Consider the following 72,089-nt stretch of genomic DNA (forward strand, 5'->3'; position numbering starts at 1 on the left):
ATAAAGAAACACAAATTAACTAAAGAAAATAAAATAACATTTTGATTCATTTCATTACCTTGCATGGTTTGTCAAAGACATTACATATAGGATTGATATTGGGTAATAAGAAGATTGTTGTTGACACTTCTACTTTGGCTGAAAAACACAAGTAAAAGACGAAAATGCTTGTCAGCAGTTAACTGCCGCCGGTTAAGGTTAACTGCCGATGGGGTTATATTGGTAAATTACTAGTGTTTTTCAGTCAAACACTATGTGTGAACATCATTCTTCGGATAATAACTCTAATGGGCTTAGAGACTAAAGACCTAACTTAAAGGCCCAACTAGCAACGACTAAAAGGAAAGACAAACTAATATAATTTTACATCTAAATTAAATATCTAAATTATGTATTTAAATCTAATTGCATCCTCTATCAGTTTGTCTTAGGGTGATGAATTGGTTGAAATTAAATTTCATTACACCAATGAGTTTGTTCGTTCATCTCAATTGTTGGCACTCAAGTGTTTAGGTGATTTGAAAGTTGAGAAATGAGTGGGTATTTACAAATAACATGGTAGAGATTAATGAAACAGTGGAGCAGGAGCGGATCCAGACTTTAGATACATGTGGAGCTAAAATTTCAAATAAATAATAATACAAACTAATTTTTTTTTTGAATCAACAAATGTCATTACCTCATTGTTTAACACTAAAATGATATCTATAAAGTAGCTGCAGTTATGTAATGAGTATTTGTATCGAAGTAAAATATGTGGTCGCAATTGATGTCACAATTGCAAGTAGACGGATCATAATTTAGAATAAGTGTACATAATAATTAACAATAAGTTATATGTGTGGAGCAAAGGAAAGTAGTAACTACTATCAAAGTAAACACAAGCAACAACAACAATAACAACACCTAGATCTATTCTAGGAATCAAAGTGAAAAGCTCAAAACCACAAGTAAATGATAAATTGAGAAAAGAAACAAACACACTAAGAAATTGTTGACCCAGTTCGGTCCAATATGACATACTATGGGGGAGAGAGCACCTCTCCAATCCACTAAGATGAAAGTGATACAAATGAGTTACAAGAAATTAACATGAGCTCACAAAGAACATAACCTAATTTCTACCCATTTTTCATGTCACCCACACTCTCAATGAATCCTAAGAGAAAACACTAGAGGAAGCTTTTTGATCCTTCCAATGGTGAAATTCTCACTACCCAAGGTGTTTACAATGTTTCCCAACCCTCAAGAGAACCTCACTACAAAGACACTCAACCCTAAAGTTACCTCCTTTGTTGTAACACCCATACTAGACGTATCTAGAATGTCTAGCACGTGCGTTAAGTTTAGTATTGGATACATTAAAAATTTACAACAATACAACTACGAATGAATATATATACAACCAAATGTGTTCGTACATAATAATACAACTCAACTTTACTAAAGTATAATAGATACATCCTCGAATATCCATCTCATCCTGCAGCGGGTACAAACGAACACTTGTCGCATCATCCATTCGGCTACTAGCTTGCTAATCCAACCTGTTTATCTGAAACAAAAGGGATTGGGATGAGACATAATGTCTCAGTGAGTTCCCCTAAATCCTAGGCTATAGGTAACCTCAGGGGAAACCTACGGTCACCACGTGTCTAGAATACAACCTGCCGGTTGATTATACGTATGTGGGGACTAGCATACTTAGACGGTGTGCATACTAGGGCCGTCATAGTCTTATCTCACTGTTATAGGCTTCTCTTCCTATACATGTCATGGCGGTCAAGGGGAATCTAAAACCGCAATGCCAAGAATACGCTCTACGTATCGAGGCCTAATTCTAACATAATCATGACATGGTTCTAAACCGGACGATTAAGGGAAACCTAAGATCGTCATCGGCATATCTTTATCTATACTTGCTCTATGCATAGCTATGTTGTATCTAACAACATATTCTATCTTGCTATCATACTAGTTCTTGATGATCTACGTCTATGTTCTACTATTCTTGACGATCTACGTCAAGGCTCTACTATTCTTGACGATCTACGTCAAGGCTCTATGACATAACATAAATATATCTAATAAATATGCACAGTCAGATTCATTCATGAAGTTAGCGTTTAACAATCAAACATTATCTGAGTTCATTTTACGGAAAGCCCCGAGTGGAGTAACCCCGAGCGCAATCCCTATCTATCCGATGGGAACCTATCTAAGGTATAACCAACGGCACTCCTGCAGTGACGTGCGGGATCCTTACGGCTAACCCCGTTTCACCTAATGGAAACCCCTTGCACCAACCTAGTGTGGACACAAGAGACACGACCACTACCTCTTTCTTACTAAGTGACATGCGGGTTCCTTACGGCTAACCCCGTTCCACCTAATGGAAACCCCTTGAGCCAACCTAAAGTGGTCTCAAGAGACATGGCACCTTTAACTTAATGTCTCGGTCTATAAATGCATGGGTACTAAATCTATACACTATATTTCTTTTACCTCGGATGCCTATACGATCCGACTAGAGGTAAACTATATGCTTGCTTAGCTTGCTATGTGAAGAGATGTCTAATCAATTCACGTCTTGCCATACTCGTATGGCTCCCTAGTTTCTATACGAAGAGAATACTCTATATCACTTCATATCTAATCAAGCATACTACTCATGCCTAGCATTCTATTCCTTACTAACTATTCTAGTTCTTGACAAGCTATGTCAAGGCTCTACGTTCATGCCCTTACTTGATTCATCACTACCCGAGTAATATCGGCTTACTCTCTCTTGATTCACTCTTGCCATTCTTGTTAAGATTGCCATGATTTTCATTTCAAGAATCGTTTGATGTTATGTGCATTGCCTAGATGTTGTTTTGGATTTATAAAGTTATAAAACGTTGAAAGAAAAGCTTCGGAATGCACCACGGTCCCTGAACTGGGCCAACAGGCCAAAGCAAGTTGGCCAAGTCCAGAGAGCTGCGCTAATAGCTCAGCTGGGGCGTGGCTCATCCTGTCAATTTCGCTATTAGCGTAGATTTCGCTAATAGCGTGGTTCATCCTGAAGAATTTCGCTATTAGCGTAGATTTCGCTAATAGCGTAGTTCTTCGGGTCTGAGGTACAAAATTTCCAGTTTTTGATCCAAAACTCATCCTAATGGTTCCTGCAATGCACCAAAACATCCAGCAACATATATATACATTTCTAAACATCTTTCATGGCAAACTAACAAGTAATCAATAAGAATTTATCAAAAGTACATTAAGGTTCTAAACCTCTCATAAACATAATTCACTACTTTCTAGCATGAATTTACACAACCAAGTGAAGGTAAACTATCTATGGAACTCACCTAACATGATCCTTGCATATTCCTCAAGTTCCAAGCTCAAACCCTAGCTTTTGATCCTTAGCCCTTTTTCACCAAACCATACTTTAATCTCTTCCTCTACTTGTTTCTTGCTTGCTAAGCCATGCTTGATCATGTATTGAAGAAGTTTGGATGACTTATAGAGGAGAGGGAGGCGCAATTCTTAGAGAGAAGGGGGAGAGAAAGGTTTTCCAAAACCTAGAGAGAGAAGTGAAATGGGAAAATGAATATTTTGGCCCCAAAAACACTTATATACTCCCTTGTGCGAGTTTACTTAAATGCCCTTCGTCTTGGTCGCGCTTAACCTGACACTGGTACATAAACCCCTGCTTGACTGATATTTCATAAAAACATTCTCCCGTCGTACTTGACGTTCTGTAACACTTAATCTCTGATATCTAGTTCATACATGACTTATGCCATTAATAGACATTTCCATGAATATTTGTCCTCTGACGCGTCTGATGGGTAATATTCCGTTACTGATAAGCGGGATATTACACTCTACCCCCCTTAAAGAAATTTCGTCCTCGAAATTTAGAAATCATCTATCAATCACAGTAACTAAAATCTATTTCCTTTGGTTTCTGCTAAATGATATCTGATCAAAACCACTCTACGAAGGTTGAAGAATACTTTTCTCAATAAAGCATGCAATTTATCCTCTTTCTTATTCTGCATATGATTGAATATGGTCTCTTCAATCTTACTATCTTTATCAAAATCACAGAACTGACTGAGAACATAGTGATTAAAACTAACTTTTGTTATAAGAGGATTGCTTGTCTCGGATCTATTCCTTCTCTGCTTAGCATGAACTCTGCATCTACGTAACTTTTCTCTATCTGAATCACTCAGGATTTGCCTTAAAACTGGAGTTCTACTGATATCCAGGTTTGCCCTGCAGTGCTTACGTGTGTCTAACACATCTTCCATGTATACATCTTATCATGCATACATAATCTGTTTTACCGCACATTGCGATTTATGCTACTTACTGTTGCTACTTATCTTGATGATTCTACTCATCTCTAATCATAGTCTTATGAAACCTTTCTATCTCTTCGTAATCTCCCTGTACTGCAATTCATGGGTAACTTGTCTAGCTTGGCATGAAGAAGTGAACTCAACTACACTGATTCATCTGACAATCTATTAACCTGTCTGGCGGTTCACATACTCTTGAAACTTTCTACTAAGTCCTTTTGCACTTGCATTGAACACTCTTAGCACAAATCTGTGCATCCCGTATGACACTAATATCACATGGGTCTTGTCATTCATTCATAAAAACTGTATCTTCTAGTATTGGCATACTTTCTAGCACCATTGCTTGTTAGTTAATAACGATACTCATTCTAGCTTTTGTTTCTAAGAGTTTCTAAACTTTGGTACATAGGTTCTTGGAACGAATAATTTCTTGACTAAAAGAAAATATCATTTTGAAACCAAATCTGGAATGGTACCGCAGAACCACAGGACGAGTCTCTTTATTTTGAAAAAGGTTTTACATCTCGCTCCAAACTTGTCTCTAACAAGGTGGTCCTGAAGTATATACGTCTTAAGTGAGCCTGCTCGCTTATGACGCGTCTCATTAGTTTCAACAATGTGAAATTTCATGAATTTTAAAACATCGTTACCAAGTTCCTTAATACCAATCTTAACTTTAAAAGTCATAAAATCATGGCTTAGCACCATTCTAGAAAGTATCGTTATCATTTAACAAGTATGGTATAAGAGGGTATGCACTTCGTCAGACATAACTCATAAATCGTACTCCATTAACATAGCACATACTCTTTCTGGCTAACCAACAACTCTTCTGCGCATTCGGCATCACCAAATTGGCAACCCGATTAATTCATCTGTGTAACTCTAGTCTTTCTCATCTTACCTGAGTGAAGATGCTTTCTTTAAACTTTCACTTTAATCAATACTAGCTGCGTAAGCATCTATACTTACTTACATAACGAGAACTCCTCGCTTTCCACATAATACTTCTCACTAAAGCTGCATTGCTATCCTGAACTTCTTCACGAAGTTTCTTACTACCAATTTTCCATGTTCCATGGCTACTGCTCGCAACTTAAGTAATTAACTTCCGTTGCGCTACTCTGATTTCCACCGGTTGGCCTCAACCAATACTCTGATCCGTTGAGACGAGGGAAATTTTATTCTTTTTCTATTATCACCTCAATATCTGCTTGAGCTCTGCTCGATACTTCTATGTTGCATGCTACTCTGCAACCTCGTTCTACTCTTTGCTGGTAAGATTGAATCTCAAGGAAACTTACCTCTGGACATATCAATGTCATACTTATTCTTATTCCTGAGCAACTTAACTCAAGGAGCACATCTTTGCAATTACATGACTACTATTCCATGAAACGCTCTTACAACCTCCCATGGTAGACTAATCTTGCATTCGGACATACTTCCTTATGCATCTAACATTGTAGCTTCGTATCTCGCATACTATGTTTTGCTCAATCCTTCCTATGCTTGCTCGTTACTTTTTCTTTCTAATAAAATTTCGTAAATTAGCACACGGGTCATTGACGTTAATGATTTTCAACTATATAAAACATATACTGAATCTAGGTCCCAGTCGTTACTCTAAAATCCCAGGACGAGTTGATAACACGTATGTGTCATCAAATCTTAGTCCTAGTGAGTTTAGCCCAAACTACGCGAGTCGTAACAAACCGGTACCTACAAAATTTCATTTTGAATTTCAAAAATGTCAACTTCAATCACCCATATGCGTATGTCTTTCTAAAATCATGTAAACTTTACAACTTAGCATCCTAACGAGCCTTCGCAAGTTCATCAAGCAAAACATAGATTCGAGGGGTACTCATAACTTCGCGAAATCCAACATCCTTGTGATTTCGTATGACTCTGCACCACTTTAACCCCTTACTTTATGCCTTCACATCTGTGACTTCCATTCTAGATACTGGTGCCTCTAAACTCTTGATCCAAACTCATTCTCATTTCTTGACACATTAACTTCCAAAGTCACGTTAAACCGAATCGATCTTCGTTGATGGTTGCCCATGCCTTTTTCCCTTTTTGAAAACTTTAGGGGGGTGATATGCATTCGTCACTCAATATAAAAAAAAACAATTTCTCATTGCATAAAAGATGGTGAAGACAACTCTCCAATAGTCACTGCATTCCCTAGAGACGAATTAAAAATTTCGCTCCGGGTTCGCTATTGATGAGTTTCTTCAGCTCAATTTTTCAAAACATACTTTGCATAAATATATTTTTTTTCTCAAGTAAATCAATGCACATCAGTCATTCCCAAAATCTAAAATATATTCTACTACATATGCATGGCAAGCATCAACCTAATTCGATACAATTCTCGGCACTTTAGAAACTGATGCTTCATTCCTGATAACCTAAAACTTTCACTGAATCCTTTTCTACTACGAGTAGCTTACTCTCTGCGTTACCGCTTAACGTAGCTTCCCGAACACTAGAACCTTGTTCACTTCGAACATTCAAGTCCATAATCTCAATAACATAACGCTAATCCTGAGAGTCTACTAATCCCGTCAACCTACGTTGACTGCTCTCTATCTTGTAGCCTCGCGCTTACTTTCTGGAATACAATTCCGTTCTAACTATGACCCTTACTAAAGCTTCAGGTCCTGCTAAGATATTTCCATATCCTTCACTTACGGGTATACGAAGTTTCATTAACAACTTACCCAGCACTTTCGGAACGACCCTTCTCAACATTGTCTTACATTGCCGGAGGATTCATACTTCTTACTTGCTTAGTTCACCGGCCACCTACTGGCACGATCAACTTCTTACTACCACTCATTCCGAGTTCTTACTTCTGAGTTCACACCTTTCGGTGCATCTTCATCACAAACTTCGTTCCTCCAGGGTCCTATTCAGCTCTCAGGCATCCATTCTAATCGTCGAATGCTAAATTGAGTTGATCAGGCTCAACTAACAACAACAACTAGAACATCTACCCGGAACCCAATGGTCCCACTACCTTTGTTGTAACTTAATGACCCAAGGCACGGTCTGAATCGACCTGCTCTGATACCAAATTGTAACACCCATACTAGACGTATCTAGAATGTCTAGCATGTGCGTTAAGTTTAGTATTGGATACATTAAAAATTTACAACAATACAACTACGAATGAATATATATACAACCAAATGTGTTCGTACATAATAATACAACTCAACTTTACTAAAGTATAATAGATACATCCTCGAATATCCATCTCATCCTGCAGCGGGTACAAACGAACACTTGTCGCATCATCCATTCGGCTACTAGCTTGCTAATCCAACCTGTTTATCTGAAACAAAAGGGATTGGGATGAGACATAATGTCTCAGTGAGTTCCCCTAAATCCTAGGCTATAGGTAACCTCAGGGGAAACCTACGGTCACCACGTGTCTAGAATACAACCTGCCGGTTGATTATACGTGTGTGGGGACTAGCATACTTAGACGGTGTGCATACTAGGGCCGTCATAGTCTTATCTCACTGTTATAGGCTTCTCTTCCTATACATGTCATGGCGGTCAAGGGGAATCTAAAACCGCAATGCCAAGAATACGCTCTACGTATCGAGGCCTAATTCTAACATAATCATGACATGGTTCTAAACCGGACGATTAAGGGAAACCTAAGATCGTCATCGGCATATCTTTATCTATACTTGCTCTATGCATAGCTATGTTGTATCTAACAACATATTCTATCTTGCTATCATACTAGTTCTTGATGATCTACGTCTATGTTCTACTATTCTTGACGATCTACGTCAAGGCTCTACTATTCTTGACGATCTACGTCAAGGCTCTATGACATAACATAAATATATCTAATAAATATGCACAGTCAGATTCATTCATGAAGTTAGCGTTTAACAATCAAACATTATCTGAGTTCATTTTACGGAAAGCCCCGAGTGGAGTAACCCCGAGCGCAATCCCTATCTATCCGATGGGAACCTATCTAAGGTATAACCAACGGCACTCCTGCAGTGACGTGCGGGATCCTTACGGCTAACCCCGTTTCACCTAATGGAAACCCCTTGCACCAACCTAGTGTGGACACAAGAGACACGACCACTACCTCTTTCTTACTAAGTGACATGCGGGTTCCTTACGGCTAACCCCGTTCCACCTAATGGAAACCCCTTGAGCCAACCTAAAGTGGTCTCAAGAGACATGGCACCTTTAACTTAATGTCTCGGTCTATAAATGCATGGGTACTAAATCTATACACTATATTTCTTTTACCTCGGATGCCTATACGATCCGACTAGAGGTAAACTATATGCTTGCTTAGCTTGCTATGTGAAGAGATGTCTAATCAATTCACGTCTTGCCATACTCGTATGGCTCCCTAGTTTCTATACGAAGAGAATACTCTATATCACTTCGTATCTAATCAAGCATACTACTCATGCCTAGCATTCTATTCCTTACTAACTATTCTAGTTCTTGACAAGCTATGTCAAGGCTCTACGTTCATGCCCTTACTTGATTCATCACTACCCGAGTAATATCGGCTTACTCTCTCTTGATTCACTCTTGCCATTCTTGTTAAGATTGCCATGATTTTCATTTCAAGAATCGTTTGATGTTATGTGCATTGCCTAGATGTTGTTTTGGAGTTATAAAGTTATAAAACGTTGAAAGAAAAGCTTCGGAATGCACCACGGTCCCTGAACTGGGCCAACAGGCCAAAGCAAGTTGGCCAAGTCCAGAGAGCTGCGCTAATAGCTCAGCTGGGGCGTGGCTCATCCTGTCAATTTCGCTATTAGCGTAGATTTCGCTAATAGCGTGGTTCATCCTGAAGAATTTTGCTATTAGCGTAGATTTCGCTAATAGCGTAGTTCTTCGGGTCTGAGGTACAAAATTTCCAGTTTTTGATCCAAAACTCATCCTAATGGTTCCTGCAATGCACCAAAACATCCAGCAACATATATATACATTTCTAAACATCTTTCATGGCAAACTAACAAGTAATCAACAAGAATTTATCAAAAGTACATTAAGGTTCTAAACCTCTCATAAACATAATTCACTACTTTCTAGCATGAATTTACACAACCAAGTGAAGGTAAACTATCTATGGAACTCACCTAACATGATCCTTGCATATTCCTCAAGTTCCAAGCTCAAACCCTAGCTTTTGATCCTTAGCCCTTTTTCACCAAACCATACTTTAATCTCTTCCTCTACTTGTTTCTTGCTTGCTAAGCCATGCTTGATCATGTATTGAAGAAGTTTGGATGACTTATAGAGGAGAGGGAGGCGCAATTCTTAGAGAGAAGGGGGAGAGAAAGGTTTTCCAAAACCTAGAGAGAGAAGTGAAATGGGAAAATGAATATTTTGGCCCCAAAAACACTTATATACTCCCTTGTGCGAGTTTACTTAAATGCCCTTCGTCTTGGTCGCGCTTAACCTGACACTGGTACATAAACCCCTGCTTGACTGATATTTCATAAAAACATTCTCCCGTCGTACTTGACGTTCTGTAACACTTAATCTCTGATATCTAGTTCATACATGACTTATGCCATTAATAGACATTTCCATGAATATTTGTCCTCTGACGCGTCTGATGGGTAATATTCCGTTACTGATAAGCGGGATATTACATTTGTATTCCTAGGTTTCTCTCTTGAAGCTCATTTTCAAGCTCAACTCAAAACATGAAGAATGAAGCCTTTTATAGTGTTCAACATTTGTGCAAATTGGCCACTGAATACAGCAATTCGGCCCCCGAAATCCCCATAGTACATTGTACGAATCCAGCCTTATCCTCTAAATCGGCCACCGAAAACTGTTATTCGGCCCCCGAAAAAATGTCGAATGGAATGGCTGATTGAACACTCAAAATCGGCCACCGATTTCTACAAATCAGGGCCCGATTTTTCACTCCTTCGGACTTCAATTTTAAGTCAATTTCAACATGCCTCTTAGTAAAAATGGAATGAGAGGAAAAATGAGATGATAGAAAAAAATGGTTTGAAAGAGTGTTTAGAAGAAAAAGGAATTGAAGAACAAATGAATTTATATATTTCATTGGATGAACAGAAGATTGAAAAAAAGAAGTGTGAAAACTTCCCTCCTCTTGTTTGAATGAGTCCATAGCCATGTTATTTCATCAGAAAATTTCTCCTTACCCAGTTTTCTTTCCTGCAATGGAGATAATGTTTTATCTGGGTCTGACGACTTGGTATTTCAAGGTAGATTCCTCTTCGTCAAACCCATATTCCTTAGCATTCTTCCCAATCCTGATAATTCCTTTCCATCTCTCTCTAATTGTTATGAACTTGAGAAAAAAGCTTTAACTACATTAGTTCGGTGCAAATATGGATCAGTTGAGGCTGTTGTGAAGGTATTTAGTTATTCATGAACGATAGTAACATGGTTCCCTTTTAATGTTTTATTTTATTATGATTGTTATTCCAGATCTTTTTTTTTTGATAGATTATGCAATTTAATGCAATTTTATACAATATATTTTATGGTGTTGTAGGCATTCTTGTCAAAATCCCTACTTAAATTCTAAAATACAGAGTTTTGCGACTTTCTTCACCTTAAACGACTCAAATCCATAATAAAATCCTAAAATAGGCAAAATCCATCAATTTTGATTGAGAATTTACGATTTCTTATAAACTAAGTCATTTATAACAATATACCATTTATAACATATATTTAGTATTATTTTTTTGTGGTTAAATTCATTGATTTTGATTGTGATTTTACGATTTCTTATATCGATTCTACAAAAGTAGTTGAGTAAAATTCTTCGACTTTGGTTGCGATTTTACCATTGTCGACTTTGCTCTTCTCTTTTGACTTGAAACAAAATCCCGATTTTAACAACCTTAGTTGTAGGTGCGTACTTTGGAAGTAGGAAAATTCAGCAGACGAAATAAAAAACTTTGAATATAATTCTTTGGGAGAAATCAGAATTATTGGTGCTTTTAAACACCCCTATATAGTGGAAAGGTGGAGTTTAGCATGGGAAAGGATAATTGTTTCCCACCATGGGAAAGTTATTTTTGACAGTTGTCGCGTCATTTTTTGGAGATCAAGGCTATTTGATTAGCGTTTGACTCATTTTTTATTTCACGACTTTGAAAAAAAAAATTATTTAAATTGGGGGGTCAGGGGGTTGGTTATATTTAGGGAAGGTATTAGCACCCTAAATATTCGTAGTACTCTACGAGAACCTCTTGATTTTATTTAACTTTTTGTGCTATAAACTTGCTTGCTTTTTTTAAAAATGGAATTTTGAAATGATTAAAAAAAAAGACCTAATTATCTACATTTTATTGATTTGGAAGGACGAGTGTCCTCTGCCTACGTACCCGTGAGGGATCAAAACCTCGTAGTTCGGGGTTGAAAAAAATGACGTTTGATTTGTTTTGTGTTTTTTATTGGTTTTGAAAAAAGGTTTTAAAATAAAAAGCCAGGTGGCAAATGAGAATTGGTTTGTATTTTTTATATTGAAAGAAAAATGGACTCAAGGTATGATTAAATTGATTGAAGTTTGATTAAGAAATAAAATAAAAAAGAACGATCACTTGATTGAAAATCAAGGTTTATTATGAAAATATTTTTGTGATTTTTGTTATTTGAATGTTTTTGTTGTTTTGGAATAATAAATGAAAATTAAACTAACGGAGCAATAAAAATAAAAGCGCGTGGATTTTTGTAGTGACGTTGGGTCACCACAAAATCCCTAATCTAATTTTTTTTTTTGTATTTTTTGATATATATAAAGCGGTAAAGAAATAAAAGACACACACACTTACGCTTCTCGTTTATATTTACATTGGACCTAAATACATTCTAATTGCTGGAAAATAAATGACAATAATTAAAATGCTAAATAAAAATAAAATAAAATGCTAAAAAGAAATAAAATGCAAGAAAATAAAAGAAATAGACAACCGAAGGGACAAAATTACCGAAGGGACAAAATTCTGAAGGGACTTATTCCGAAGGGACAGAAAAAAGAGGGAGAAGAAAAGAATAGCTCGTCAACACAAGCTAAATGAGGGAGAAGAGAGAAAAGTTCTTTGACAACTCAAGAGAACTTTTTGGTGTGTGAAATTGTGAAGGATGAAAGCTCTATTTATAGGTTCTAAGGTTGATGAAAAATGGAAAATTGGTTTAATGCACTTTGATGGGGATTTGAATGAGATTGATGGTTTTGGAATGTGATTTGAATGATTTTTCAAATGGGAGAGTTGACATGTAAAAATGGCATGATTGGTGGCACACTTGAGAAAGAAAAAAAAATTGGACCTTGACACTATATTTTTGACAATTTTTGGACTCATTAAAAAAGTTAATAAAAACCTAAAAATAAAATGGTAAAATGGAAAATAAAAAAAAATAAAAATCAAGACTGAATAAAAATGAAAGATAAAAACAAACTAAAAGTTTAAAAAAAAAGATTAATAAATAAAAAAGTGAGAAGAGGTATTGATGATGAAACACGTTCCTGATGAAAAATGGGAATGAACTTTCTGACTTTGTGATTGAGGCTGTGATAGTGGCATGGTTGGAATAGAATTTTCTTTGGACCCCAGAGACAATTATTTCGGACTCATTAAAATGGTTAAAAAAACTAAAAGAAATAATTAGACTAAAAAAATAAAAAATGTAAATTGGAAAATAAAGACTAAATAAAAATAAAGTATTAAAAGATGGAAACTAAAAAAAGACTAATAAATATTAATAAAAATTAAAAAAAGTGAGAGGAGATCTGAAAAAAAAACAAGGAATATTCCTAGTCAAAAGACATGTGTCAGTGGGACCTTAGGTCAAAAATTGGGGTATGACAACAGTTATATTAAGTAAGGAACATAGTTTTATCATAGACTCTCTACACCATATTTTTTTTCTTTCACCTTCATCACTCATCCCACCACCACAAGCTTCTGCAGATCAGTCAACCATGGCTACCATTCCAACAACATTTCTTTTTTTTAACAATACCATTCCAACAATTTGAATCACAGAAATCTCACAAACAGCTTAGTGTATTTTTCTTAACTATTTTTTTTACTTCAATTTTAGTGCCAAATGGGTCATTATTTTTCTATAAATTGAAGATTAGTTTTGGTTTGTGTTCATAAATGAAATTCATACTTTACAATTTCCAGATTCTTTAACAATTTTTACAACGTAAAACTACACTGCAATCTTAAAAGTGCATCTCCTTCTCCCTTAAACATAAACTTCCACTTCTTATTGTTGAGGTGGATTTATTTGGAGTTGGAAGATGAAGAAATACCCAAACTTTGTTCATAAAAATACCGAGATCTGGTTCTGAATAATTTTATTTTTGATGTTTTTTTTAAAAACGATTTAAATAAATCAGTAAATAATATTAGTTTGAATAAGTCTTATTTTAGAAACAGTTGAGAGAGGGGAAAAAAACTGCCGTCAATTGCAATCTCATGGAGGTTTTTTTTTTTTGAGGGAACAAGAAGACAATGTTTGAAAAAGAAAGATATGGTGTGGATAGACCATGATAAAGATATGTTCATTACTTAATCTAATGGACAAAAACAACTTTCCCATGGTGGGAAACAAATATCCTTTCCCATGCTAAACCTCACCTACTGGAAATATATGGACACCAAATATCACGTATATGGACTATGTTAGTTGATTGCGACTTTTATGGAATATGTGAAAGGGGCTCCTTAAAAGTAAGATTTTCTATATTGTTTCTATGTTATTACTAAGGTATTTTTTTTTTGTTTTATTAAAGAGCACTGATACGTGAACATCCTAACGTGGCTGTACCACTTTGTACACCTCCTAGCTGTAACATTTAATATAAAATAGTAATAAGCACAGTCAATTAAAATTAAATAGAAAAATAAAATAATTCAATCCATGTTTGCTCTCTCTCTCATCCCATTTGTCCCTCTTTCTCCCTCTCATTGACACAAAACCGTTTCACTTTCTCAGCATCTCGCCGGCGACAACCACACAATCAATCTCCTCCCACACACTTGGAGTCGTCGTCGTGTTCTGTCACAGTCCCCGCTGTCATTAACTCTGTGTGTTTGTATCCTCCCAATCGGCGTTGCTTCACTATCTCCTTTGTTGGATGGACTGTCTCTGCTCTGACTTTGTTGAAGGTGAACTCTATCTTGTTGTTGGTTCTTCAATTTATGGGTTCATGGTTTGCATTTAGGGTTTTTGATGTTTTGAAATTTGTTTTTCAAAATTGGTAAAAACATCTTTTTCTCTCCAACATCTGATGCATGTGTGTGACTATGTGAGGAATTCTATAATTTTATTGTGATACTGTGAAACCAAATCTGCAATTTATGGGATACTGCTTACCCCTTGTATAATAAAGAGTTGATAAATTAGTTGCTTGTTATATAATTAGTTAAACATAATCTAAATTAACCACCATATGTAGCTTAAAAAATAATAGGAAAATGCTATTTATCTAGAAAAATAGCATCAAGAATTTTTCAAGACACATGTGGCAAGTTTTAATTGCATGATTTATTTGTCCACTTCCTATTTTTCAGCTACACCTCCTTGAATTGTGGCAAATAGTGCATTGTGATTGGTTGCTTTTTATTCTTGAAGAATTCTTGATGTTTTTTTTCCTAGAGATATAGCATTGCTCAAAATAATAACCTTTATTTTTTCATGAGTTTTCATAACCATATCAAGTTAGGATTTTGTGTGTGTTTATCTACATATGTCACTAAGTATTGAAAGAATCTTGATAGGATACATTTATTCTTAATAAAATTTCAAAAAGAATTTTGAATACTACTACAAGTTTTTTTACTTTGTGATGCAGAACCATATGATATATTAGCTTATGAATCTTGACTGATGAGCATGAGTGAGAGTTGAACTGTTGTCCATCTTTGACAGAATTTTGGAAACCTAACCAAAACAAAGATAGGCTTAACCATGTTTTATCAAAGGTGTAAGCACTTTTTATGTTCATGTCCAATTTGTGTCTTTTCTCACTATTTGTCCACATGATTTATGTAAAAGTAATACCTTTTGAGGCACACTGGTGAATTGAATGATGAGCATGAGTGAGGGATGAAAAAATTTCTATCTTTGAAAGGCAAACTAACAAACATTCTGATGCACTTAACCATTATTTTTCAAATGTGTAATCACAATTTATTTCCCTTACCAATTTTTCTCTTTCTCAGCATTTCTGCACATGATCTCAGGGAAATAAATATACTTGAGACACACTTGTGAGTAGATTGATGATTGTATAGTAAAATGTTAAGTATCCTCTATGTTTGATAGACTTTGTATAAACTAACCAAATTGTTTAAACACTTTACCACATTTTATCAAATGTGTAACCACTATTTGTTTTCATGACCAATTGTCGGACAATCTTTTTTTTTGAAGACATAATTGTTGGACAATCTTATATAAATAGATGACTTATACTTAGTAGAAGGAACAATTCTCTCTGTCTTGTTCTTAAAATTCCTCTCATATCATTTACTCTCACTAGTTCTTCTTTTCTTGTTTTTGTTTTAGATATGAGGTGACTATTAAAGTAGAGCTTACTAAGGATATTAGAGAGCAGGTGATGCAGTAGATACTCAGTTGTGTATGGGTATACAATAACATTCTACAAACATGGGTGTAAGTTCATTTTCTCCCTTATTTCAATTATGATCACACTCCCCTGAAATGTGATTGTAAAGTTTTGAATGTTTAGGATAACGAGTTGTTGATGTTAGTAAATGTGGGTTGGTTTTAAACTATGTTGCTTTGAATGACATCTAACGATAATACTTTAAATCTTTGTTATAGTTCATTGTCAAACTACATCTTTGTTTGTATAATTGTCCCAGACTAAAGATAGATGCGTAATAAATGGTTCATTTTCAGGTACAGTTAAGGCATGTTTTTGAAACAAAATCATTGATAGAAGTCAATAAAAAAGCCGAGTCAAGCTCAAAAGAATCAACTTCAAGCGACTACGTTCAATTTTTTTAATTTTAGTTTTATTATGTGATGTACTTATTCGGCCATCTATAAGATATAGTTAACTTATTTAGTTTCAATTTTATTGTTTGAAGCACTTATTCCACCATGTAAATGATATGGTTGTAATGTTCTACAAATTCATGGACATATTATAAAATTACTTGTAAATGTACAAAGTATGAACAATGGATATATCAATGTTATTTTGCATTGTAATTGTTTTCTTTGTTGCAATCCTATTTTCTTTGTACTCGAAGTAGTTTAAACTCGAAAACATAGATTGTCTTAAAATGATAATGTTTTCACCACATTCTATCAGTTTTGATATTTCATTGATAAATTGCCTTAAAAAGATATTGTTTTCACAAGAAAACTATATATAACCAAATATTTGAAGCGTGTAACCACAATTTTACAAAGGTGTAACCATATATTTTTTCATGCATTTAAAATTGGCTGTTTCTAAGCTTGCTAGCCTCACAACAGAAAATTAATTAAATTAAGAGTCCAAGAAACATAGAATATCGGTCACTTTTGATATTTCATTGCTAAATTACCTTAAAAAAGATATTGTTTTCACAGGAAAACTATATATAACCAAATATTTCAAGCGTGTAACCACAATTTTACAAAGGCGTAACCATATTTGTTTTCATTCGTTTAAAATTGGTCGTTTCTAAGTTTGCTAGCCTCGCAATAGAAAATTAATGAAATTGAGAGTCCAAGAAACATATAATATCAGCCACTTTTGATACAATCATTCATCATTTAACACAGATTTGTCACAAATTAGTATCATACACTTATAAGATTCATGTCTTCATCATGGATTTCTAATTAATTTACAAAAATTATTTTGAAAAACAATTTCAAAATTTGTAAACTGATTTCAAAGCTAATTCCAATCTTAAACATGTTTGGATATAGGGTTTAACAATTAGTTTCATAACAAATTCAACTTTGGAAGGAAAAAAAAACATTCAAAATAAAAAATATTTCATAGCCTTGCAAAACTAATTAGAGTTACCAATATCAGTCTTTACAGTACAGTATAAAACCCATCTTCCTATTAGTGTTACCAATATCAGTGTTTACCCATTTTTTTAGAACAACCATCAAAATCCACAAATCTTAAATACAAAGCCACATTACAAAATGGAATGAAAAATTTGAGATAAAGGTCACCTTCAACATAGAGATTAAGTTTCTGACTGGATTCCGACGATGTGATTTCCGATGAGTATAGAACTAGGTCACGACGGAGAGAGGGAATAGGGTCACACATAGACTATGATGCGACGTTGAGTGTGCAGTCGACGGTGGTTGAGAGGAGACGGCGGCGGGTAGGAGAGGCGGCGGTGGGAGGAGATTGTGATGATGGTTGAGGGAGAGGAGATCGTGGTTGTTGGTTAAGAGAGGAAATTGGTCACCGTTGTTGAGGGAAAGAGAGAGATGGTAGAATGAGTTTAGAGATTGAGGATAGATCAGTCTTTTCCATGTCACTAGGGTCTATTTTTTATTGTTTCTTTTGACAAGTCAGCAGTGGTACAAGGGTGTATCAACTAAAAGGGTGTTTATGTATCTCTTTTTCCTTTATTAAATCAAGGAAAATGTTACATAGACACCATTTATTCCTATACACCCTTGTACACCCCATGCACTAGGAAGAGAGAAGATGAGAGGAAAAAGAAAATGTGCTTGTGCGGGGTCCACGTGGCCACGTGTCAATTTTTTATGTGGGTGTCAAGGGGTGGATTGCCACCTAAGGGTGTCTATGTATCATAACTCTTAAATCAACACTTCATTTTCTTATATACCTATCTAGAGAAGTTGTCAGAAGCTGGTGAAAAGTATGTTCCTGTGGAGTTAGCGTTGTATATTGCCAAAGATGTCTCATCTGTTTTATTCTGGTTGGCCGTCACTGTTAAATTTTTGAACAGATATTTGGGAAATTTATTATTCAGTATTTGGGTAATTTTTTAAACAGTTATTTGGGTAATTTATTATTCAGTATTTGGGTAATTTTTTAAAACAGTCATTTTTCTTCATAATACAAATCTCTACTCAGGGAAACTCAAAAATTGTGTTGGAAGGTTTTGGAGGGTTCACATGAATTCTTCCAATTTAATCTATGTTGTTATAATATTGTTAAAATAAAAACACTTATTTACTAGTCTTTAAGAAAACAATTTCAAAAAATTTAAAAAATTTCTCCATTTTCCCTTATATTTCCCACCCCCAAAGCTCTCCCTTCCCCTCCCCTTCAAACTCCCAAAACAAAGCCTTAGGGTGTGTTTGGATTGAGGGTTTAGGAGGGAAATGGAGGGGAGGGTTCAATTTTAATTTTTAAATTACGGACAATGTAAAATGTTTTTTTAAAAGAAATTAAGTGTTTTTGAAGTATTATATAATCATTTATCACGTTGTTAATTCAATTTTCTAAAAATTATTTTATAATGTCCGTAATTTAAAAAATAAAAACAAGTCCTCCCCTCCCTTCCCCTCCTAAACCCTCCATCCAAACACTTTATAGATAAAATGCCTATTCCGATTTCTTATTTTGTAAATAATACTCTATAATTTTTGGTTCCTCTTTTAGTCTTCTATTCCCAATTGCATAATTTCGAATGTTTGTTTTTGAACACTAAATTGGATGGGTTGGGCAGGTCATATTGTACGTACATAATATGGAAGAGATTACAAATCACTTTTGGTGAATATCTAAAGTAATAAAAATAATTTTAGAATTTTTCATCTTGGTTTCAATAAAAACAATTTTTGGTCTGTTTACAAAACTGTGATCTTTATTGTGCTCCTTTTTTTTTTTTGTGTCATTTTGTCATATATACCTAACCAATATAAATTTTCTGTTCCTTTTTTTTTTGTTAGAAGCATAAGTGCTCATGTTGGTTATTGGCATTGATTTTATTATATGTCTAGAAAAGGAGTAATTTGATCTGTCTCTTGTTCTTGTCCTCAAATAAGCATAGTTGTAACTTGTAAGCTTCACTTTCATGGTATGATTCACTATTCCCACACTTTTTACACATTCCTTCTCATTTTCCTATACTGACTTGAGCATCAACGTGCCTGCAGAAACCTTTTGTTCCACCGCGAAGACTCATCACCACCGTACCAGAGCACTTTCCGACACCATTGCCTTCATCGGTTCCTCACCAGACATATCATTTGGCGCTAATAGGAGAGGATCATTCTCTAACGGCCACGGTCTAACAATCCTCCACCATTTCCTCCATCTGTTCCTCGCCAATGTTAACAAAAAACTATCATCCAATCTTATTTTTTATTGGGGAATTAGTCACTTTAGTCCCTGAATGGGGAACGATTCGTCAATTTAGTCCCTGAATGCAGATAAATTGCAAAATAGTCCCTGAATGTAGACTTTGTTAGTCAATTTAGTCCCTGAATGCAGACTCCGTTAGTCAATTTAGTCCCTGAATGTAGACTTCGTTAGTCACTTTAGTCCCTGAAATTGACCATGCAGGGACTGTTTTGCATATTATCTGCATTCAGGGATTAAATTGACGAATCGTTCCCCATTCAGGGACTAAAGTGACTAATTTCCCATTTTTTATTTATAATAAATGTTGTCACATCTTTGATTTGTAATATATACCAATATTTGTTTTTATCTTTTTTTTTTTATCAAAGCAATAAAATATAAAAGTTGTCTTTTGGGATTTTATTTATTAAAAAAAGGTTAATAGATAAATAAAAACTTATATATTTAAAAACATCAATTGAGTGTGATGTAAATAGATAAACACGATATATTTGAAAAAATTTAATATTAATTTCAATTTCATAAATGACTTTTTTTTTTAAAGAAATTTTATAAATGACTTCTTGCAACTTCTAAATGCTAAATGAAATTTAATTGATGCTATTTTAACATTAAATTTTTAGTTATAAAAGGGATCAAACTTTTTTTTTTATTTAAATGATGGAACATATGACTCAAATTCACTTTTGTTTATATGCTTTGATCATATTTTTGTCTTTATTTCTTGTTGTAACAAATGGTGGTAAGCCACATTTCACACCAAGAAATAGTGGTATGTCACATTTCACACCATTTTCATATTAACAAAATTTTATCATTTTTAGCAACTTTCTTTTTGCTTATTGACATTGCAGTTAAAGTTTTAGTAACTTTCTTTTCCTTATCTGACATTGCAGTTAAAATTTCCAACTGTGTTAGTTACGATGATTGTTCAAATGTGTGTCCCGCCTGTTATATGAGGTGCATTGATGGCATGTGTGAGCCGTTTATTATCAAATAATTATATAATTTCATTTGTACGTGATAGTATTTGTATTTTTATAATTTACCTCAAAGTTTTATTTATAATTCTCATTTTTTCTATATACATAATTATTTATGTTTGTCTCGTTTCCTTTTATAATTATAGCCACTTTAATAAAAAAATATAAATATGTAGATTAATTATTTATTCTACTTCTATGCTTAATATTCCTCTCACTTAAATGACATGACACGAGAAACCTATGAAATTTCACTTTACAACTTACAATCACAATCACCGAAGGATGAAGAACAAGACTAGGTTTTCAGCGGCAGCAAACTTTAAACCATAGAAGCGATGAGATGTTGTAACAAGACCAAAGCGATGATGATGGATTTCTCAAGTTAGGTCGTAGGGTACTGATTTAAAATTGTGTTAGCATTGGTGTTGGGCTTTAGTGTTGCAGGTATTGTGAAAGAAGATAAAAGACCGTGATCTTTAAAAATGTCAAGTTGCTTTTGCATATGTTTATCTCTTTTATCCTTGTTCTACCGTGACAAAAATCCCTAATTTGTTCAAAACTAATATTTTTAAATTAAAGATATAAAAATTAAAGTCCATTTTAAAAATACTCCATAGAGTAATAGCACCCACAAAGTTGGTTCTGACAACAGAACACAAAGGCCAACCCAAAACAATAGACAATAAAAGAAAACCCCTACCACACCACATAATGACTATTACTTTTCCCATCCCACTGCCTTCTCGCGCGCCCTGCAAAATTTACAAAAAGACCCCTGGTCCGGATTATATAATCCGGACCAGATTGTTAGTGATATCCGGAAAACGAAATCCGGACCAGATGTTATGTGTTTTTTTGTGTCTTTCTTTGATGTCAAGGGTCTCTGTTGATCGTTATATGAACCCCACACAAGCTGCAATGCAATTGCAGGGTTCATATGAACGATCAACAATGACCATGACACCACCGACACCCCTAAAAAACTAAAAACATTTGAAGAAAATGGAAGAAAAGAGGTGAAGTGAAGAATGAAGGTATTTGTTGAAGATGGAAGCCTATTTATAGCCTAAAACAAGTCCTAGGTCATTAATACAGTCAATAAAAACGTGTTAGTGGTTGTAACCGTCCAAACCCACATTAATGACTCTCTTTCAAAAGAATCCAATGCTGAAGCTTTTTGGATTATAAATTCCGGAACTTCCTTAGCCCTACAAGAAGTGCCAACTTTTCCCTTGTTCACCATTATCGCATTAATCCGGAAAATATATTCCGTAAAATTGATATGTATTCTGGATTGTATATTTCGGAATGCATCTGTCATGGCCGGTGGTCTGCACCACACGTTTTTGTTAGTGGTCAAGTCAAAAAAACGTGTTTTACCACGTTTTTGACTGCATTTATGGCCTCCCAACCGTTTTTGACCCACCCCTCCCTATAAATAGCCTTCTAAACCCCACCATTTCTCACACCATCCTCTCCCACCCTCTCGTCCTCTTCTTCCTTCTACAACCATGGTTTTCCATCGTTGGCCTTTTATAGATAAGGGTCTCGTTGAAACCTTTCAGGGTTTGTATGAACGGTCAATGAGGATGGAACCGCGCTGCAACTAAGTGCGGTTCATCTGAGGGTCATGTGGGTCAGTGTGGTTCTTAACTTCGCCTGTTTGGGCATAAGTTTGAGCACTCCTACCTCCCTCAGGGGCATTGTTTTCTTCTTCCTGCCCTCCTCTTCCCTCCTCCTCCGGTTTTCCTCTAATAGAGAAACTACTACTACGTCCTATCACATAGCAGTGGTTAGGCTCTTAGGAGATTAGAAATAGATAAAGGATCTTATGTAATAAGCTTAAAAAGCTTGAAAATTATTGTAATGTATTGTTCATATATTAATAAAATGAGTTGGTTTTATGTTTGTGTCTTTTTATTTCTGATTTTTATTTTATTTGCATTTTTTTTACGAATTGTAAAGCTTAAAATTGCAAAAGTTCTGGTAAAACATTATTCCGGATTATAAAATCAGGAAACATCTGCAAAATTCTAACAATGCAATCCGAAAAACGAAATCCGGACTAGGGGTAAAATTGGAAAAAAAAATAGGGCGCGCGAGGAAAGGCATAGGGTGGGAAAAGTAATAGTCCCACATAATACCCATCACAAGGAACGATTAAATCACTTGGAAACATCGACAACCACCTTAACCATCTAAAAATCTTATACCACACCTTAGAGACCACCCTTCAAGTAACAAAAGGATGACTGATAGACTTTGCAGACTCCCCATTGAAAGCACAGAAAGCTCTTGCCGAATTGGTATTAACCCCATGCCTGAGCAAATTAGACCTAGTCAGAATCCTGTCGAGGAGAGCCTATCAAGAAAACACTTGAACTTTTGAAAGGACCCAGTTCCATACGAAGTCATTTAAAAGAACTAAAATTAAAATAATTTTACACTCATGAAATAACAAGACAATATATCACATACAATGTATGTAATTTAAATCTTTAATTAGTATTTTAATTATTGTCAAAAGAGGATGGATATTTTGAATCCAAGAGTAACTCTATAGATTTACTCTAAATCATAGACTTTAATTTTAAGGGTAATTAATGATCAAGATAAATTTATAATAATCTCTAGCTAGGATAAAGGTTTTCATTATCCTTCTAACTTAAGTTCAACTACAACAAAACACTTTATGAAGGCGATGTTTTCCACACCGATCTTCACCTTTCAAACATGGATGAAATGCATTTTTAAGCAAAACTTATAAAGTACATTATCAGTTCACAAGAGCTTCTATGAAACATGATTAATTGTAGACGTCACAATTTGTAATTAGGATCAACTTGAATTAACCTAAACCATTTGTTTTATCCGTCTTGATGTACCTAAATGTAAAAATAATGTTAACATGATTGATTATATATATATATATATATATATATATATATATATATATATATATATATATATATATATATATATAAAGATTACTAGGAAATTTCACAATGTTTGTATTAAATAAACTGGAAACTTACACAAGAGTAGAGGCGGAAGCAAAGCGTGCTTCAACCAAACAACAAGAGTTCCTTATAAAGGAAAAAAGGTTCACTATTTGAACCGGTAAAAGGCGACCTAAACATTCGGTGGCCGGTTACAAAAGACAGAACAACATTATTGCCGAAGCCGGGTGCTCATTGGGCCCCATCGCCACTTTAACAATAATCACAAAAATACAAACAACTTTAACAAAGTTGTCAAAAAGAAAAGAAAAAGAAAAAGCTAAAGCTAAAGTTGATTACGACTAAAGCAAAAGCTGAAAAGGACCATTTGTCCACCATAAGATTCTTCAGAATTATTGTCAAGATTTTTATGGATTTTGCGTCCCTTTTTTGGCTATGATCTCAATCATTGAGTCCCAAATATCTTCCACCGTTGGTTCTGGTTGTGATTCACCAGCAAGAATTTCTTCATCTTCGTCTTGATCCTTAGACCCTTTGGAGGATATGGACATATTGTCTTCAGGGAAAGAACAGAAAAACTGGTCTTTCATAAAATCAAGCACTCTGACCTTAATCTGATCATTGGTTTCTTGAGGGTATTTCCTCTGGAAGTACGTCTTAACATCATTCATAGAAAAGCTTTGAGTATTGGAGGTTTTAACACTCTTGGCCTTTTCTGAAGAAATAGAGGCACTAATTTTTTCAGATATAATTTTTATATCTTCTGAACTCATATTAGTCCAAAATTTATAAAAGAAATTTCTTTGTAAAATAGGAACATTAAACTTATCCTTAGAGATGGTAATATTCCATCTCCAGATCCAGGGGATTTGAAATTTACAAAAGAAAAGACAAGGACATTGCCCTGTGATAAGTTTGCTGGATGCAACCTTTTCAATTAAAGGGCTAGTATTGCACCAAGAAGTATACAAATTTTGTATTTCAGCAGGTATAATTTCTAACGATGGACCAAATTTTTGCCACCACGAGAAAAACCAATTTGGAATATGTTTTTCAACAATTTCGGGATTAACTGAAAAGAACCAAGAATGCTTGTTCTTGGGATTTTGATAATAAAAGGTTTGAGTAAAAGCATTGATATAATCCCAATAATTAAAATTTATGGAATTACCTTGACCATCTATAATAGCCTTTTCATGGTTTGGGCTAATACCCCAGTCCTTTGGTAACAAAATTTTGTTAATATGACATTTTGAAAAACTTATAAAGTCTTTAATATTACCATTATGGTGATTATGAGTAATGGTAACAGATCCTGATCCGATCAAAAGCATTTCAAGATGTGGTCGGGATTTTCCAGCCATACCAGGGTATCCTCTGGTGTCTAAGTATCTGTCTTTAACAGACCAACCATCACTATTATTTAGTGAAAGATCTTCATCATCAATATACATGATGATTTCCACAATGGGATTTTCAAAATACTCTTGGGAAGATTCTTCCTGAGTTGCTTGTCTGTAAGATATTATCTTACTTTTTACAGAGGAGGAAGATGCTTCTTCTTTCTCTTTTTTCACATTAGAAAAATTAGGCCTTCCTTTGTTGTATTGGACTACTGACCAGTCCCCAATAATAGGAACATTACTTGCCATTGGTTCTTGGGGCAACATATTATTGCCTCCTTGGTTACCTCGGCCACGACCACATTGGCTACGGCCTCCTCTCCCCCTATAAGGGGTTGTCATTTCCCTGCAAAAATTCACGAGTTAAGAAATCAGCAAGAGAGTTATTTTCTCCTTTAATGTATTGAATATCAAATTCAAAAGCGGATAATTGAGCTTGCCAGTTAGCAAAAATTTGTTTTGCCACAAGATTCTTAACATCTTTTTCAAGAATAGGTTTTGCCGAACTACAATCAATCCTAAGCAAAAACTTTTGATTAAGTAAATCACTCTGAAATTTAGAGATGCATTTTATGATAGAAAGCATTTCTTTCTTAACTGTAGAATACTTAGTTTGAGTGGGATTCCACTTTCCTGAAGTAAATCTAACTAACACTTCTTTATTAGAAGTAGGGTTAACTTGTTTAAGAATTCCCCCATAACCCAAATTGGAAGCATCAGTTTCAACAATTTTGAAATAATTAGGATTAGCTAGAGAAAGACAGGGTAAACACTTGACTTTACTCTTAATCCTTTGAACCGTATGAGTATGTTCATCTGTCCAGGGTTTAGGTTTAGATTTTAACCTATTATACAGAATAGCTGTATCCTTGGATAAATATTCATAGTAGTCTGAGACATAATTAAGACTACCTAAAAACCTTTGTAATTGAGTTTTATCCAGAATAATATCGGGAAACTTAGAAGCAAATTCGATACTCCTGTCAATAGGAATTATGGTTCCTTTATCAATGGTGTGACCCAGAAATCTAATTTTAGACTGGAATAATTTCATTTTGGGCGCTGAGACAGCAAGCCCACTTCTTTAAAGATTTTTAAATGTTTAATATGTTGATCTATAGTTTTTGAAAAAACTAAAACATCATCAATGTAAACAATAATGAATTCAGAGTATTTCTCAAAAATGTCATTCATAATTTTTTGAAATTCTGATGGCGCATTTTTCAAACCAAAAGCCATCACAAGCCATTCAAACTGTCCAAACGGAACGGTAAAAGCAGTTTTATATCTATCAGATTCCTTAATTTGAATCTGCCAATAACCAGATTTCATATCAAATTTAGAAAAGATAGTCGCATTAGCTAATCTATCTAACAAATCCTTTTTGTTAGGAATCGGATACCTAATCCATTTTAGAACCTTATTAAGAGGTTTGTAATTAATAACCAATCTAGGAACACCACGTTCCTTCTCAGCAGCGTTATCAACATAAAAAGCTGTACAACTCCAAGGAGATTTGGATTTTCTAATTAATCCTTTGTCAAGAAGAGATTGAATCTCTTTTCTACACAAATTTTGATAGTTATCATTCATTTGTGCCGGTCTGGCCTTGGTAGGAATTTGACTTTCATTAAAGTCGTCAACATAAGGAAGAGAAACAGTATGTTTCTTTCTATCCCAAAAAGCATTCGGAAGATCATTGCAAACTTCATTTTTAAATTGAAGTTCTAAAGACTTAATTTGTCTTTGTATATCAGCTTTTTTTAGCTGTTCTTCTATATTAAGAAGATTTATTTCTTCCTTAAGAAAACATATTTGTTTTTCTTTTTTACTAAGAATATCCTTAACTTCATTGAGCATCCTAGTATGAGGATTAGTGATAAATTCAAAAGTAATTTCTTGATTATCAATCAAAGTAGTAATTCCCTTTTGATCAATATTTTTGATGGGCATAATATTATGCAAAAAGGGAGTTCCTAACATAACTCTATGAGTTAAATTTTTTACCAAAATAAAATTAGTAGGTAAAAAAATATTTTGATTGCAAATATAAGCATTAGAAAGTTTGTAATTAACTTGAAGTTTATCTCCTCCGGCTTGGGTTAGAGATTGAGTAGTTTTAGAAAAATATTTTGTAGGAATAATTCCTTCCTGAATACAGTTCAAGTCTGCACCACTATCAACCAAAGCGATTTCATTTCTAAGAATATATTCCTTATTTATAACTAAAGTAATTTTCACAAACCATTTTTGCGAAGTAACTCTTTGAAGAGTAGTTAAAAAAGTATTTTCTGATTTTTCTTCGGAAGTAGAAGGTTTAGAATCCTCAATTTTAGGAATGTCCTGAATAATTTCCTCAATCTTTAAAGTTTCTAATTTAGAAACCCGCTGAGATAATATATTATTATCTCTTTTTATTTGAGATATTTTACCTTTTAAAAGATTGATTTCTCTTCTTAAATCATCAGTAGAAACAGGTGTCTCTCTAATATTAGTTTCAAGAAATCTAGATAAGACTTCACTAATTCTATAAGGTGTCTCAATAATTTGAGGACCTTTATCCTTATTAGAACCATCTTTAATAAGAAATTCTAACATTTTTCTTTTCAGATTATTGTCTGAAATACTATCAATCGCTTTCAAAGCTTCATCATGTTCTGCAGTTAGAACATTTAAACCATTCATTTCGACTATTTGTTTCCAATAGTCTATTTCTTCATTACAAAGGCAATCAGAGTCTGAACTCTTATTAGACTCATTATCACTTGAAGAATCATCAATTTGATCTATAACATCATTATTATCATCTGATTCATTATCAGAATATTTAAATAAAACTTTCTCAAGTTGAGATCGAAGATTATCATCTTCTATGTCATTGAGCTGTTTTTTAGTCCAGCATTGGGTGGCATAATGACCAGTCTTGCCACATTTATGGCAAGTAATATTTTTGGAAAACTTATCAGCTTTCCTTTTGTTTTTAGCACTAGGAAAATTTTCCCTAGACTTGCTTTTAGAGAAATTTTCTCTATGTTTCTTCCTATTACAAGACTTATGATGTTTCTTTCTCTTAGTTTGAGAAGTATCATTAGAAGAACTAATTTTCTTCTTATTCTTTCTTTCAACTGCCGGTTTACCTAAGTCGAAGGCAAACTGTTCACAGAATTCACCAAGCTGATGTTTCTCAGTTAATTTCTGCTTTTTAAGCTGATTTTTTAACTTTATGTCATTACATAAAGAAATGCCTTCTTGAATACAAGTATTCGTTATTTGACCATAAGTTAAATCTGGGTAATTAATATTTATCCCGTCATTTCTATTTCTTAAAGATTGCCTAATTTTTTCGGAAAAAAGATGAGGTAAGCCATCCACAAATTTAGCTTTCCAGTGACTGTCATTAGGATTTTCAATCATAAAAAGTCTTGATAGAAAGGTATCCTTGTACCATCTAAAATGTGTCAAAGAAGGACATCTTAAATTTTGTAAAAGAGTGCAGATACGCTCTCCAACAGGTATTCTAGTACCAACAAAATTGTTTATAATGGAAAGACTTAAAGTATAAACAGCGTCTTCTTCATTAGTATTAGTTACAGATCCTGTGGCTTCATTTTTAATAATCTTTTTATGAGAAAGAATTTCTTCTCTTTGAACATCAGTGAGATACCAATCCCACCAACCTCTAAGTTGGCCAGCAAACCCAACGGTAATAAAACTAGCAATGTTTCTATCAGAATTACCTTGCTGTTTACAAATGGTAGAATACATAAGCATTTTCTGAATAACCGTGACAATTTGTCTATCATTTAGACCGTCAATGTTCCATTCATAAATGGATCTACCCGAGTACGAGTTTTGAACAATATCCTCATTTTCTTCAAAAAGCAAATCTTGAGGAGAAGGTCTATCGTAATAGATTTTATCAACACCACGCTTAGTATAAACGGTATTAATATCAGCCTTTTTATTAAGACTAAAATCATTGAACATGGTAGCCAGTTCATCAACATTTTCAAAATCCTTACTAGAATTTTTAGATTCATTATCTGAATCTTCATCTTTAGAAATAACATTAAGATTTAATTTCTTAAGTTTTTCTTGCAAAGTATTCATAAATTCATTCGAATTATCATCAATTTTGAAATTCTCAATTTTAGTGGGAGGCTGAATTATAGGAGTCTCACTAATTTGTTCATAAAAACCTTTAGAAGTTGAAGGAATATCCTTTTTCTCAAAATGGTCAATAATAATCTTTTGATTGTCAATGTTCTTTTCAACCAAAAATTTTAAAAACGCGATATCTTTATCTAAAGACAAAAGTTGGTCTCCTATTCGAGTCAAATAAGCATTAGAAAAATTTTGCGCTTTGATTATAGAGTTTAACTCATTAAGGTTATTTAAGGTATTACCTACTTTAGGTCCTATGTTAGTGTGCGAATACGCAACAGCTTCAACGTCAGTTCCCAAAGTCAAACTTTTTTCAGGAGGAAAAGGAGATTGAATAGGCTCATTTTGCCCAATAATATACCAAGACCTAGATTTTAGGGTCAAAATTTCTTTTTCATTTTGATTAAGAAAATAGGTTATAAACCATTCAACAAATCTAATGAACTCTTGAGTTATCCTAAGATGTTCATAATAATCATCCTTGATTTTTTTACGTTCCCAATCAGGAAATTTTTTAAAAAACCAATCTCTAAAATCAGAATATTTATCCATCATAAATTCATCATTGATGAATTTTCTCCACAAACTATTAGGCGTAAGATCCATTAAAAATCTGATTCAGTTGGGGACGTTTTACGTTCCTTTTGACTATCATTAGTCTCATAAACTCCATAAGGAATTTTGTTATCACTTATCATTATGTGATCAACAGTTTCAGAATCATCTTTTATCTTAGATGATGAAGCTTCTGAAAAGGAATTCCTAGAAATATTACTAGGTACAGAATAAAAATTGTTGGAAGAATATCTAGAAGATATACTTCTAGGTATTTTACAAATTCTCTGAGGAGTAAATCGAATTTCGACATCTCCATCAGTGGTTTGAACAATTTGTTCAACATCCCTATTCATGATAGGTTCAGGATTCACGATACGAGGAAGATTCCAGTTTTCAGGGAATTCTAATTCGTCCCACCTAATTAGTCTATTGGTAGCAACCTTAGAGGTCAACAAATTAGTATTAACCAACGTAGTGGTTCCAGGATGACTTATTTGTCTAGCCTTAGGATTAAGGGTATTTAACACCTTAAAATATATCCTATAACAAACAGTCATAATTTGACTTCCAGCTTTAAAATCATAACCATTAGTATGAATATTCATTTGTAAAGCTTCAAATAAGTGTTTATCAGACAAAGATAAACTCAAATTAGGTGCTATATCAAAATAGACTGGACCATGACATAAACTGGTCTCAATTACAGTAGCTAAAGATTGTTTAAAATCATTACACCTGCCATCTCTAACGTAGGCCATTATACTAGTATTTAAGCCAAGCAGAGTTAAAGGTCTAATAGCAATTTGTATTAACCCAACATGTATATATTTATACTCTTTGAAGGATTCTAAATCCTTTTTGCATAACATAAATATATCTTGAGAATCTTTTGAGATTCTAACATTTTGTTCAATGGTTTTAACAGCCATTCTAGACTTAAAGTCAAATATCCCAAAATTATAAATTTCTTTTTTAGGGACAGATGGTATTACCCATTTGTTTAATTTTTCCAAATTATTTGGGAATTCGACCAATTCTTGATTGGTGGTAAGATCATTTTGATCTGGTTCTTCCATGAAGAAAACAACGGGCGAACAGTGTTATGACATAGTTAAATAACAAAGTAAAGCAAAGTATCATAACTTTCTCATGATCATAATACCAGATAGTTTAGACTTAAAAAACTTTTATAAAAGTCTCTAAACCTATCAACCCTTAGGGATAGAAGAGCAAAGCTCTCAACGAGACATCGAACGCAGTAATCTGACAAAAATTCAAGAAAACAACAGACATCACATATCTCTAACTCCCTCCCCGGGAAAACGAGATTTTTGTCTGAAACAAGAATCACCAGATCCGTCCCAAAATTCTTTTATGTTTAAAATAAAAGTTATTATGATCATGACAATGTTTTAATACATTAATTACTAAGTTAAAAACTAAGTCATAACAACAGTTTAGCCTCTAATTGTCATTCAATTAGAGTTAGGAAGACGAGGTACCTGAATTCAAAACGGAAAAGGCGATATATATATATATATATATATATATATATATATATATATATATATATATATATATATATATATATATATATATATTTAAAACTTAAAGAACAGCCATATTTTGGCACCAGAATCACACAACTTTGCGAATGTCCTTTTGAATACCTTACCGGTACCTATAATCTTAAGGAAATGGAAAAGAAAATGTGTAAATTAAAATAACAATTGATCGACTTATAATAGATTTTGATTAACTTATTATGGATTTTTTATAACAATTATCTGCAATTGAAAGTGTAACCATGGCTAATTAGGTATCAATGGAAGAAGATGGAGGCGTGTGGTCGTGTAGTAAAATGTTACCCTATACATTATTAGTAATTAATCTTGACCATTAATTAAGTTTAAAATGAATGGTTAAGATTTAGAGTTACTCTTGGAGTCAATATATCTCTTCTCTTGTAAAAAAAAAAGTTTTTTAATATAATAATCAAATATATCATTTATACTTTTTGACTTTGATACAATAAATTTATTGACATCATACATTTATGAATTTTTTTTTTAGGGCAACATACATTTATAATTGTTGCCCTTAAAAAAAAGAATACATTTATAGCTTTAAAACATAGTAACGACTACACTGATATTTATAATGTCACCATCGCTACACCAAAAAACACATTAGACAGCCATTTTTAAGCCTTAGACAGTGCTTTTTAAACCTATTTATTTCAACACGATTAAAGCATAAGATATCATTTTTAATATGAAAAAATACATTAGAGGACAACATTGGACGACGCTTTTTTGTCTATTCTTGTTATAACCCTCACCATTTGACAACACTTTTTTCTTTTAAGCTCTTTGACAACAAATTTTTCTTTAAGTGTTGTTATATAGCTCATTAGACAGTGTTTTCTTACAAAAAGTGCTATTATAGATAATTTTAGATAGAGTTTCTTGATAAAATGACTGTTATATAGCCTACCTTTTGGCAACACTTATTTTTAGAAGCGTTGTCATAGGCTTTTTTTTCTTCGGTTTTCCAATTCTACTTTTTTCAAATTATAAGCAAATAAAAAAACATATCATCTTTGCAAATTTTATTTATTGTTTTGTGATATTAAAGGACAAAAAAATTAATGATCGCTAATACATCAGCATTGCATACCCAAAATAAGAATTAATCTTCTATTATCTCTAGTACAAGTTCAAAGCTACATATATGTCAAACATTGCACAAAGCTTGTATGCCTCTAGATCAAGGTGGCCTAGGCCTGAGATCTTTAACTAGGCTTAATGAGGCAGCCAACTTGAAGCTAGCTTGGGACCTTAGGAATTCAAATGAAGATTGGGCAATCTTGTTAAGAAGTAAAGTGTTCAGAGGCAGAAGAATCATATCTCATCACATATACTCTTCCATTTGGAGTAGTATAAGATGAAAAAATGCAAATGTTAGCTAGCTTATTGGCATTGGTGACAATGTTAATTTCTGGCTTGATCCTTGGCGTGGAGAGCCTATTGCTACCACCCTGAACATTCTAGATCAGTTACATCACAATCTATTCGCTAGAGTTAGTGACTTTATAACTGACTCCAACTGGAATTTCCCTATAGAAGTTGATCAAGCTTTCCTTCCCTTGAAGCAGTTGGCGCTCCAAGTCACTTTCCCTAAGGATGACAGAGAGGACTCTCTGATATGGAAGCCTAGTTCTCAGGTTTTTTATCTTTCAAAGAAGCTTTGCTTTTCAAGCAAGGCATTGGTCAAAATATCAGCTGGGCAAAATCTCTATGGAGCCCTGACATCCCTCCTTCACTGTCTTTGTTGATATGGAGAATAATGCATAATAAGATACCTTCTGATGAAAACCTGCAGCTAAGAGCCTGTTCATTCCCATCTATGTGCTCAGTTTGTTGGTCCTGCATTGAATCAACAAGCCACCTATTTTTTTAATGCCCTTTTGTCTTAAGGCTTTGGAACTGGTTTATCAGCATCCTACAAACATCTATGTGCAGATCGCATCAATGGCTAACATTTGGATCATTATTGACAAACATTGGTCTCAGCAGTGCAAAGCAATGATTAAGGCATGTATTTTAAATATTATCAACACTATTTGGTTTAACAAAAATCAGAATAGTTTCAATGATAAGGTGCTAAATTGGAGATCTGAAGTCAACGTGGTTATTGCTAAAGTTTCTTTGTCTAGTAAAAACACTTTGAAAGCATCTCATATTAGCATGGATGATTTTAGAATTTTGAAAGCTTGTCATGTTAACATTAGACTTCCCATAGCCTCAATAATTAAAGAAGTAATATGGTATCCTCCCATCTGCCCTTGGATCAAAATCAACACAGATGGTGCATCTGTAAAAAAAATCCTGTCAAAGCTGCTTCATGTGGTATTTTCCTATTTGCGGATGGCTACTGCTTACGTTATTTTTTACACAAAATCTTGGAGAAGGGAATGCTTTATTTATAGAGCTTAATGTTGCAATGTCTGCCATTGAATTGGCTGCTTCAAAAGGATACTGGAATGTATGGCTAGAAACCGATTCCAAATTAATATTGCAGGCTTTTCAGTCCTACACTATGGTTCCTTGGAATCTTAGAAATAGATGGTACAATTGTCTATTAGTAACTAACAACATGAGGTTTATGGTTTCTCATGTATATAGGGAAGGAAATGTGTGTGCAGATGGCTTAGATAATTTTGGTTTGACATTAGTTTCTTTGGATTTATTTTGGTTTAATAGTATCCCTGACTTCATTAGGGGGGAGTACTCTAGGAATAGGTTGGTGATGTCGTGCAAAATGTAACTCTCGCTTTGATTATGGCAAGTGTACCAGTAAGTCGTTCACATCAAGTAATAAAGTAGTAAGTAAAGTATCGTATCCACATGGATTGTAATTAAACAAATTTTAATTTAACAGGGACTAAAACAACGTGATGAAAAATTTTATAGGGAGCAAAATCTGTCACTTTTTTTTATGAGGACTAAAAACGAAATTTAGTATATTTATAGGGACTAAAAACTTAATTAACCCTTAATATTAATATCAATGCTACAGTTTCTAATTAAGGTTTTGTCTCAGATATATTACTTATTCAAACGAAGAGGAGGCAATTATGTGTATTCAAAATGTACATGGATTCGTTTTGGAAGGTAGACCTTTAAGGTACAAATATCTGCTTCTAATTCTATTGACACGTCTTACTCATGTCCTTTGTCCTGCTTATTAATATTTTGTTTGTTTTTGGTTTGTACGTTTCAGCCTTGTTTTGGAACCACAAAATATTGATTTAAAAAATCTTCTTGCACATAGGTATTTGTTATTGTTTACATGACCTGTTTAACTAGATAAGATGAAGAAGATTGCTTTACTTGCATTGTGATGAAAAGTTGTGTTTCTGTTGGAGTTCACTTTACATAAATCAAAACCGTGTCTAATTTGTGCTTCAGGTTATGTTTTTCCCATGTACCCGTTTTAATTGCTTAAAATGAACGTAGTGCCAAAAAAATATAGACTAATTTTCTTGTTGTTATGAAGAAGTCGAGTTCAACAAATCACTGGTGTCACAAACGGTATGCAATGAGGGTCGGAGAATGTATTACCTCCTCCCCTAGATGATTGGAGCAATAATTCCACATAAAAATATGTATATATATATATATATATATATATATATATATATATATATATATATATATATATATATGTGTGTGTGTGTGTGTGTGTGTATATAGAGGACATATCATATGAGAATGCAATTTATATATGAGAATGGTGAAAATGATTATTAACCTTTGGATTAAAATTATATGGCTGAGATTAAAAAATCTACAAGTGAGTCACATCCACTATTCCTCACGTCAACTTTTCCTCCCCTCTTTCCCAATTGCATCTTTTCATCTTCCATTGTCAAAACAACGTATCTTCTCTCCGCTGCTCTTCCTCCCTCCGTCGTATCCACCTTTACAATCTCTTTTTATTCAACAATTTTAAGGTGAATTTTTTAAAAAGGTGCATCAGATATGCTTTACAAGAATTAGTTATTTATTGTACACCAGGAACATGAACATAGCTTCTCTCTCTCCATTCATTAATGTCAAGCATAAGGAACATGAAAACACCCAAAAGAATCAGCTAATTGAATCTGATGAAGAATCCTTAGAAATGAAATGAAAAGGGTTTTCTTCGAACAACCAAAGTCGGAAACACCGACGACCGCGGCGGAGACGAAACAGGTCAAAAATGTCGGCGTCGGCAGAGACGGTGGCTGGTGCACCTTGAACTATGGTCGCCTCTTGTCACCGGAACCACCCAATTTCAAGTTCAAGTCACGATTCCTTTCTCTCTAATTGAACATCATTATAAAAAATTCAGTTTTTCAATCAACCATGTTCCTTCGATTCTTTTCCACCATGTGTAGTTTTTCTACCTCTTTTGTTTTTATGTTGTACAATCGCAAAATTCAGTTTTTTAAGTTTTTAAATTAATTAAAGTCATTGAATCACCTCTAATGGTGTGAAAAAAACCAGCGTTGATGGGGAAGAAGAAGCTGGGTTGGAGAAGAGGAGAAGGTGAAAGGGTTCAGCCGTTCAGGTGATGGTGCGGAAAGACACAAATGTTGATTAAAATAAGACTTTTAATCTCAGCCATATAATTTTAATCCAAAGGTTAATAAGCATTCTCACTATTCTCATATATAAATTGCATTCTCATATGATATGTCCTCTGTGTGTGTGTGTGTGTGTGTGTCTATATATATATATATATATATATATATATATATATATATATATATATATATATATATGGTTTTGTTACAAGCCACCCTTTGGTGGTGTCTTTTAACAAGTCACACCTTAAGGTGTGATTTTCACTTTTTAATTATAACTTTGCTAAAAGACACCTTCATAAAAGTAAGTTGGTGTCTTTACGCAAATGCTCATAGAGTAACTTGATAAAAGACACCTTCATAAAAGGTGTCTTCTATCATAACCCATATGTATATATATACATACACACACACACACACACACACACACACACACACACACACACACACACACATCTTAATCTTAATAATATAATATACAAACATGAAGCATGTTTTAGACCTCCAATCCAATGTGGCGAGCTCTCAACCCCTTAATGCCACATCATCATTAAAAACTAATTTTATTTTTACCATTTTAAGCTTTCACACAATACAAACAATAAAATATCATTTCCTCTCATTTTCCCTCTTCAATTCAAATTTCAAAATTCAAATTCTTTCAAACCCTTTTTTCCTTCCTACTTTTTCTCTCTTATTCCTAACCAACAATAATTTCCCTCATTCTATTTTTTACTTTCTCTCTCATCCCAAATTGAAATCGGTTTCCTCTCATCTCTCTCTTCAAACTCAATACCATCATTTCTTTCTTTCTCTCCACCATTTTCGTTCTCTCTCTCTCTCTCTCTCTCTCTCTCTCAAACTCACCATTTCTTCTTTCGTCTCTCTGTCTGCCAACAAAATCAATCACCAGCGCCAATCTCCATCGACAAAAAAAGATGAAAACGAGGAAGAAGAAGAAGTAAGGTGAAATTTTGATTTCAAATTCCTAATCTTTTATTTTCAAAGGTTAAGTGTTAAATTCAGATTATGTATTATCTTTTCTGATACCGAATCATTGATTGTTATTTATTTTGATTTTGATTTTGTGTGGTTTTTATTTTTATTCCTTTACAAGTCACAGAAGAAGAAGAAGCTGAGGAAGAAGTCCTGAAAGAATCAAGGTGAAACTGGAATTTCGAATGAAAGACTGAGACAGCAACACACCCTTCTACGGCTGAGGTATGCATCCCATTTTCATTTTCGGATTTACAGCTCTTTTATGTTTTGAAATCTAAGTAATTTTTTTGATAGAACACTATGGCGTCATTTGATCCATGTAGCCAACCCCACTTAGTGGGATAAGGTTTGGTTGTTGTTGTTGTTGTTGTATTCTTACCTTTCTAGAAAACTACTCACATCAGATCCAATTTTTATTTTCAATTGCAAAAGTTTAATTAATTATTGTTTGTGTTTTGTAGACTATAATGGGTTTTATTTAGCTATGTTAGCTTCAAATATGATATCTTAGTTTCAAGAATAGGAGAAGAAGATATGGTTTCGTTTCAGACCCTACGGTGATGTGTATTATGATTCACCCTTTTTTTAGCTTGATTTTGAGCTATAAATGTTTCATATTTTTTTTTGTGTTTTGATTTGTTGCTTTTTTATTTGCAGGTGTAAGGAAAAACAAAGAAAGGCTACCCGGATTCAGAGTATGTAATAAACCAATATCCATATTCAATTTTAAAAATCTTTGTTGTTTTTGTTAATTTGTAACTAGAGGTCGAGTTTTGAGGATCTATGTTGTTTGTTAATTTGAAGGGAAAAAAAACTGGGTGGTTTTTTGAATTTTTGATTCAGTTTGTTTGTAGTAATTGATTGATTGAACTTAGTCTTATTTTTTGTCATTTTCATCAATTCGATTTTTTTTTTCTATCATGTTTTCTGATTGAGCTGCTGTAAATATGTTGTTAATGACTTAGCAAAAAACCAATTTCTGAAATGTGAATCGACTGAGATTAAGTTTATGCAAATAAATATTACATAAATAGATGAATAAGGTGTTTGTTTTGCTGCTATTTTTTCCCTCTCCCAAGTAAAAATTTGTTTTCTGCACACTTTATAACAAGAATGGATGCATAAGGTGTTTTGGTGATAATTGAATTTGATAAGTGAAAGATGAATATAAATTGCAGGGGCGTTTGGGGTTGAATCATTCACCATAGGAGGCTTTTAGCAGAAAAAGCAACATAAATTACACAACATAAATGTTTGAAACTCTTGATTAGTGACACTTTAGGGTTTCTACCTAAATAAGTCAGTTATACATTTGTTCAAGTAGGGATGAAGTTCAATTTGAAGAAAAATATCCAAAGGTAATAAGTTGGATTCAGATTTTTTTTATGTTTGCTTTCATTACTACTCATCTGTAAGGTTTGTAATTTTAATTTTGATATTTTCCTTTTTAATCTTTGCATATACTTATATGAAATTGCTTTTTGTGGTCTAATTCTTCTTTTTCTTTGTTTTGGCAGATTTTGAAGCGTTATATGAGTGATCAACATTTGTATTTGAGATAAAGACCTTGAGGTAACTTTATTTCCTATCTTAGATTTAACTCTTGATCAGCTAAATTGCTTAGAAATTACTATTACAAAACAATTGTTACTACTATCACACATTCCATCAAACTTAGTACTTATAGTTTCTTCAATTTTCTTTCACATTATAGCTCTACCTTACAAATATGGAACCACAAATAGATTAAAAATCTTATGTGTCAAGCTCTAAACAACTCCTTGCCAAATCATCATTCATAAGTACAATTCAAAATATTATATAATAGTTATAGAACCTTGACACATAAGCAATGTTATATTGTTATTTGAGCTATCAATTCTCTGTACCTTTGAAGGCAATGTTATACTGTGATTTCATTCTAATCATACCTTGAGATCCTTTATATTGCGATTCTCTATAGTTTTAGTGTTATGCAAATCTGCTATCAATTCTCTTTTACCTTCAGTCTTTTTGGATTGCAACTACACAAACCTGATTGCCTATGCTTCATCTGATTACACAAACTTTGTATAAGGTAAATGTATGAATTCTTGACTTCTCAAATCTCTGGGTTTATTACTTGAAAATGGTGTTGTACTACTGGGATAATAAATGTAATGTTTAGCAGACTGAAATTTTCTGTTCTGTGATTTAGCTCCTCTTTTCTATTGTTGCAGTTAGCTCCTCTAATTTTGTTTGCAGGTACTAACTATTGAAACGAATCATGGGATGTTATTATTGATGGGAAACAAACACTGAATCCACAACAATCCAAAGAAGAAGCTTTCTATTTTCACTAAGCACACATTTTTCTCATAAAATGATCGTGGTTCACATTTTGTGATTGAGGTATGTAACTTTCTATCTTAATCTTTTATTCACTTTGAGGCAGGTAACTTTATATGAACCTGTTGGTAAAGGAAAAGACTATCCTTTCTAAGGTCAATATTATTTGCTCTTGGACTTAGAATTTTGAAGCATATGGATTTAATTTTCTTTGAAATTCTTTTGTTCTTAGCTCTCAAATGCTAATTTTGTTGTTGATCAAATAGAAGTTCACACAGTTTATGCTACTTGAGATTATTTTCATAGGTCAATTCATTGGAGGTCTTTTTTTTTTTTTTATAGACGTCTACTTGGATCATTTTTTTTAGAGGTCTTTTTTCTATTGCTCAAAAACACGGGAGGTTTTTTTTGACAAGAAAAACACGGGAGGTTATAAGGTTTTATATTAATTTTTTTATATTTGGTTTAAATATTTGTTTACTCATTCTTTAGGATAATTTCTCAATTTGCCCCCAAAAACACGGCAGGTTTACTTGAGTCGTTAACTGAGTTTTTCTCTTTCACATATTGATAATTAATATTCATATTCATGCAAATATTTATTCATCTAATTATATATTCTAACGACTTTCTTCATTTTTTTTTTAGTTACATATGGAGACATGAAGTAGATTTTCAAGTTATTAGTGATAATGATATTTTTTGCCAAGTTTTTGGGAGTGCATAAGTTTTTGTGAGCACAATTTGTAATATTTTTTAAATTTTTGTTCTTATTTGCATACAATTTTGAGGATATGTAATATTTATCATTTGTAACGCTTTGAAGATAATTAAAATTTTTACTATGATTGTTTACTGTATAAAATTATAACCATGTATTTTATAAAATTGTTAACTATGAAGTACATGTAAGTACTAGCCTCATATTTAAATTCATAAATATTTAGTTTTTCCATTTTAGAATTCATATTTAAATTCATCATGAAAATGGAGATGTTAGTGATCCCATAAAAGGCCGGCACTAAGAGCATATGACACGTCAGATAGTATACAAAGTTGATTATTGGAAATGATTTTTAATTTCAAGATTTATATCATTATTCCTTACTTAGTTTCTTTGTAACATTAAATTATATGGGAACACTAATTTAACTTGGTATGCTAAGTTTATGAAAGACAATCTTGGTAAGACATACCGTGTATCACAAAAATGTCATGTCTTAAATGTTGAAATATTAAGTCTTTTATTTTTTGGAAAGACGATAAGTCTTTTTTTGAAAGATACCAAGTCTCTTTTTAAAATGTGATTTTATTTTTTATATTGATCATTTGCTGGAAAAAAAATAATATACAGTTTCTCCTAAGAAAAATTAGTATCACTATTATTTTTAATGCATAATTTACTTAATATTTTTTAATAATATCTTCCAATAAGTTGTTAATAATAGAGAAACAACAATTATGGAGACAAATTAGAGTGGCCCCAATTTGAGTAAACATTAACTTCATTTGTTTTAATTTATCTTTGTAATCATAGACAAAATTATTTTATTTTAATTTATCTTTGTAAACATAGACAAAATCTTAAGACTCACTTTTTTGTTTACCCATTTGTTAGTATTGTTTCAAAAATATGTCCCCAAAGAACACATGCTTAAGGAATCATCTTCTTCATAATTGATTTTGTTTTTCATATTACTATAAATCTTCATAATTGATTTTGTTTTTCATATTACTATAAATCTATAAGTATATTCTTCAGTTATATGATTGAATTAACTAAATAATGAAGAAAATATGCAATTTCATGACCCTATAAAAAAAAAAAATAGGTGTAAAACATTATATGGGAGACTTACAAAATCTTCCTCTGGATAGTGTATTTTCAGTTTTCCACTCTCTCAAATAAGATACAAACACTCTCTATTCCGTTAGTCCATTACTCCATTAATCCAACAAGATAGTGGTTGTAAACATGTCTTTTGTTCATAATTCAATTAAATTACATAACAAACTTCGCCCACAATTAAAACTCAAATTCAAATATCCACACTTTCAATCTCTCACTGCATATGACATAAATCATATATATATATATATATATATATATATATATATATATATATATATATATTTCTTAATGCTAACCTCAAACAAATCAATATTTCTTATACATGGGGGGCTATAAGTATTTGATTTAAGTCTAAATTTTCATATTCTTCAAACATGGGGATATAGGTATTTAATTTATGTTTTTTCTTTTAATCATTTTCTCTCTCATCTTACCATGTTCATTGTCCACAAGGGCATATTTTGATTTTTATTTGAGATTATCTTTTGATTGTTATCTTTGCTAAGGATAATGCCTTTTACTACGAAGGAAAAAGTAACGAAATTCAAGAAATACACTACCCACCGTGTATTCCGCCAATCACCCAGATTTTTGTTTATTATTTTACAATATAAAAAAAATACTACTTGCGCTGGGTATTAAGCAAAATCGTGGTTTTCGTGGATTTTCCTTCGTAGGAAATAGCACTGCTGCTTTGCTAATATGCTATTTAATTGTTTTGAGACTTTTTTTTGGTCATTTAATGATTAAAATACAACATTGTAGGACCCAGTAACTACATAATTTAATTAATATAAACGACAACTTAGCTTATTTACGTTATTTTCTTTTTTTTTTGACAAAAATTTACGTTATTTTCTTAAGAATCCATAATTCAATTTACTACATTAATCGCTTTTTGCCCGTGCGTTGCACGGGGCAAATATTAGGATGGTTGACATATATTTCTTTTAGGATGGTTGACAACATTGATCCATCACCATATGCACTTACTCAAATCCCTGCTCAACCAACTGTTGCTCCTTTAGAGGAATTTCTCTATAACACTCAAAGGAGACATCAAGGCTACCATCTTTAGCCACAAGTCTTTAGTAGCATGAGAAATTCTATTTGTTTTTATCCATCATTATATACAGCATAGGCCGAGTACTCCTTTAAAATCATGCAATTTGGTTTTAGATGACTGAGGGAGGAAATTGGAAGTTAGAGAAATTATATGGCTTTCTTTCATGAATGCTAAATAATATATGAATAATAGATGGTCTCTATTAGTTAATTAATTCTTTACTTCTACAACTTTCTAATTCCTCTACTAACATGAGTCTACCGTCATATCTTACGTTATTGTATAAGGTTAACCAACTAAATATTTTGCCACTTTTTACTTATCAATTTATGCATCACGGGAGGCTATAAAATATTTGATTTAAATTTCTATTAAATGTCCAAAGTTTCATATTCCTTTAAAACATCGAGTTACATGTGTTTCATTTAAGTTTCTATTTAATTAAGTCTACAATTTCATATTCCTCAAAAAGCATGAGAGGCTATAAGTATTTGATTTAAGCCACAATATATCTTTTCTAGCCCGTGCGTTGCACGGGTGGAAATGCTAGTATATATATATGTGTGTGTGTGTGTGTGTGTGTGTATATATATATACATATATATACATAAGCCACCCGGTGTCTTTTAGCAAGTCACACCTCAAGGTGAGATTTCCACTTTTTAGTTATAACTTTGCTAAAATGCACCTTCATAAAAATTAGTTGGTGTCTTTAAGCAAATACTCATAGAATAACTTGCTAAAAGACACATTCATAAAAGGTGTCTTCTAGCAAAACCATATATATATATATATATATATATATATATATATATATATATATATATATGTAGGAGATGTATCAAATGAGAGGACATTTTATAATGAGAGAGTGAGAGGAAGAGATAATAACCCTTAGATTAAATTAGATGGTTGTGATTAAATGTTACTTTTAATGACTCAGGTGAGATTCTCTTTTCCCTTTCAGCCTGAAACTGAAACGTTGCCTTCCTTCTCCCTTCATTCATCATGACTCACTCCTCTTTCTCCGGATCGCACTTCTGTAACATAGTGGCGGGCTATGTCACATGACATAGCCAATAATATTGTGCCACGTGTTGCTTCTTTTTTTTTTAAAAAAAAAATCAAATCAAATTAAAGAAAAAGAAGAAAAACAGAACACGCACAATATTCTTCTTCTTCTTCTTCAAAACGCATTCTCACTTCTCCCTGTGCTACCCACCCACAATCATCTGTACACAGGCCACCGTCACTTCTCCACCATTCGTCGTCGCCTCCCTCCGCCGCCGGAATCATCTATGCACAGGCCACCGGCGTTTTTTCATGAACTGATGGATTGATCCGTCAAAGGGATCCAATATTGAAATTGATTAGAGATTGAGGGTTATTATCTCAGACAATTGAGTTGGAATTTGAAATTGCTCAATTAAAAAAAAACAATGTTTCTACTTGTTATTTGGAATAATTACAGATAAAGAAAATACTTGTGAATCCAAGACTGTGACCTCTGAGATGTGTAAATTGCGGCATTGGATTCTGGTTTGAAGTGTTAAAATTGTGGCATTGGATATTGGTTTGAAGATGTGGTTTTTGGTGTGTTAATGGAGTATATGGTTGCTACGCACACAACTGTAACTTGTGAATGTAGAAAGCAACAGAGAATGCAATTCTTTGGGATAATATAGGTCGCACACTTTATAATTTTGGATAGGTTATTGCAGTCTTTAGTTTTGAATAGACAAACCCTGAATCGCTTTCAATTATGATAATTGTTTAACACTTTAACTAAAACAACATAAAACCAATGATATGAAAATGTCGCAGTGTCGTCGTGCACCATCGTTTCTCTATATTGAAGTTGTTGTAATCTGTCGTTATGCACCATCAGAATGCTGTGGCAGGTTCATGGAAGGTTCATGGCAGGTCGATGACGGCGGAGGCGGTAGCGAATGGCGGTGACGACCGGTGGTGGAGGAAAAGAAAATGATTGACGGTGGTGGGTTTTGTTTTTGAGAAGAAGAGGAGTGTGCGTGTACGTGTTCTGTTTTTGTTCTTTTTCTTTTATTTGATTTGATTGTTTTTTTTAAAAAAAGAAGCAACACGTGGCACAATATTACTGGCTATGTCATGTGACATAGCCCGCCACAATGTTACAGAAGTGTAATCCTCTTTCTCCCTGCACTCAAACTAAAGTTCTATGACCGCCTATTCCATGAAGAGGCTTTAGATCTTCGATGTGGCTATGACCAATTGTTGATTAATTTGTTTTTCTCACTGTTTGGATGCACTTAACTATCAGGGACTCGATTCAATTGGAACTTGGTAAATTGAAGAAGTTGACATAAGGGATTGGGAGTAACAACATTAAAAAGATCACAAGTAAATTTTTTTCGTTTTTTCCTTCCAATTTAATTAAATCTCATGCTTTTAAGTTCCAACAATTCTTCAAAAAAAAAAAAAAGTTCCAACAATTGGATCTTAAGGTTGCTAAAAAAAAAAATGGATGTTCAAACGTACTGGAAAGTTGATTAAATTAAGTGCGGATTTTTTAAGAAAAAATGGAAGGAATTGAACACAGAAACAGTAAAGCAGTTTAATCTGGGACGTTGATTTTGATCCAACAGTTTAAATTAACTCCTCTCACCCTCTCATTATAAATGTCCTCTCACTTGATACACCTATATATATATATATATATATATATATATATATATATATATATATATATATATATATATATATATATATATTAGTGTTTTTCTAGTGAAAAAACGTGTATGTGCTTAATTTTTCATAATGTACCATAGATAAGCCAAGCTTAAATTAATTTATGTACATTGCATCGATTTAAACATAAAAATTGTTCATGAGTTATGATTACTTTGTTGTTAGCTATTGCTTAATTGTCTAGTGTTGATTGTGTACGTTTTAATTGTGTATATCCTTGTTTGTGTAGATTTAAGCTTGCTGCTTTGGTAATTACTTATGAACTTCCTTTAGGTTTGAGTTTGGCTTCATTGGTGGCATTCTATGTGGTGCTGTCATTTGTTCCGTTTCTGTATATGTGATCCGGCAAGGGTTGCACTCTTTTAGATAAAACTAAAAAAATGATATGTCCTTTATTTTTCCTACATAATTGTTGTTCTTGACAAATTGAATTGTGGTTCTAATATGATTAATCTCACGTATATAAGTTCAACTCTTGCTATAATAGGAAAAATCTCTTGTATGAGTTCATACTTGATTAATATTGTATGGCCAAACTTATATATGTTTTTTATTTCTTGTGGTGTGTTCAATTAATGTTGCTTATTAATTGATTGGTAGTGCTTTAAATATATTAATTTATTCAAAATATAAATTAAAAATCACCACAAAATAAATCTACGGATTTACTTAGAATTATTTTCCTATAAATTTTTTTTTCAATCCATGCTACGACCAATTCAATAGGTATTCTGTAGCATATCTCTAGCTAGTTTCGTTTTCTATAAATTATGCTTTGAAATTCGTCGCAACAAATCACATATTTTCTTATAGTGAAAAAAAAACATAGTGACAAGTGAAAAATCATTACTAGTGCAAGTAAAACCACCTTTGTTGTGAATAGTTGTATCTCACATATATGGAATATTATAATGTTAGCAAATATCTTATCAGTAAACACTAGTCTGTAAGATGAAGCAGATGTCATGAGGTCCTATCTTAATCAACCAAGCACAACAACGAGATAAAGGAAAAAGTGTATGATAGATATATCAAGTTGCTGAAATTCAAAAACATTGTTTCTACGCAGTCCGAAATAATTAAAAGTTCAATGATATCAAGATCCATTCATGGAGCTGAGGTCCATTAAGGTGCTGAAGTGCATGTCTGGACATTTGTGACAGCAAAGAGCGACGAGACACTAAATAAGGCACTCATAATCAATCTGAGCCCTTTAACAATCAATTGGTTGATCGGTCCTTGTGCCGCAATGGTATAACCGTCAAAATACCCATATTCACGTAGCTGGAAGTTTATAAATAGAGCAACCGACTAAAAAAATCAGATACACACTCTCATTTCAGAGAAAACCCCTACATCTTTCGAGACCTCACTAACCCTCTCTGACCGAGTCTTCTGATCGTGTTGGATCAATATGTAAGTTTAATTACATAGGCCAAATTCTGAAGTCTACGTTAGTGCAAACAATCGAAGAGAATGCTTAGATGCCCAACTACTTTAGAAGTCCACTACAAAATGTAGTGCTTATCTTCTACTACCACCACCACTACCACTATTATTATAGACCAAAAAAAAAAAATATAATAATAATAATTTATGTTGAAACGAAAGTTCAAAAATATTTTCAAACATTGAGATTAAAGGGACGAGTTGGAGACTATGTTGCTCTCCTTAAGTCGTTTTATAACATTATTATCTAAAATTGTGTAAGCAGACGATCAACCATAACGTATTTTATCTATTGTTTTAACTAAGCTAATGCATGGATCAATGTTGTTACTCTTCAATGAATTATATGAATGAGATTAGTTATTTCTAGTTATATATTTTTGCATTTTACGTATTTATAAAATATATTTAATTAAATTGTCTTCAAAAGAGGCTCTCTCGATTAAAAAAATAAAACTAAACATTTGCGCCTGTTAAAACCGTCGCTAAATAAAACATAAAAAAAAAAAAATTAAACCAAGTATTTGCGATAACTTGAACCATTGCAAGACCCTTCAAACTGTATTAAAGCGCCTCGTTTGCAAATGTTATGAAGCGTCACATATATACTATAGGGGTGGTTAGAAACAATCACAATATTCTCTGCGACAATTATAACGACCATTTCCCGAACTGTTGCAAAATGTTGTAGTGACACCCATTTTTTCAACTATTGGGAAACTATCGCAAATGACCATATACAACTGATAGTAGGATTAGACAAGTGTACAAAATCATTTACCAAGTAATAAAGTGATAAGTAGAGTATCGTATCCACAAGGATATTATTGTCGTTTCGTCCAAAAAATTCGCGTTACTTATTTGAGAACAAAATTAAAATAAAAAGATAAGGGTTTAGATTTTTGCAAATTTAATTTGTTTGCAACAAAGCAAAGTTACCTATTTTAATAGCAGAATGTTAGGGGTGGTTAAGGTTCATAGAATCCCCTCCTATTTATTTGTTGGATTTACCTAACAGTCAAGTCTTATTTGAGTTAATTAACGTAAGGGCTATTTAAGTGACGAGTTCATAGGATATGATAACCGTATCAGTTTGTCAAGTTGTACTTGTTGGTCGCACAATGATCCTTACGTGCGGGGTTTTACTATCTCGGTCGATTTAGGTATATCCCTCCGCTTGTTGAGTTGTACTTGTTGATCACACGGTGATCTTTACGTGTGGGGTCTATCTCACTCAGGGGTAATTGAAACATAAAATTAGGGTGGAGTTCCAAGATTTCCAAAGGTATGGTGGTCAGTGTTCCTAAAGGTTCTCTCATCTATGAATCTCATAAGTACATAGCACACTTTCCCTCTTAGTAGTTCTACAAACGGGCAGCCCTATCAGCGTCTACCTTACCAAGGAAAGAGAATGGAATGACTTGGCTGATTTAAGTCGTTAAGTCATAATTTCCTTAATTACTAACTACTTACTCACTGATTTTAGCATATGTTCATCAATGTTAGGTATGTCACCTCCCTAAGTACTTAATATCAGGGTACGCTTGCTTTCGGTTTGTTTCACTGGTTAATAATTAATTACTTCCTGGTTAGATAGATATAAATATCAAGATATAAATATCAATACCCTGTAACTACCTAACTGCCTCAATCAGGCTTATGCTCCAAAGGAGACAAATCTTACGCACGATAGTAAAACTAAATAGCGAACATAAAATAACTGAATAAAGACTTTAAATTAAATAAATATCCAGCAAATAAAATAGAGGTTCATTTTAGAACCCTAGCCTATAAAGATTTACATACCCATGGTAACTAAAGACAAATTACAAAAAGAATAAAACATACCCTAGAAAAACTTGGAATGAGGAGAGAGAAACTCCTTCCTGAAAGCATCTAGTGCCATGCGCAAGTGTGTAATGTGTTAGGTTCCAGGCGCCAAGCTCCCTATTGAAAGTTCCTGGGCGCATGTCGCCCCCTTCTGTGCGTTAGGGCGCTTGTGAGTGCGTTCGGTGCTGAAAATGCACGTTTCTTCACCTTTTTAGTTATTTTCGTCTATGTAAGATGTCCTCGAACTTGGGAACAAAATTCATCCCTTTGTAAAGTATTATGAGGCCTCTTGAATCTTCATTCTTCATCTTCCCAAGGACTTGAAAAATCTTTGGTTGTCTTGCTTTGCCGATATGCATGATTTCTTCGTGAATTACATCAAAAACATCCTAAAATTGCTATGTTTCGGTAAGAACAGAAGTACATACTCAAATATAGAAAACATTACAAATGTCCCGAAATCGTAAGCAGCTGCTTTAATACTCCTCTATTCTGCTAGTAAAATCTACTTAAAATGACTGAAAAACATGCTAAAAATTACGTAAGATGACCTGTCATCAGCAAGCTTGAGGAAAAGTAAGAAGAAAATAAATAGGAGAAGAAAAAAGGAAGAAAAGGAAGCATGCTAAAAGCAAGAGCACTAAACTTGTGCCAGAAATAGAATGGAATTAAAGTTGAATAAAAGAATATGAAAATGTCAGTGGGAGGAAGAGCAAGAGAAAATCACTACAAAAAATGTTTCAGATGATGAATTTGCCAAGTTGTTTATGTAGGTTGATGTGAACAAGCCAGTGAAAGTGGAGAAAGTTAAAGAAAAAGGATCAAGCAAAAAAGAACATGTGGAGATGCAACAAAATGTAGCGTTGGAATCAACACCCTAAGAGCAAGTGATTGTTGATGATTCAGTGAAGGTGCCAATGCCAAAGGAAGTTGTACAACACAAATGTTTTAAAGAGAGCGACTTGGTCGTTAATCAACCTAGTAACAACTTCGATAGATGAAAATTATTTTTCAAAAATAGACTTTGGAAATCAAAATATAAAAATTTGAAACTCTAAAACAAGGGGAGTTCTCCCTTCCTAACCAGATTTATTCCATACGCATGAGTCAAAAATCGAACCCTTACCGCATGCTTAAAGGGTCTAAATCTCTTACCTCTTGAATCAATTCATTCTAGATAATCTGTTTAATTTATATTAAATGAGAACTCATAACATAATCATTAAAGGAAGTAGAAGATAACACATCCATTCCAATCGATAGTTAATAGAATTTGCAATCTTATAAAAATAAATTGTAAATACATTTGCTTTAAATCCTCTTATAAAAAGAAATAGTAAATACATTTGTTTTAATTCGAAAATCATATTTTAAAATTTGAGGGTATTAAATACCATTTCCACATTGATATGCTATAATTGTAATATAAATTTTTGTTAACAAAAAAAAGATCGTCCTATCTTATTTTTAATTTATGATAAATGTTGTCACATCTTTGATTTGTAATATACTAGTGTAACGCCCCGTGTCAAGCACGGGATACATTTTATGTAAAATTATTTAACAGGTTTTAATATTAACAGATTTTTTAAATATCATTGTTTTTATTTTTTTTCATCCATAATTTCGGCGTTATGTGACATTTTATCTTCATATTTAAAATTGAAACAATAAATCATCATTTATTGAGATAAAAAAATGTTAAATTTTATAAAGAGATGATTATTTTTGTTAAAGTGATAAAATATTTAACAAAAGTACAATTAAGCCTAAAAGATAAAAACACTATAAATAATTAATATATTCCTAAAAAATTAACCAATTAGTAAGAGTTCATTTTTTTTAAGGGAAATTAGTAAGAGTTCATATTAGATTTGGTTTATCAGTCATTCAATATATCCATTTATCAAATGGATATGATTACCTATGTTTTAATTTTCCACTCTTAATAAAATTATTATAAACAAAAATACCTAAATTCAAAAATTTAGTTCTATCAATTATTATTCTAGGTTTCATAAATAATACAACATTCTCAAAAGTGTCATCTATTAAAACTTTCTTTCGTGAAAATATAGAAGTCATTAAAAATAAACTTACATGAATTAAAATATATTTTAGGATAAATAACATTTTTTTTATAAATTGACGGCCTATGGTGGACACACCATAGATGTATTAAAATGAAAAGTAGGATCAGCAAAAGGAGGGGGGCAAACCAAACCCTCAAAATGTTAAGACAATCTATAACACAGAAGACCTAGTCTATTCTTAACTAAATCTTCACTAATCTGAACATGTGTGGAAGACCACCAAATAAAATTATTGATGGACAGGCCTAAAGTACCCAACTTATCTGCGCAACAGTTTTCCTATCTGAACATATACGAAATCATGAAATTCATTAATTGCAACAGAGTAAGACAGTTAAGCCATCTATTTTTGATATGCCAAGGAACAATTTGAATTACTTGATGGCTAAGGTAACTATTTTTGAATCACTTTCAATCCAAATATTATGCCAATATTTCTGGTAAGCACGTTCCATTGCAAGAATGACTGCCATAATCTAAGCAAACAGAGCATTACAAATTGTAAGGTTTGAAACAAAACAACCAATACTCTCTCCATGATTGTTTTTATAGATGCCTACAGAAGCTGTTGGTCTTGGATTGCCTTAGGTAATGCCATCAGTGTTACACTTTATCCAACTATGGATAGGTGGCTGTCAAATAACCTCAATAATTTTCGTGTTCTTTGATGATGAGTATCCATTTTAAAAGCTTTCAAAATAACAAAATCAAAGATAGTTGGACCATTTGTTAGCTTTGTAAGGTTACCAGACAGAGAAGCTTGAGTTGTGATCATAGCAATAATTGCATTTCAGGCAAGTCTTGGGGTTTTTTTTTTTGTTACAAAAATCTTGAATTATTGAATCAAATTATTTCTACAATACCACATAGGATAAACAACATTAAATAGAGACAAAGTAAGTTATATTTGATTTGAGATTAAAAAAATTAATTATTTATTTATATTTAAGATTGGAAAGAGTCCCTAAAAAAATATTGGTGATAGTATTTTTCTCGGAAACAAATTATCTATGAAGAGAGAAAAAATGAGAAAATAATTTTCTTTAATATCTTCCCTCAATTTTATTTTATTGGAGATCAAGGGTCACAGATTAAAACACTATAAATTAATGTCATTTTACTTTACCGTGATTCTGATTTCCAAATCATTATTTTCCATTTTTCAAAAAGAACCATCCCTCCTTCTCAAAGTTCCTAATTGAAACAAACAAACCCAAACGCGGGGAATAAAAAGGTATAAGATATGTGCCAACTCCACCGATTGAATGTAGAATTGTTTTTCATTATAAATAAAGACTGAACTCATCTAATATAATTATCTATACGGAACCTTTTGAAGTAAAGTGTGACCAAAAAATTCTCTCTACCAAAATAATAATACATTTTCTTTAGTTCATTTGTCTCTATAATTTCAGGGTTGAACGTGATCCTAGTTGATGAAAAAAGATTTTGTAACATTGATTTTCCTATCCCTACAGAAACAAATAAAACGATTTAAGTAAATGAATAGATTTTTACTTTCCAATAATATTAAACAATCAAGTTGATAATTATAAACAAAGAGTTTAATTCCTCAACATAATATCTAAAGAGAGTACATTCAAACCGATATCTCTTCAAAATGAATTGACAAATAATCAAAATTATAATTAAATACCATAATATATTCCATATTAAAAATAAAAAATAAAAACAAATAAAGGTCACTCATTCGAATTCAATTCAATGACATTCTTAGTTCTTGTATTATATCTTTTTGTATTCTCTTTCAATACCATCTCAGTTGGTTTAATTTATTCCCTTCTTTAAGGCTCCCACAAGTATAACTTCTTCTAATGAATCCTTAATTTTATTTTTTTTGTTTTTGTGTGGAGGGAGTAAGGAATCTAGAAAGATTAATTGGGTTAAGAGAGATAAGGTGTATCTTGTTCAATATATAACTTCTTCCCTAGAATCCTTAATTTAATTATTATATTTATTTTAGAATTTGTGTAAAGTTTAAGACATAAGTAAATCGTAAATTGATAATGAAAACTAAAATATTTTTCATTGAAGTGTCAATACATGCAACAATAGTGATTTATTCAATTGAAAATCGTAATTCCATTGTCTATAACATGGACTTTATTCTACTACATTAAAAACAGACACATAACATTGACATAATGGATAAACAACTTAAACGTAACCAAGTCACTTGTAAATATTATTTATCTATCTTCACAATCTTTTTGACCGGTTGAACAATTGCATCAAATGTCCCGCAATCTTCGTTTATTGGCAACATTCTCTTCTTAGGAGGTGCAAATGATTAAGAATCTGAGTCAATAACATCTTTCGCGTTCACATCATGTGGAGTTGTGGGACTTGTTTCACATCTTTCGCGTTCAAATGAGGAAATCGTGAACACCATTTCCTCTTGGAGTTGCTCCTTGAACTTGTAGATCAATATTCTTCGTATAGACGCACCAATTCGATCACCCTAGATAACAAAGATTAAAACACTATACTTTAAACAAAAAAATACAAAAAAAAAAACGATATGAAAAAAGTACCTTTCGATCCATTACAACCAACCCCATGGAAAATGGTAGTTTTTTATTTTTGTAGTCTTGAACAAATTAAACCAAGCCCGAACAACCCTCACAACCAATGTCCACGATTGTTTTCTTGACGAAACATCAAAGATGAAGTCGTGTTTTGTAGACATTTTCCTTTGCAATAGAAAAAATTACAGAAATAACTTAGAATATAGATATCAGACAACATAAAAGAAGAACTATATTTTGTGATTGTTGTGTATTCGTACCCAAAAGTGCTACTATTTATATAGAAAAATAGTACCATAACGGTTAATATCTATTAATTATTAATTTGACCGTTTTAAAATTAATATTATCATCGTCTTTAATATTATAAAATGTGCATTAAACGTTTAGATTATATTTCATGTAACCTAAAAAAAATATTAACTTCATAACATTTGAAATTTAATAATATCTTATTAATATTATGTAATATAATTTTGTAACGAATAAAAATTAATTATAGAACCTTAAAAAATAATTACTAAAATTAATTTTTTAATTAGTAGGTTACTGCCATAGTGCAACGGACCAAAATTCAAAATATAATTTATTCAAGTTATTTATTATAATTTTGTAACCTACCAAATTTTTAATGTACCGTATAAATGTTAATCGAATACTAAATATATTAATAATTATTTGATTGTAACGTACAAATTTTTAATGTAACATACAAATTTTAATTGAAACAATAATTATATTAATAATTATTTGATTGTAACGTACCAATTTTTTAAAGTAACATATAAATTTTAATCAAAACAATAATTGTATTAATAATTATTTGATTGTAACGTACCAATTTTTTAATGTAACATATAAATTTTAATCGAAACAATAATTATATTAATAATTATTTGATTGTAACCAACTATCTATTTTATGTACAATTTAATGTTAAATAAAATACGATTTTTAATAATAATTATAATTGTTAAGCTTGTATTAAAAATTAGGAGGAAGTTTTGGAACAAATGCCAAGTAGGATTATGATGATGTGGACATCTTTAGAGGAGAGAATTTTAGAAAAGGCTATTTCTAAAAACTCTAAATTGTTAGTATAAAGATACCAATATTTGTTTTTACCATTCATTATATTTGTTGTCTTTTGGGATTTTATTTATCAAAAAAAGGTTAAAAGATAAATAAAAACCTTTAAAAAACTTTCATGATTATCAAAGATTTTCGTTGAGATGTTTCCTAAGGTTAAGTCATCAATTGAGTGATGTAAAGAGAAATAAAAACCTTTAATAAACTTTCATGATTATCAAAGATTTTCGTTTGAGATGTTTCCTAAGGTTAACTCATCAATTGAGTGATGTAAAGAGATAAACAAGATACATTGATTAAAAACATTTAATATTTATTTCAATTTTATAAATGACTTTTTTTTTAAAGAAATTTTATAAATGACTTCTTGTAACTCCTAATTGCTAAATGAAATTTAATTAAAGCTATTTAAACATTGAATTTTTAGTAATAAAAGGGAACAAGATTTTGTTTATTTATAACATGCAAAGGATGCAACATATGACTCAAATTCAATTTTCTGTTTATGCTTTAATCATATTTCTGTCTTTATTTCTTGTTGTAACAAATGGTGGTATGTCACTTTACACGCCAAGAAATAGTGGTATGTCACTTTTCACACCATTTTCATATTAACAAAATTTTATCATTTTTAGTAACATTCTTTTTGCTTATCTGACAATGCAGTTAAAGTTTCCGAATGTGCTACTTACACTGATTGTCCAAGGGATTGTCCCGCCTGTTATATGAGGTGCATTGATGGCATGTGTGAGCCGTTTATTAACAAATAATTATATAATTTCATTTGTACGTCATAGTATTTGTATTTTTATAATTTACCTCAAAGTTTGACCTTTTTTTTATATAGATAATGGTTTATGTTTCTCTCGTATCATTTTATAATTATAACTACTTTAATAAAAAAAAATGATTATGAAGATTAATTATTTATTCTACTTCTATGCTTGATATTCCTCTCACTCAAATGACATGACACAAAAACCTATGAAATTTGACTTTACCACTTACAACCACCAAACGATGAAGAACAAAACGAGGTATTCAGCGGCAGCAAATTTTAAACCATAGAAGCGACGAGAAATTGTTACAGCGACCAAAGCGGTGATGATGGATTTCTCAAGTTAGATCGTAGGGTACTGATTTAAAATTGTATTAGTGTTGGCGTTGGGCGTTAGTGTTGCAGGTATTGTGAAAGAAGATTAAAGATCGTGATCTCTAAAAAGGTGAAGTTGCTTTTGTATATGTTTACCTCTTTTATCCTTGTTCTCTCGTGACAAATATCCCTAATCTGTTCAAAACTAATATTTTTAAAGAATATTGCTAGTTATCCCGAAATTCAGTTTCGGGGAGTTATCCCGACTGTGTTATGCACAGAGCCGCTTTTATTGACTTTCAGTTTTGTTACCCACTACCCCTTTTTTGGTGGGCCAGCATGCATTGTGATTGGTTTAGCAAAGCATCGGGACAAATTCTGGATGAAATGCTTCGGGACAAATAGCATTGCTCATTTTTAAATTAAAGATATAAAATTAAAGTTCATTTTAAAAATACTCCATAGGGCAATAGCACCCACAAAGTTGGTTGCGACAACAGAAGTCACAAAGGCCAACCCAAAACAATAGACGAGAAAAGAAAACCCCTACAAGACCACCAAATGCCCATCAAAAGGATAGATTAACCAAGCAGACACCAAAAAGGAAAGCAGGTAACAAACCCCATAGACCGCAATAAAACACATCCAAAAAAGGCCCCCACACAGAAGGCTATCAGTTCCAGCAGAGTACATGTTCCACCACCACCTCATAGTAAGAAAATGGTGAACTAGGGCGTGTCTAAAAAAATCATTACCATGAAGAAAAATGGATTGTGTCCACCAAATCCTCCTCAAATAGTGTCCAACCATAAAACACAAGATCATTATGGGATGTCCAGATTGACCACACAGTAGAATGTCAGATTAACAAAAGACATCGTCTAATCTTATTCATCCCTGCTAACACACAAAAAAAAAAAAAACCCTTAAAAAGATAAATTAAATCACTTGGCAACAACCACAACCACCTTAACCATCTAAAAATCTTATACCACACCTTAGAGGCCACCCTAAAAGTAACAAAATGATGACTGATAGACTCTGGAGACTCCCTATAGAAAGCACAGAAAGCTCTTGCCGAATTGGTAATAACCCCACGCCTAATCAAATTAGACCTAATCGGAATTTTGTATAGGAGAGCCTATCAAGAGATCACTTGAATTTTTGAAAGGATCCAGTTCTTTACAAAGTCATTTAAAAGAACTAAACTTAAAATAATTTTATACTCATGAAATAACAAGACAATATATACACATACGATGTATGTAATTTAAATCTTTAATTAGTATTTTAATTATTGTAAAAAGAGGAGGGATATATTGAATCCAAAAGTAACTCTAAAGATTTACCCCAAATCATAAATTTTGATTTTAAGGTTAATTAATGGTCAAGGTAAATTAATAATAATCACTAGGATAAGGGTTTTCATGCTCCTTCTTACATAAGTTCAACTACGACAAAACACTTTATCAAGGTGATGTTTCCACACCGATCTTCACCTTTCAAACATGGATGAAATGCATTTTTAAGCAAAATTTATAAAGCACATTATCACTTCACAAGAGCTTCTATGAAACCTGATTTATTGTAGGCGTCACAATTTGTAATTAAGGTCAACTTGATTTAACCTAAACCATTTGTTTTATCCATCTTGATGTACCTAAATGTAAAAAAAATGTTAACATGATTGATCCTATATATATTCAAAACTTAAAGAGCAACCTTAATTTTGGCACCAGAATCACACAACTTTGCGAATCTCCTTTTGCATTCCATGTCGGTACCTATAATCTTAAGGAAATGGAAAAGAAGATATGTAAATTAAAATAACAATTGATCGACTTATAATAGATTTTTGAAATTCTGGCACGTAGGGGACAAATGTCGTGTACGATGTCAGGACACAGAACTTGTTGAATGCAATGGCCATGACACGTGATAACAAATACTGAGCACAATATAAATAAGGAAAATGTTAACTTGTGCCCTTAGGGCACTTGTTAAGAATTCCACTAATAGAAATTATGTATCAGAAATTGTATTAATTTATTGGTCAAAATGTTTGACATTAATCTTTTTTCAATAAATTCTTACCATTAATGGAATTACATTAATGTTTAACATGTGCCCTAAGGGCACAAGTTAACATGACTCTATAAATAATAAATAACTTAAAGTAAAGTGCATGAAGGAAATAATGCAAGGTATTTGTTAACATAGTTCGGTGCAACGACACCTTCATCTGGGGGCATCCAAGCCAGTAAGGAAATCCACTATAATAGTATTAATTCAAAGTCCTATGTGAACAACCTATGGTTCACTGCCTTCTCACTTAATCACTACCCGTAGTAATTTTATCTAAGACTCTCCTAGATATGAGAGACACTCCAATAAACAAAACCTTCCCTGTGCTTAAAAGCTTTAGAGAGATTGACAAGTACAACTCAACTAATCAATCCAGCTCAATGCATCAAGGTGATACAAAGAGAGACACACAAATAATAAGGACAAACATGAAACCCTAAATAACTCTTCTCTCAAATGACAACTTCAGCCCTTTTACAACTCAAATAAACAAACCATCTCTGTGCTTTGATAATCAATGGAAGCACACAGAGAGGTATACAAAATAAAGCACAAGGCTTTAACAACGAAACCCTAAAAGACCCAATTCAATAATATTGATTTCGTGAATAAAACTAGGGTCCGAGTCTTCCTTATATAGCCATTCAGCAGCTTGGATCTTCACAATGTATATTCGGTCTTCACAATATTCTAGGAACAAATATATTATTTCCTAAAATGTTTTGACATCCAACTTAGGAAACACGACAATGGCTAAACCGACCTCTGCAGCTTCTAGAAACACCTGATTCTTAGAGCACAAGCTACATGAATCATATCTTCAATAAAATCTTCAGTAATCCCACGCATAAAACAAATCTTCCAAGATTGCGAAACAAAGCACGCTATGATGTCGTACTCACATGTCAGGACATCTGGTCCAACATCTTGCTAGAACATATTGTTTTAACAAAATATGGCCAACACAATATAAAAATCCAACAATTTTGATCAACTTATTATGGATATTTTATAAACAATCATCTACAATTGAAAGTGTAACCATGACTAATTAGGTATCAATGGAAGGAGATGGAGGCGTGTGGTTTTGAGTAGTAAAATGTTACCTATAAATTATTATTAGTAATTAATCTTGACCATTAATTAAGTTTACAATCAATGGTTAAGATTTAGAGTAATACTTTAGAGTTATTCTTGGAGTCAATATATCCCTCCTCTTGTCAAAAAAAAAAGTTTTTTAATATAATAATCATAATATATCATTTATACTTTTCGATTTTGATACAATACATTTATTGACAACATACGTTTATGATTTTTTAGGGGAACATACATTTAGGGTTATTGCCCTTAAAAAAAAGAATACAGTTATTGCTTTAAAACACAGTAACGACTACACTGATGTTTATAACGTCACCATCGCTACACCAAAAAAGGCTTCAGACAACCTTTTTTAAGCCTTAGTGGGTGCTTTTGAAACCTATTTATTTCAATGCGATTAAAGGATAAAATATTGTTTTTAATATGAAAAAACACTTTTAAAGGATAACATTGGACAACGCTTTTTTTCAATTGTTGTTATAACCCACCATTTGACAGCGCTTTTTTCTTTTAAGCTCTTTGACAACAAATTTTTTCCTTTAAGTGTTGTTATATAGATCATTAGACTGTGTGTTCTTACAAAAAGTGCTATTATAGATAACTTTAGACATTTTCTTGCTAAAACGGCTATTTTATAGCCTACCTTTTGGCAACAATTTTTTTAGAAGTGTTGTCGTAGGCTTTTTTCTTCAGTTTTCCAATTCTACATATTACAAGCAAATCAAAAAACATATTACCTTTGCAAATTTTATTTATTGTTTTGTGATATTAAAGGACACAAAAAATTAATGATATCTAATACATCAACATTCCATACCAAAAATAAGAATTAATCTTCTATTGTCTCTAGTACAAGTTCAAAGCAACACATATGTCCAACATTGCAATGCTCTTAATCCTTTAAAAGCAAAATTAACAGGCCTACAAAATTGGAATGAGTAGAACAATCAATAATCATCAATTTCTTTCCAATATTATGAAACATAAAATGAAATATAAGTCTACAAATCAAAGTTCAATGTTAAATGCATACTTTAGTGTGATAGTACCCTACCATTCACGCTAGTCCAGAGAGGGGTTTTCACATTGGGTAAAAATAACTTTTCACATCGGATGTACCCGATGTGAAGTAAGGTGACGTGGTATGTCCACACATTTTCACATCGTGTTTGTATTCTATATGAAAAGCACTTTCCCACAACACGGGTTATTCCCCAACCGATGTGAGTATTGTCCCTATTTTTTTCTTCAAACATGAAAATGTATTTCACATCGTTGGATTTAATGGCAACTAATTTTAAATGTCTCTTTAAAAAAAAAAACTTCTTTTTTTCCTATTTTTACGTAAACACATTTTTGTTTTGATAAAACAATAAACATATTTTCATCTGCAACTATCTCTTCCATGGAGTTTAATCAGCACCAAAGCCATAATATATGAATGATATCAAGATTAAAAACAAAATTGCAAAAGAAAAATCACAATTTATATAGGTCATCTTAAGCCAAACTTCCCTAACATAAGCTACTCTTCATTACAAACTTAGTATTACTACTATACTATTAATTATCTATTCTAGGTAGAGTGAAAATATGGCACTAATTCTAGCAATATTTTGCAAGTTCAAGGAACCCCGTGACACCGTACTTTCGGATGTTCATTCAACAAATACATTTATGCAAAATCTCTCTAGATATATTCATCAATATTTAAAACATGTCCCTCATAACTTGGTCAATTTCAGAAGTAGATGCATCAACATATCTCTTCCTGCAATCACATTTGGAGCAAGTTAGATTATTTAACTCAATTTGGAGCAAGCAGATGCATCTGCCGATGTGAAAACTCTTTAATCGATGTAAAAATCTTCTCCAAAATTCACTAAAATTTCAAAATTGCAAACGTCTTTTTCCCCTTAGATATTTTCTCCACCGATCTGAAAACCCTATTGTCAAACGTATATTTTCCACCAGTGTCACCTTGAATACAAATTAATCAACTCTTACGTTCCTTATAATGCCAATGAGTCTAATAACTTTCTCAAAAATAAAAAGAATAAAAACTTATCTTCTAATTAATACCTTTTTGTCGAAACACAAACAAAGGAATATCCCAAATAAGTTCCTATTTTGGAAAGTCTTGCTAACCCCAAACTTGCCTTGTTATAATGAGAAACAAGTTTGTTTGTTTGTTTATTTATTTATTTATTTATTTTACATGATATCAGTGATTAATCTTTGTCGAGGAACTTGTGGAGCACACAATGTGATTAATCTTCGTTCACATAATTATGTACCCCTATTAAAGGTACACCCCCACTATATAAACACTATTAATGTGTGTGTTCCACTTCCACTTTTTTCAATTCACACAACAGTAGTTCTACCCAACATGGGAATTTGTGTTTAGTCTTTTTACTCAATTTCCACACATGTTCCAACAATCCCCCACTTGAATTTAAAAAATGGTTTCAGAAATAACGTCAAAGACGTCTCCATAAGATTTTCTAGTAAACAAAGGTGTATTCGCACATCTATCCCAGTTTTAATGAACACTCTAGGTATTCTGCCTCGAATTCCATAGGAACCGGCCTTCGTTCCACATTCGTATAGGTGAGTCTATCAAGAGTATTCATGTAGCTATGTACTCCACTTCACATAGAGTATAGATCTCATTAAGAGTTTCTATTATCTCATCCTTCTGTCACTGCAGGAGTCATGCTTTCTTACTTTTCTCATAGCATGTTCTATCACTCATGACTTGTTATTACCCATTGAACCTATTTCTTGGGATCTCCAGTCAGTTAGTGTAACGCCCTCCTTTTTATTTAATTATTTTAATTAGTTTTAGAATATATTTATATGATTGGTATGATTTACATGATTTATGTGATATTTTGTTATGTTATATGTTGGTATTTACTAGCATAATATAATTGTTATTTGGTGTAGAAATATATTTGTTATTTGTTATAGATATATTTGTTATTTGGTGTAGAAATATATTTGTTATTTGTTATAGATATATTTGTTATTTGGTGTAGAAATATATTTAAATTTGTTATTTGTTATAGATATATTTGTTATTTGGTGTAGAAATATATTTGTTATTTGTTATAGATATATTTGTTATTTGGTGTAAAAATATATTTGTTATTTGTTAGAGATATATTTGTTATTGGTGTATTATTATTATTATTAAGTGGGGGAGAGATATATTTAATTTAGAAATAAATAAGATTATGAGGAATATAGTAGTTTTGAGGTGTAAGAGAAATAATAAGGGGGTTAGAATAGAAAGAAGAATAAGTTGTTGGGCCAAAATAGATTTAGGAAGAACGTTTAGTATTATAAATAGAGAAGCTTAGGTTAGAAAGAGTTTTACGTTAAACCGCTTTTTGGAAAAGAGGAGAACAAGAGAGAAGAGAAGAGAAGAGAGAAGAACCAAGAGAAGAGGCTGCCCATCGATTTGATAAGGTAAGGGTGAGACTATCTTGCATTAATATTAAGTTGTTAAATCATTAGATTACATCTAACAAGTTGGGGAGAGTTTGTGAGAATTCGAGAATTAGGGTTTTGAGAGAGATTTGATGATTAGATGATGAAAACTTGCTGAATTGATGTAGAAATTGTGTACAGACCTTAGATAATCCATAGGATGATTATTGAAAGTAGTTTTGAGGTTAGAACCATGAGATTAGGTGAAACTTGGAGAAAATCTGCATTCTGCCCGAATTTTGATCTGGTATTAATCGGTGCGGAATTGGTCTTAGGTGTAAACACGAAAGTTGTAGGTATGGATGTTAGATTTCTAATGTCGTTGGTCTCACGTCAAAACGATTTATAGAACTTGAGTTATGGTCAAATTACTGCACGTAGGTCACAGTGAATTTTTATGGACTTTCAGCACAACTTTTCCGAATTTAAAATGAAAGCTGGTATTGATCGGTACAGAATTGGTCTTAGGCGTAAACTTGAAAGTTTTATATAATTTTGTTAGCTTTCTAGTGGCTTTAGTTTGACGTGAAAATGATGTTTGGTCATTGAGTTATGATGAAAATACTACAGGGAGGTCTTAGCGAAATTGTACGGTGACAACATTCTCTGTTTCATGTTTTTGCGTTTTGTTCATATGTTTCTGTTTTGAATTGATCTTTGTTGTAAACATGAAAGTTGTTGATATTTGTGATATCTTTCCAGTAGCTTTGGTTTGACATGAAAATATGTTGTGGATAATTTATTATGTTTTTACAAAGATACATAGTGATTTATTGTTGATGTTTAAATACGATCTTATATGATGTTGTTTATGATTGATGAATATGATGTTTTAAGATGTTGTTTATTATCATTTGATATTGTTATATTATGATATGACATGAATTATTTATGTGATCCATATGTTGTCAAGATAATAATATGTTAAGATGTTAAGACGTTAAGATGATAAGGGTTGTATAAGTCGGACTAAGTTGTAAAGATTTAAGAAGCTGTCCATGATAATGAAATTATAAGAGATGTTCATAAAGTTGTCTAAGTTGTAGGAAGCTGAGTCCATTGCATACTCATTCAAGTTGGTTGGAGGCTTGATGCCCTGGAATGCTTAGTCATTCACACGATGGGTGAGGGCTTGATGCCCTGGAGCTTTTGCTCACTATGTTGGGGGCTTGATGCCCTGAAGAGCCTATTTACGCTCATATAAGTTGGTTGGGGGCTTGATGCTCTGTATTGGTACCACATTCATATTATCAAGATGTTTAAGATGATTTAAGATGTTAAGATGTCAAGTTGTCAAGTTGCCAAGTTGTTAAGATGTTAAGATGTCAAGTTGATAAGTTATTAATGAAGTGCTATGATGAATGAAGACGAATGATTATGATGTTTATGTTGATGATTGATTATGATGTTATATGATTTATGGTAAGATGTTACATGAGTTATGATATGATGATATGTGATGTTTTATGAATATATTTATGATGATACATGATAACGTTGTGGTTGTACTTAGGATGCTATAAGATGAAGTTTATAATTATGTTGATATATGAAATTGATTACGAATTTGATTATGAAGTTGTTTTGGTAATGCTATGTTTTGATAATAATACTTATGTGAATTACATGATGATGCTTATGATTATATTTGATATTAGATGTTGATGATTATAAATAATGTTTGATGAAATGTGATGACGTTTGTGATTAACATTGATGCTATGTGATAATTGTTGGTGACTATTATTGATGTTATAGGATGATGTTTAAGATTAGTAATTGATGATATATGAAGATGTTTATGATTAGTGTTATGATAGTTTATGACTAATGTAGGAAGTTTAATGATACTAGTTAAAGAAGTTAAGTTGTTAGATATAATTAATGAATTATATGATGTATATGTTGTTAAATGTAGTTTATGAGTTACCTGCTTAATATTTTTGTTTGAGAAATCTCATCCCTTTTGCTTGAAAATGTTGCTCTTCGTATGAGTAACTTGCAGGTAACCAAGATTAGTTGCGGTCATGAGTGCACTCCTCACAAGTGTGTGTCTTAAGTGCTCTGATACGTAACGGGATGGGATTATGTCTTTACTTTCTGTTCCTTGCGTATTACTTTATGAATCTTTCAAGAATTGATGTTGAACTAAGTTTTATGAAATTTTATATTGAGGCCCTTGTGCCAAAGATTATTTAAGTTGTCAAACTATTCCGCTGCGAAGTTTTAAAGATTATGTTGTTATATTTTTAAAGGATAAATTATTATTCCATTTACGTTTTTTTAAGAAATGTGACATTCCATTTTATGATGAAAAACTCTGATTTTATTTAAGAAATTTTTACGTTGGGAAAACGGGGTGTTACAGTTAGGTCGGGTTACCATCACTTGTGACCTTTGGGTATTAGTCCCATCCTAATGGATGTGTTTAGGACTTTCTTTCTAGCAATTCCTTTCGTCAAAGGATTGATTATTCTTTATCAGTACGTACATGATATACTTCAACTGTTCCTTTCGAGAGTAGCTAGCTCTCTAATTCTTTATGTGTCCGTGCCTTAATAGTCGTTTCTTGTCATTGTAGCAACGATTCTCAATTTTTGTAATAGCTGCAGTACTATCACAACGAATTAATACTTCTGGAAACAGTTTCACCCACTAAGGGTTCTCAACTAGCAAGCATCTTATCAACTTGCTTCTTCACTAGTTTTCTCTAGTGTTCTCATCTCAGATTCATTCCATAGTGGACTGAGTCAATTTGTTTCAACAAATAACTCTTCCAGTGATGCTCTATATGTAGTCACTGGTCGCTTTAAGACTCATCTGCAGGATGTTCAATTTTGTATCTTGTACCATTCATGTACAATATGATACTTCTAATTTGTATCTTGTACTATTCAAGTACAATAGGATACTTCTCATAATGTAATCCTAGAGTCATAATCTTCTTAAGGCACCTCATGACTCTTTCAATAGCATGTCAATGCTTCTACTAGTAAACTTGAACCAAAGTCTCACGACATGGCCAACGTCGAATCTAATACATTCAATGACATATCTAAAGACTGCCAATGATGCTCGCATATTCAATTTGTCTAACACCATCTCAAGTGTTCTTGAAAATTTTTACACTTGGATCATAAGGTGTGCTTGCAAGTTTACAGTCAAATAATTACATTTACTTAAGATATTCTCAACTTTGTGAGATTCATCAGAAAAGTTCTCTTTTCTGATCTAGTAATCTTGAAACCAAGTATTACTTCAACTTTGTCTAGATCTTTCTTATCTCGTTGATAAACAATGATTTCACAAAATTCATAACATGAATCTTTAAACCAAATATGAGCAAGTCGTCTTCATAGAGACATATGATCGTGCAAATATTATTTCCATATTTTTTGTAAATATATTTGTCATTTTCATTCACTTTATACTCATTCGATAACATTAGAATGTCAAATTTTCCATATCATTCCTAAAGAATTTATTTTAGACCTCACAAAGAATTATCTAACTTACATACCTTGTTTTCTTGTCCATGAGTCGCAAAACTTTCAGGTTGTTTCATATAGATTTCTTTAGTTCACCATAAAAAAAGGCAACTTTCACATCCATTTGGAGTACTATCGAGTTATGAACAGTGGCTAAAGGGACTAGTACTTTTATGGATATGATTCTAGTGACTGGTGAATGAGTGTCGAAGAATTCTATATTTTTCTCTTTATCTAAAACCTTTGACTACAAGGAGAGCCTTGTATTCATAAACTGTACCATCTGATTTTAGTTCTTTTTCCTAAAAACAAATACAACCGATTAGTTTGCAACTATGAGGCAAGTCAACTAAGTGTCATGTTTCGTTAGACTCTAGAGAATCCATTTCATCGTTTATTGTTTCTTGCCATAATTTAGCAACCAATGAGGATATAGCTTCTTTAAGGCTTAATGGATCTTCTTCCAATGTATAAACCATAAGGTCCATACTTGATAGAAGATTGGCAAGTGTACCGATTACTATCGAAGTAGTAAAAATATCGATCCCACGAGGACTGTTTTTAACTTCAATAATTCAATTGCGTTATAAAAATAGGATGTATAAAATTTATTTTGTTTTGCCTCTAGGCAGTAGATTTGGTTTGATTTTAATTAAATCAAGAAACAGAAAATAAATATTTGTTAAGTAAATATGGAGAGAGATGAGATCAGATCCGTCGAATCCTCTAAGTTCCCCTAATTGGTCTACTGCACCTATTTGTTATGAATCCTCTTCTAATTTACGATGATTAACAAAATAGCCCTAATCAATCCCTTGAGTTAGGACCCTCTTCTTAAACTACAGCCCCTAATTCCTTAGGTGGTCTAATAATTCTTGAAGGTTTTACCGAACGTTAACCTATTATCACTAACAAACGATTATCTATTCCTAGACTAACCCTGTTTATTAGAACAATTCAATTAGTTCTAAGTTGAAAGCCATGGTCAGTGGTCATTCATTCTCACAAAATCAAGTTATATGTGATCAAGATATAAAAAGCATTAAGAACAATTGAATTGAATAAACTAGAATTGAATTCATAAACGAAATAGAGTTTCACAGCAACATGTGTCAATTAGGGTTACAAAGATTCATCTCGGATCTAATCTCTAAGAGATTTAGCTCCTCATAATCGAGTTTACAAATAGCATAATCAATGAAATAATTAAAACATACATGAATTGGTAAAAGGTTGAAGAAATCGCCCTTCTAGCCGTCTCTGATGTCTCAAAATCGCACTTTGCTCTCTAAAATCGTGACCCTTGTTCTTCAGGATTAGTGCAGTATTTATAGAAGTCATGGGCCTGACCCATCAAAATCGCGCCGCGCCATGTATATAGGCGTGCCGCGATTTCCCTCAAACAGGGAGGTTGTTATTTCGCTTCAAAAATCGCAGCACGGCTTGAAATTGGCGTGGCGCGATTTGCTTCAAACAGACTTCAATATTTCAGCTTTTTGCACTCCAGAACAGTATAAACTGCATGAGAACTCTATCAAAATGTCACAATAAGTCCTAAAAATTACGTAATGACAACATGTCATCACAACCCCAAACTTAAACCATTCCTTGTCCTCAAGGAATTTGCTTGCAACAGTGACAAATGACAGTAAAATAACAGTTACTTGACAAAACGATAGTACCAAAAAGTTCATTCTCCTTCTAGCTAAAGATGAGCTAGTTTGACTTGTTCGCATCCACCAACTCACAACTCCTTGCATCAAATTGAAATAGGGGTCTACCAGTCGACATGCAGGTCTACATATTACCATACGGTTGAAAAGTTTCTAAACATCAATCAAAGTCAATATCATTACACACTTTTGAGGTCTTTAGGGTTATAACGGGGCTTAGGTGAAAGCTGGGATATATTTGGATAAGTAGACTACACAAAATTTGAGTTAGGCATTCCTACGGAAGTTAAAGCACAAAATTCAATCCTTCAATCATTCACCTTGTGGAATAACAATCAATGCAAAGGTACTAGAGAATATTTTTAACATTTAGGGACAATCGAGTTTGAAGTTACTCGGATTTTCAATCTTTTGTCCCTTTTTCAGCATTCAATTTCATTTTTTTTTTTGATACACCATTTTTGTGTATATTTTGCATGACAATTTCATATTTCTTTCATTTTTGTTCTCTTATTCTCTAGTACCCCTAACCCAAACTTAGTTGGTTGCAAATTCCAATAGCAACCCCAAACTTAATCTTTAGCAACATTCTACAATGCCTTAACTCAGAAAATACATTAAGGGACAAGTCCTAAAAGTCTCTAGGCTTGTAATGTAGTTTGTCACCGAACAAAAAGTTCTAATCCTACCGGCTCACAATTGGTTAAGAAAGGATAAATTCAACAAATTAAAACAGGGTAGGCATCAAAAAGGCTCACAGGATCAAGCACTTTTGCCTCAGTGTGTAATTAACAAAGACCAATCAATAATAGAGAAACAATGCAAGTTCTAGAAATGTAGTTGCATGGAAAACTAATCTAAATATAAGTAAATTGAAAAACAAAATTTGGCAATGAACCTTATGGCTGAGATTTCTGGGAGTATGTGACTACCTAGCAACGCCGTACACTTCGCCTTTGAATCAAGTCACCCCTCCTTTAGAACTTTTGGAATACCGTTTCATCAAACAACTGTTACTAAACTGGAATAGGTCACATTAAACAAAACAAATTCATTAATAATAAACAAGTGCAAATTTATCACAAAAGGGGAAATAAGTTGTTCACGGACTTTTGACATTGAATGGAAAATAAAAACAGTACTAAACAGAAACAAAGTACTAAAAAGAAAAGTACATCGAAAACGCTAAAACAAGCAAAGCTGAACCCTCAGTGGTCCAGTCCCATGTCCACATCCTCATCACCACCAGTCTCAGGTAACCCATCAAAGAAGGCTGGCGGGATTTGTCAAATCTCTCGAAAGAGCCAGTGATCGGCCTCCTATGCATCTGTGCCTCTGCAGCAAACTAAGTGGAAAACCTTCTCCTCTCTCCATTTGAGGTGGCTGCTGCTGTGGGGGTGCTTCAGGTGCACCACCTTTCTTCCTCATAAACTCCTTATAATTCTTCATAAAGACATCCATGGTCTTGTCGGTGATAGGCTGAACAGTAGGAGTATGCAAATCACCCTCAAACTCTTGCAATAATTGAACCATTCTCTTGCGTCATCAGAAATAAACCGGTTAACATTTGATGGTGGGAAAACGTTTCTTTTGCGTTTGTTTTGGCTAGATGAAGGTTGGGTGGTAGTTGTCTTAGGCTTGGTTTGTTGTCTAGTTTGTGGTTTTGAAACATTTTGTGGTTTGGGTGCCATTTATGTGAAAGTTTGAGAGTGTGTGAAAAAGGGTAGGTTGTTTTGGTTAATTGAAATGGATGAAGATGAAGAATGTTGGATGAATTGGTGTTGGGATATGCCAAGGAGATGAAAAATTGATGAAAAAGGGTTGATTTTCGTGGGTTAGGGTTCCTGGAGAAAATTGGGCAGAGTAACTAGGAAAATGGAAAGAGGTTTATGCTGAAACTGCTGGTTCTTTAATAGGCTCTGGCAAAATCGCGTTACGATTGGGAAATCGTGGTGCGATGGCAGTTTGTAACGGTTACCTTTTTCAAATTATCACAAGGATCGTATCACGATTGTTACCACCGTGACGCAATTTGGCTGAGGCAGAAAGGGGTGCAAAATTTTCTGAAATCGTACCACGATCCCCCAATCGCAATACGATGTCAAGTCCAGGCAGTTTTACTTCAAAATCGTGTTACGATGTAACGCGACTTTGAAGACATAATAAAAAAATTAAAGTTTGCAATTTTTTTCCTGGACTTCCACTTTTAAGAAACAAGAGTTTTTGAAGAGGAGATTGTGACACAACATCAGTATTGTATCACAATCTTTTTGGCAAGGCTTGCACACTAAAACTTTGAAAGAAAAATTCCTGCCTGTTTTGTGTTTCGTTGTTGAAAATATTTTTTTTATATTGAAAACAATAAAAATAAATACTACAAGAAATTAAATTTAGTGGGTTGCCTCCCACCAAGCGCTTTCTTTTACGTCATTGAGCTTGACGCTTCAACCACTGTTAGGGTGGCAAATATGTCAGAAAGAACACATCACCCTTCTTCTTCCTCTTGTTAGGCAGGAAATCCATGAACTTGGCATAAAGAAGTAGATGCTCCCATGCACTCACAGTTAAACCTTTGGAATTTAAGCTCTCCCACCTTAGAGAAGGACAAGCAACCATCTGTACACGAGTGATTTCCTTAACCCCTGTTGGTTCAGATTTTGAGAAAATATCTACACTCCTCACTTTTGGATTTTCTTCCAACACAACCTCGTGACACTCAATCTCCATCTGAACCAGCTTCCTCTGAGACTCATGTGCTTTCTCAACAAGATCACCACACTGAACATCAAACTTTTCAAATAAAACTTGATTTGACACCAAGAAATCATCTAAAATATTCTGAAGTTGAGTATTGTAATCGATGTTGATCACCTCTTTCTTCCCTTCACCATCACTACCTGGTTGATTCGCCTCATAATGACCACAACTCGAGATTTTGTTGTCCAAAATTTTGATCTTAAAAGATAGCATATATTTTTCATACTGCAACTTAGCAATCTCTTCTGTGTCATAGAGGAGTACCCTGTCTATCATAGCTGCAAAACTTGGATAAACTTTTCAGTAGCACAGTACAATGAGAAGAAAACAAAGAGCATAATATTTTTTTTTAATATATATATACAAAAATATAAAAGATAGAAATCCTAAATAATAACGTAATTGCCTTGTTGAAATAATTCAACAGTCGAATCTTGATAGAAGATTGGCAAGTGTACCAATTACTATCGAAGTAGTAAAAATATCGATCCCACGAGGACTATTTTTAACTTCAATAATTCAATTGCGTTATAAAAATAGGATGTATAAAATTTATTTTGTTTTGCCACTAGGCAGTAGATTTGGTTTGATTTTAATTAAATCAAGAAACAGAAAATAAAGATTTGTTAAGAAAATATGGAGAGAGATGAGATCAGATCCGTCGAATCCTCTAAGTTCCCCTAATTGGTCTACTGCACCTATTTGTTATGAATCCTCTTCTAATTTACGATGATTAACAAAATAGCCCTAATCAATCCCTTGAGTTAGGACCCTCTTCTTAAACTACAACCCCTAATTCCTTAGGTGGTCTAATAATTCTTGAAGGTTTTACCGAACGTTAACCTATTATCACTAACAAACGATTATCTATTCCTAGACTAACCCTGTTTATTAGAACAATTCAATTAGGTCTAAGTTGAAAGCCATGGTCAATGGTCATTCATTCTCACAAAATCAAGTTATATGTGATCAAGATATAAAAAGCATTAAGAACAATTGAATTGAATAAACTAGAATTGAATTCATAAACGAAATAGAGTTTCACAGCAACATGTGTCAATTAGGGTTACAAAGATTCATCTCGGATCTAATCTCTAAGAGATTTAGCTACTCATAATCGAGTTTACAAATAGCATAATCAATGAAATAATTAAAACATACATGAATTGGTAAAAGGTTGAAGAAATCGCCCTTCTACCCGTCTCTGATGTCTCAAAATCGCACTTTGCTCTCCAAAATTGTGACCCTTGTTCTTCAGGATTAGTGCAGTATTTATAGAAGTCATGGGCCTGACCCATCAAAATCGCGCCGCGCCATGTATATAGGCGTGCCGCGATTTCCCTCAAACAGGGAGGTTGTTATTTCGCTTCAAAAATCGCAGCACGGCTTGAAATTGGCGTGGCGCGATTTGCTTCAAACAGACTTCAATATTTCAGCTTTTTGCACTCCAGAACAGTATAAATTGCATGAGAACTCTATAAAAATGTCACAATAAGTCCTAAAAATTACGTAATGACAGCATGTCATCAATACTCTTTAGCAATTCTTGCTTTCTTACCTCTTCGAGGTTCTATAACATCCCGTATGATGTTCTCATAACTATTTCTGACTACTGAAATATGATCAGATATAGTGCCCTCGCTAGTTCTTAATATACAAGGGGAATTTAGTTTACCACCCACTAGTGCCCCCACTATTCTTTAATTTACAGGGGTACTTACTTCATAGAAATCAACATCATTTGACTTTATGATCACTTTAGCATTTAGGTCATAAAACCTATAAGCTTCCCTAATTATGTACATAACCAATGAATACACATTCATAGGCTATACTAGTGAGTTTAATTCTCTTGGGTTCGAAATCCGAACTTATGTCAGACAATCCCAAGTTCAAAAAATAAGACAAGTTGGATTGTCTTTTCTTCAAAAAATTCTTAATTAGAATTTTTGTTCATATACTTGGGTACTCTATCCAACATAAATTTCAATTTTCATTAAAGAAATTGAACATATCAAGCATATCAATTTTATTTTTCAAAATTCGTAGTCATCAATAATTATGATAAAATATCATTTTATCATTTCTAGGTTATGTGCCATCAAGTTCGCACATATCATAATTTATTAAGTTTAGAGATTCAAATTCTCTAAACACTGATTTATATGAACTTTTGGTTCATTAAACTTGACTGCAAAAAATAAAATTGTCTAATCATATAACATTGGAATTAATTCCAACTTACTCAAGTTTAAAATTAAACGCTTGTTCTAATAATAAATTTGGATATGTCAATTATTAAAATCACACAACTTATAAAATATAAGGAGAATTTAATTTTGAACATACCATCAAAGGCGCAGTCTTTTCGCACAAGAATGCATGGTACACAAGTCTCTCTTTTAAGTCTGATTCAAACTCAGTCTTATTCTGTAGAAATCTGAAATTCAGATTCTTTCTTACTTCATATCTCCAATGCCAACAACTTTAATGGTGTT

The 72,089-nt window shown here is 32.8% G+C and overlaps 3 long non-coding RNA genes across 14 annotated transcripts; all 3 read left to right on the top strand.

Moving 5' to 3' along the window:
* The first annotated feature begins 14,280 nt into the window (after window positions 1-14,280).
* Window positions 14,281-16,622, top strand: LOC146930443 (uncharacterized). Its single transcript, XR_015006383.1, has 2 exons — window positions 14,281-16,058; window positions 16,308-16,622. It is a non-coding gene; the product is annotated as an uncharacterized LOC146930443 (long non-coding RNA).
* A 2,337-nt stretch (window positions 16,623-18,959) lies between these two features.
* Window positions 18,960-20,813, top strand: LOC146930444 (uncharacterized). Of its 3 annotated transcripts, none has more exons than XR_015006386.1 (3): window positions 19,055-19,423; window positions 19,503-20,482; window positions 20,607-20,813. It is a non-coding gene; the product is annotated as an uncharacterized LOC146930444 (long non-coding RNA). The 3 variants fall into 3 exon arrangements; XR_015006385.1 differs by having other exon boundaries at window positions 19,118-19,132; window positions 19,296-20,482; XR_015006384.1 differs by having other exon boundaries at window positions 18,960-20,482.
* Window positions 20,814-36,636: 15,823 nt separating this feature from the next.
* Window positions 36,637-40,106, top strand: LOC146930445 (uncharacterized). Of its 10 annotated transcripts, none has more exons than XR_015006390.1 (9): window positions 36,637-36,880; window positions 37,032-37,135; window positions 37,375-37,470; window positions 37,571-37,608; window positions 38,092-38,271; window positions 38,431-38,485; window positions 38,922-38,990; window positions 39,158-39,304; window positions 39,890-40,106. It is a non-coding gene; the product is annotated as an uncharacterized LOC146930445 (long non-coding RNA). The 10 variants fall into 10 exon arrangements; XR_015006389.1 differs by having other exon boundaries at window positions 37,038-37,135; XR_015006395.1 differs by lacking the exon at window positions 38,922-38,990 and having other exon boundaries at window positions 37,375-37,477.
* The last annotated feature ends 31,983 nt before the right edge of the window (window positions 40,107-72,089 follow it).

Source organism: Medicago sativa, chromosome 4 (assembly GCF_051527215.1).
Source record: "Medicago sativa cultivar Bolivia chromosome 4, Bolivia_mono, whole genome shotgun sequence".
NCBI classification, from domain to species: domain Eukaryota; kingdom Viridiplantae; phylum Streptophyta; class Magnoliopsida; order Fabales; family Fabaceae; genus Medicago; species Medicago sativa.